Consider the following 72,089-nt stretch of genomic DNA (forward strand, 5'->3'; position numbering starts at 1 on the left):
TTAATAAATTGAGAGAGATGAGAGAATTCTGCCCAACAGCAAGGTTGGGTCATTTGCAGAGTACTACTATAATGATGTAACTACTTGTCACCAGACTTAAATTTACACCTAGGAGGAAAGCCTGGTCTGTGTTCCAAAATAGCTGTGATCTGGTCTAGGCGTGGTCTAGACCGGATGATAAAAACAAACAAAAAAAATATCTTATTCCGGTAAGGTGGTTCTGCGTCGCTTTGATTTGGTCCCCCCCTGTTTGTTTTGAGTCTTGCCAGTTATTGGGTAGGGTTAGGGTAGGCCCTAAAATGATGATGATGCCCTTGATCACAGGGAATTATTTGGGGTAATTCTGATACCAGTTTGGTGGTTCCGGCCTGAATACTACAATATAAACTAGTGATATTACTAGTTGTCAAAACCTGAAACGGTATGCATCCCAGGCTAATAATGATGTATAGCTAATTATTATGTAAACAATAGAGATAACCTCAATGTACAGTAACAGTCCTCTGATGCTTAAGATCTCGCCTGTTGACTCCTCACACCACCTATCTCTCGTCTTAGTCCTGCTGGTACGTGTTTACACTATAGTTGCCCCTTTATTTAAAAAATAAATTATGATGTTTTACTGACATAGTGGCCACATGTGACTTGATCAATTCACTCAATTATTTGATTCTTCATGTTCCAAAAATACTAATTGGGCCTGGAATATGCCTAATGGACCATTTTGCACAAGAAGCCATTTAGATTTGTAAACAAAGCTGAAGGTAATGGTGACAGTCATTAATCGTGGACCCGTGTTTCATGTCGGCGTTTGTAGACCTGTGTGTCACCCACGCGGCAGAATGCCGCTGGGGCAAGCATTTCCGGGAATCTGGCCATCGCGGCATTCAGCCGAGTGGGTGGAGCTTCTTTTCCATCCACTAGCTGTCTAAAAACCCGGAAAAGACGCCGGAAAAGACGCCGGCAGACAGCGGAAAACGGCCGCGCCTGTCTGCCCAGGTCTGGAAACACTGAATGGGTGTAAGCAGAACTTGGATTCCATGCGCGGACAAAAGAAGCTGTCTGCAAGTGTCTCTTCCGGGTTTTTAGACAGCTGGTGGATGGAAATGAAGCTCCACTCACGAGGCAGATTGCGGGCCAGATTCCCGGAAAAGCTTGCCCCAGCGGCATTCTGCCGCGTGGATGGAGCTTCATTTCCATCCACCAGCTGTCTAAAAACCCGGAAGAGATCCCGGCAGACAGCTTATTTTGGCCGCGCATGGAAGTTCAGGTGTGCCAGGCTGATACACACCCCAAATGAAATACAACCATCATGTTACCAATTTAATTTACCACACCTTCAGCTACCTTTATCTGTGTCAAATGGCTGCTGTGTGAAAATGTTATAGTTTATATTAGGCTATAGCCCCTCTCGGAACCCTGTAAAGCTTTTCTGAAATTTGGATGTCACTTTACGTAGGGTCCCTGTGCGTATCTGTGTTTTCGTATTGAAATGATAGAATGCGGACATAAATATCGTCTGCGTCGTTTGACGGCTTCTTTTCGTGTTATTCTGAATGTGTCAACTATAAGTACCTATACATACCGCTGCAAATTATCCTGTGCCGCGGAAGCCGTTAAGTATTTTTAATCTTTGTTTGACCGATTTGGTCGCTTTGATTCTTCTTGTTTATTTACCGTTTATTGTACCGCCTCCCGATGTGCGGTTGGCTTGTGCATGGCTACGTTCCTGCCTCTGATCTGCTCTGTCATAGCTATAGCCACTAGCTAGCCAGATAGGCGGTACAATGAGGTGTCAATAAATAAGGAAGGAAGAGAAGAATCAAAGCGACCAAATCGGTCAAACAAAGATTAAAAATACTTAACGGCTTCCGCGCCACAGGAGATATTCGCAGCGGTATTTATAGGTACTTATAGTTCACACATTCAGAAGCCCTCAAACGAACAAAAGCCCTCAAAGAGCGCGGAAGGACGTATCCGAAGGTATTTATGTTTATTTATGTGTGCGTACTGCGTACCCGGTGGCAGGGTGGAGGTGGAATAGGACCCCATGCTATCTGGGTCTCAAAAATGTCAGAAACTTCAGTAGCATTGGGTTCTGACTTGTAGGGCTAATTAGGCTATTGAAATGCATGTAATAAAGCTAGGCCTTATGAGCTTTGACAATAAATGTATTAAAAAGAGGGGAAAAAAACATATTAGGCCTATGTCTTGTCAAGCCATTTTGCATGAGTCAGTTAAAATGAAGCGAAAGACATTTAGTGTGTACTTTAGTAGCTACATGGACAAACTAGAAACTACATCAGGCTCCTGAAAGGTTGGCTATGGCTAGCTAGCCTTTTTGTTTGTTTTCGTTTTTACAAAAGCTATACAAATATTGCAAAATATCAGGACAAACTGCGCTGCTTGACGTAAGTATCGTTTTGGCATGTTTCCGATAGCTTGTGCTTGTGATTCGTGAAATAAATACATGGTCAAACTGCTTTGAAACACTGTCCGTCATAAACTTGCATTTTCTAGAAAACAAAACAACAAATCTTACTTGCTGCTGCCGCCACTCAACTGTTGTTGAAGCAGTTTGCTTGCTTGGCAATGGTAAAAACCTGGCACAGCCAGCCTGCAGACAGTACACACACACACACACACACACACACACACACACACACACACACATACACAGTCACACACCCCTTTCGACAGCTTTCTCCCGCACCATGTTTGCTGTAAGCAATCAGAGAGCGCCAGATCTGATTGGCTGATTACAGTAAATCCTTGAGAAGTGCACTACATCTAGTAACCTGTGAGACTGCATGGGGAAAACTCCTACTCCTGTATAAAAGTTATTATACCACTTTGAATTTCCTTTACTATAGACTAGTTGTGGGTGAAGGACAATGTGACAGCTTGCTACTAAGTCACTATATGCCATTGCCTATACTGTGAGAGAGTGCTTTAATTGTTATTTCGAATATGGTTGAGAATAGGATTCATAGAGACTTTCAAAAGTTTGTGCAAGTGTTTGTGCAGTGTTGTGCAAATGTGCATGCATGGCCTTGTGAAACAATATTCCTAATTCCTATGCACGTTATATGTTCTTTAGTGTCTTAGTTTTGGATGGTAAAGTCTAGTGTTAAAAAGCTATTTTAGCCTTTACATTAATTTATTCACTGATGCAATTATAGTAATTAAACATTGCATGTTTATCTTCCAGTGTGTGTGTGTGTGTGTGTGTGTGTGTGTGTGTGTGTGTGTGTGTGTGTGTGTGTGTGTGTGTGTGTGTGTGTGTGTTTCTCAAATGGGAGACCCCCCGGTTTGAATCGTGGGTGCTACATTGGTGCCATGACCCGGATTGGGTTTTCTGGTGGTGGGGGGGGGGGGGGGGGGGGGGGATTCAGCCTAAAGCCTAATCCCTGGCCCAAGGGGGGATTCCCTCTTGCCCTAGTGTAGATGTTTGGTTTCCCACGCCAGAGACATGGGGTCGAAATGTGGGTGTTACATGATGTGCATTAATGGGCATGTGCATTTGTGCCCTTTATTACTTTGGTAATTTTCTTTATTTACAGAAACAACATTAAGAGATTGTGAGTTGATGATGGTGAAAATAAAAATCTCAAGAGAGATGGCCGTCGGTCGTCGTCATGACTCAGCTTCCCAGGGCCATGGGGTGTGTACACGCAATGTGTTCGCAGTAGGACCTCCAGGACATTGTGTTAGTTGCATGGATCTCTGAGACCAGGTAGACCCCTCTGATCATAGACATAGAAAGATAGACGCCTCTTCCGGCTCTGGGGTGATTGCTCTCAAGTGAGGGCAAGCTTCCTTGGTTGGTGCTTCACTAGTCTCGCATAGCCAGACAACTATAAGAGGAAACAGTCTGGCCAAGCGAGACTAGTGCTTCACAGAAGCTTCCGTGTGTGTTACAGAGCGGACATTCGGTCTGATAATTATGTTTGTGGCCAGTGCGTCCACCAGCCAGCTGGGTGGGCAGAAGTCCTTTACACAAAACTGTTTGTGCCGAAAATTTGTACTTGAAGCTGGGCTGAATGAATGAGGAAACACAGCTGGAATGCTGAAATTAGTTCAGGATGTCAGACTCACAACATTTTGGCAAGACAGACGCACCGAATTTAGGACGGTACCCGAACCTCTGAATGAAGTCACTTTGTTGTTTGGACAGAGTACGAACCGACTTAAATTCGGCTTGTATGAATCAACCCTAAGGCGCGATTCATACTCCTATTTTAGAGCCGAATAAAAGTCGGTTCGGTTCTGTAGACGTCATTTAAGGTTCGGGGGGGGGGGGGGCGGGTACCATCCTAAAGTCGGCTCTTCGGTGATACTGGAAATTTCTGACGAGCCGAAATCATTGCGGCACTGCAGTGGTAAAATAGGAGTATGAATCAGCCCTAAGGGCCGCAACTCAAATCTCAAGTCTGAGCTTTAAATAAATCCATACCGGAGCAGGGATTTGACGGAGTACATGAAGGCCGTGGCCTCTTAGTTTGCCTTCTGGCCCTCAAAAAATGATATGCTTGCCCCTGAGGCCATAGTGGCCTTGATGCCCCACACCTCCACCCCCACTGCCCCAACTGATTTCACCTTCATATCAATATGCTTTTTAGACACCAGTGTCTATTTGAGATTCTGAATTCTTAAAGGACAAGTTCATAATACCTTCAGATGTTTTGATATACTTTAGTAAACTATCAAAGTACCATGTTTTGTTTTCCTATAAACTGTATTTTTTGCCTACTATTAAAGATATTTTTGGGGGCTTTATATGCCTTTATTGATATGTCTAGACAGTAGTGTGACATGAAATGGGGAGAGAGGTGGGAGGGTGACACGCAGCAAAGGTCGTCGGGATCGGGACTTGATTACCAGCATAGGTGCCCGAACCGCTAGGCCGCCCGGGCCCTTATTTGGTATATAACTACACTATAATACCATCTAGTTTCCTAGTAGGTTTCCATGTACTATGTACTATGTAGGGAATTATGTAGTACAGTTTCATGGGGATCATCCTAATGACTGTAAATTTGTTTCTATATGTTTTGCAATGTATAATGTGATATTTCTTAGTAACAATTAATATTCAACTGGGTAATTGCGAGTAGAAGTATTGTATCAAATTATTTCGATAATTTATAACTTCCTTATAATGCCGTATTTATAACAATTTGTTATGGGTACTTTACTTTACTTACTAGGAAATATGTAGTACAGTTTTTTGGGCACTGTCCTAAAGGACCAATAATTTGTTTCCACCAACTGATTTATTGCTATCATAGTACCCTAATTCGTATTAATTGCTTTTGAATATGTTCCTAATAAGTACCTGTATTTTATAATCATCATTCTAGTGTACTAGTAAATAACTGGAAATTAAGGGACTACCAAATAAATCTACCAGTTACGGCTGGTGTTTCCATGTGTATCAGAGGAGGCATATGGTTGTCTTAACCCTTCCCAGACCAACAGTGCATGGTGGTTGCCAATGACAGGGATCACTGGATCACTGGGGGGAATTGACAATGACAAAATGAAGGGGGAAATAAATAAATAATATAAATAATTGAAAGATCAGTGGTTCCTCAAATCTCAAGAGAACTACATTTCTGTAATAGTATACCCTATTATGTCACTGTATAGTCTAATTACACTCAGCGGTCAATCATTTCAACAATGGCTTGCGCTACAGTATATGCTCATTACACGCTTTTCAAAGTATTCCTTCCTATTAGCACCATTTAACAAACACAGTCCTCTCCTACTTAGCTGGACCACATCTGTTCATGCTACTATCTCCCCTCTGGTGAAAGGTGGTGAGCGAGACAAGGAGGGGGCCAGGCAGCCTTCGCCGGGGCATTTGGATGGGGGGAAGGGCACGCTTGCTGGCAACAAGGGTGAGTAGATCAGCGCAGCTCAGTGTCTGCGAGGCGGTGATAAGATTCCAGGATTTTCCCAGTGTGACAGGCCTGCTCACCCACCCCTAACACCCACCTCCGCATAGAGATACCAGCAACCTGACCATCACATCCCGTGCTCGGCTACTGGCCTCTGCTACACCTCACTGCTCATGGGCCGACCACAGTCACCTGCAGTCGCAACCAAATCCTCTCCACACCAGTCCTCTCCTCTCACATTGACTTCTTAACATGCTATGCAACAGACTGAAATACTTAATTTGACACACTTTCCAGCCGTCTTCTTTGTCTCCGCTCCTCAGCCATGAGCGTATGATTCGAATGCAGTCATGAAATACGAAGTCCACTCTCCACAACGACATTGTCCTACTATGTTCCTTGTTCCTGCTGCCTTGCGTTGGCAGGACTCTTTCTCTCTGTCTCGCTCTCTGGCTCACTTCTCTTTCTTTATCTCTACACCCCCCCCCCACCTCCCATCCACCTCCATCCCCACTCCCCCCTCCCACCTCTCCCTCTCCCTTGGATGGCAGGTCGGGCAGTGAGCTGTGCGGGGCTCAGAGGAGGTAAGGACGCCGCGGTGCACATTAATAATGAAAGGGTGTGTGTGTGTGTGTGTGTGTGTGTGTGTGTGTGTGTGTGTGTGTGTGTGTGTGTGTGTGTGCGTGCACGCAAGCACGCACGCACATATACACACACACACACACAAACACACACACACTCCCCCCATTGCCATGGCGATGGCACTAGCCCAACACTGTCACCAGGGGGGAGAGCTGGGAATATAGCTGCACTCTCCAACCTCTCGGCTCGCCAAGCTGATCACGAGCTTGCTCGCTCGCTCTCTCAGCTCACACACGAGCCCAACCACCACACTCTGGGCCTCCCTTCTCTGCCTTCTGTTGAGATTCGCTAATTAAAAACGCTCTCCCCGCCACGGCTTCTGCAGAAAGACCCACTGCATCTATCTGTGCTGCACTTTCTCACCTGGATGTGGCACAACGGCCGTGCAACAGAGATAAAAATATCTGAGGTGAAATTTCAGACCAAAAAAATGTAATGGGTGAAAGTCTTTGTGTGAAATATATTTGTCGTCGTTGAGTGGGTGTGATCATTGCATGGTCCAAGCGCAGTGGCCTACCTGCAAATACTTCAGGATCATCACTTAGCAGGAATTAAAAATTCCCTCTAATGCATTGCAGACGTGCAGCAACAGAGCCAGCATCAGTAATGACACTAAACCCCCATGAGGTGGACCATCAGCACCATTTCCCACTGACGTATCCATGTGTTTATCACTACAGCTTGCTGTCACTTCTATTCTATTCATAGGGGCAAACATACTGGGGAGCAACTATAAATTCAGTACTTTGTTTGCCCTCTATGTCAAGATAGTAGGCCCCAATTGACACTGGGGGAAACATATGGGTTAAAAAAATGGTGGTATAAAAATGTATGACAAAAAAAAGATAGTAGGCCCGTCAGCCCTGGGAATTTTCATTGTATTAATCTGTGTATTTTATGTATCAAAGCTTGCGTCCATCTTGTTTATATAATTATAACATGACATTTGTGTGCTTCTTCACAGCAGTTTGTAGTGTAATGGCTCTGAAGCCAAGCTATGCATCAGTAATCCATGATTATGAATTAATTGTTATTTTCTTTGCACTTATCTTAAACCTACCAGAGAGTAAATGTCACAAAGATGGAGGAAACAATGACATTTGGGAAGATTTTCCAACTGGTGATGGTGCTCAAAATATTTTCCGAATCCAAAGTGTTTTAGGTTTATACAACTGAGCAGACATCTTTCACCAGAGTTAGATATTACATGTCTTACTACTGTGAGATAAGCATCCAATAAAACCAAGGACTCATGACCATACATATCACTGCCTGATTGACTTTTAATGAGATCTGCTCACCCCAGAATTTCTTTTATATATTACCCAATTAAATGAAAATGGAACATTTTTTTTAAGTATCTCAAACATGTTCATACTCATGTTTTTCTGTCAAACCAGATGTTTTAAAAAGAAAACATGCAAATAGACAAGTAGACAAACATCGGAATTGTAAATTTTGACACGAATACATGCATTCCTTTTTTATTCACAAAACCAGTCCAAATTTTCTAAATGAATACAAAGATTGGTTATTTTTAAAAGCTGTAGCTATCCAGCAACATAACATAACGTAAAAAAAAAGAAATCTTGTCTCAGTGCGTTCAGTAGGGTACTCAGAGCAAGTGCTGTCTCTTTAGTGCCATTTGCCCTGAGCAGTATTTGCACATGCTCAGTAGGGCTACACAGTAACATAAGGCTGCCAGTTTCACTAAAGGAGAAATTTGCAGACAGAGAGTAGGGAAATGAGGGATGATTAGGCGATAGGCATCTTCATCCCAGCCAAGAGTCTCTGGGATTATGCCTAACATCACGGTTTATTTTACACTGTGCACCGAAATGTACAGTTTGTTGTGACAGTTTGAAACTATTTTCTTTGTTTATCCCACCCACCATTGTTGATCTGTTCTCAAACCCACGAAAATCTACATTTTGAAACAATTTACCCCCCCCCCACCCCCAAACACAACCGTTGCTGATCTGTCCCCGAGCTACTGTATTGTATATTCCCAAAACCCAATGATTTACAAAATAGACAAGGGTTTTTATAGTAACAATGGAAAGAAATTGTGAAGAATTACAATAGTGTTTGCCATTAGCCACTAGTTTTAAAATATAGCTGTAAATTTACATTCTCTACACAAGTACTGTATCTTTCCACACGTGAACAACATTAACACCAAACACAGAAATTAGTTGATTGTCCACACTCAGTCCATTCTGTTTCTGTTTGGCAATGAACAGTTCCATGTAAGCAACAGAGAAAAAAACCTGCTGGAAAAATGACAAAAAGGTACCAAAATGGAAACATATAAAAGGGAATGAATGTTGCCATAGATGCTTTTTCATTACGCTTCATTTTTGGTTCAAGGAGTAAAGTAGGTGCGTCCATCATTACCCAGCTGACTATTTTAGAATTTCTGCTTCGTTTGCTTCTTTGTTTTTTTGTTTGATTTGTTTTTGTTTAGGTATTTTTTTTTGTACATATATATTTTTTAAATTTGTTGCGTGTTTGTTTTTAATAGCCAGTGTCTGTTCCGAGAGTTGGCATTGCACTTGATGGCAGAGCTTTGGGTAGGGAGTCATGGAGAAGGGTGGGGGGGGGGGCAATCATTCCTCACTGGAACCACCGGAACGTTCCTCACTGGAACCACCGGAACGCTGCTCCTGTAGGAAGCATCACCTTATTGGAGAAACAGAAGATAGGGAGGGGGAAGGGAGGGGGGGGGGGGGTGTTGAGAGAGAGAGAGAGAGAGAGGTGAGTATAGTAATGACATTAAAGGCATTTAAAAAGCAAAACATTATGCTTATTGTAAATCCTCAGTGGTTCTAAAACATATTCATATCAAGAACCACTAAAGTAATTTGTCCCCCGATAGGGACACCCTTCAGAGTTCACGTTTCCAATAGAATTTCATAACGATGAGCTCGTAGATTGGCTTACATTTCATCTTTTGATTTCATTTTAATTACTGTGCACACTGCTGTTGAGGAAGCTGAGGAAGTAAAATCATCTCTGGATTCTTATACTGTAGCGTACAGTATACAGTGTGTGACAATACACACCCTTGAACCTTGATGGACACTGGACATCACGCGCGATTGCATACACACACACACACACACACACACACACACACACACACACACACACACACACACACACACACACAGCTCTCTCTCTCGTGATGAATCACACCGAGTGAAATCTGTGCATCCTACACTGTCTGGCCCCTCACCCCTGCTCCCTCCCACCACAGTAATGGGCTACGGCCCTGGCTCCACATGAGAACCTGATACGGCACATTTATTATTTAGTCGCCACACACGCACTGCTCTCCCACCACGCCGCCGTCCTTAGTGGCGACACTGACCCCCCCCCCCCCCCCCCCCCCCCTTCTCACTCTGTGTGACGTCTTCCAAACACTATCAGAACCATCATGTTATTGGAGCCGTACAGCGTGGTACACAGATCTGTCTCGGCACATATCAGCAAAAGACCCTTAAGTCTGATTTACAGTACACTGACTGTGATGTATGTTGGATGTGGTGCCGAAAACAGCTGATCTACAAGCTTACAACGTGTCACACGCTCTGTGACCATGCAAATCGATATTTGCTTGTAGTTCGGTATTTTTGACAATGTCATAGATGATATTCTAGATTTTGATGTGGGACACGATTGATATTTGCTTGTAGATCGACATTTTAATGCTATATTGGTCGCAACAAAGTATAAATCAGGATTTACATTGTGTACAATCCCGTGTTTTTGATACAGGAAATACACCGACGTGAGAGTGAGTATCGTATACATATATCCCTCTCAGGCAGAGGCCCGCTTTGTACACGAGAGCAACGGAGCGTGATACTCTAGTTGTACTGAGAGGAACGCGCAACTGCATGAAATATACTGTGAGCCCCTCCATGTCTAATTGTGCTAGGCAGGAGTGGCTCGCATGCATGTGCGGCTGCAGGGGCTGCGGTAGTGGGCCTGCCAGTGTGGAGATAGAGCACCGCTGAGGGATGGCTGGGGGTCCCTAGAGCTGTATAGCCACGGCTGGCGTCCTGAAAAGTACGACCTGACTGCGGCAGAGAATCTTGCGTCGCAGCCAGCTCTGCCTGGAGCAAGGCATGAGCAGCTCGGCAAACACTAACGGCAACCCACACAAAGCACACACACACACACACACACAAACACGCGTACGCACGCACGCACACACACACACACACACACACACACACACTCGCACTCAACCATGGGTATTCACACACAGTCGCACACCTCCACACACACTGACACGTTAGCTAACGCTTTCAGTACACCCCCAAAGTCGCACCAAACATTGAGAATGTTAAGCTGAAATTCTCATACAACTTCGATTCAGACACACTCTGAGAGCAGAAAGCTATGTTAAAGGATGAAATGTATGAAACACACACATACAGTTCACAAAATTACACAACATGCTCACAAACATCATGATCACACACACACACACACAATGACACCCATGAAATGAAATGGAAAAGGACGATTTATGTCATGCTGCATTCAAATTCACACATAAGCCAATTAACAGTTAAAATTCATTACAATAAGTTACAATACTTATGTGGCGCAAGGTTCAGAATCTGCACATCTTTGGGGTAAGATATAAGCCAAACAAGTTGCTTTGGCTGGCATCTGTTTCTTAAAATCTGTCTCCAATAGGGTACGTCAACCGTATCCTATACAAAGCCACAATTGAACTGCAGACTACTCAATCTTTCCTATTTTTATTTTTTGCCTAGATGATTGAACATTTTCCCAAATTTCCCCCAAAGGAAATTATTATTATATATATTTTTCCTTTCATTGAGATGAGAAAATAGTCAAGCTGACAGAGAGACAGATTAGGGGGATTTGGGGTATACTGTATGTACACAGTATATGGTTCTAGCAGGCAACAAAATCCAATCAAAGAACATCAACATTAACTACTCTGTATACATGTGCCTGAGACTGACCCACAATGTCAGCTGTCTGTCAGTAGCAAAACAACAAAGCTCACTCTGTTAAAATATGATTTATATTTATATATAGATTTTTGAGCGGTGCAGCCGCTCCAATGCACAGCTTTGTGTGCATGTCTGTCTGTCTGTTTGAGCACTGAATCGTCCGCTGTGATTGGCTGAAAGGACGTACATCATACATCATCATCATGTTGTAATGATGATGATGCACCATTCACTTTACAAAAAATGTGATTTGTGTTGGATGAGTTTTCAAGTAGCATTCATTGTACAATCCCCTTTGATCCGTTGTAGAAAAAGCAACCAAATGGACCTGTAAGATACAATTTTACGATACGAAATTAACACTGGGATTTTACTGTGTACAAAATGTGTAAATGCGGATATGAGACATTTATAGTCACTGGAAGAATGTGCATAGTTGAGAAAGAGTAATTTTTCCTTCACAACCCATGAATGGACCGGCTCAAGTAGATGTAAATTATGGGTGTGAAGTGGCTAAGTGCCCAAAGCAAAGTGCTGGTGATGATTTTTTGGAAGAAGGCGAACAACTTGGCACACAGTACTCCACGAACAATTTCACATGCAGCACACCGCAACATTTACATTTAAATTTAAGGCATCTAGAAATGATGATAGCTTACAATGAGTGTGCAACTGCAAACAGGGGTCTTACTTTAGTGGAACTCTTGCCTACAGTCTGCAGTGGGGCTCAAAACCATGACCTTTATTTTGCTCTAACCACTACGCCAGTACGTCTCACAGAAAATGGCCCAAATAGGATAGAGTTGTATTGTCTTATTCTTCATACTAACAACTTATTTAAGGAGTTAAAGCCAGTATTACTCGTACTGGCCTTTCAGTGACCATAGTGAGTGCAGGTTGGGTTAGGCATTACTGATGTAAATACGTGTAAGCTACTTTCTAGGTCAAGGACGTTAATTACATTTTTTGTGTGTGCCACAGTGTGCTCCGACTTTTGTTTCTGGTTCTATCTTGAGCAGCTGTGTGGACAACCTGGTCGAGAGTCACAACAAAAAACAAACAAACTAAATTAACCATCTCCACACGTGTGGGATACAACGGTGTGACCTTTTTTACAAGGAGAAGACAAGAAAACTCTTCAAACAGCTGAGACACAGAGGAACTCCACAAACGCAGACTGAGGTTGTTTGGCAAAAAAGATGGAGGCTCACAGAATCATATCCATCATTAGCCTCACCTGTGGTATTGCATGTTTAGCTCTTTGAATATGAGTCATGGGTATATTTGACATTACTGCTGACTATTTTCCAAAGCATAACAATTTAGCTAAGTTTTGGGGTAATTAACACACCAGCTTCTGATGTTTCTATCGCTTTCAAGTGAGACTGTGGACATTTGAATAGCATTTAGAAAAGCATGAGACCAATAGCAGACAAGTGCTGTGCGGTAAAGTTGAAAATAACTTTGAAGTGAGTTCAACTACCCCCCCTCCCTCTCTCACACACACACACACACACACACACACACACACACACACACACACACACACACACACACACACACACACACACACACACACACACACACACACACACACACACACACACACACACACTTGCTATACCTCCGTCCAATCTAACTTGGTTTCACTGTCTGTCTGCTTGGCTATTTGCCCAAAGGTCCATGTGTCTCAATGTCAGTCTGCGTGCCTGTCAGTTTGCGTGAGGCTCTGCTGTCCCGACTGTCTGGTGTTTGGTGTCTGGGTGCAGGGGTGTGTGTGTGTGTGTGTGTGTGTGTGTGTGTGTGTGTGTGTGGGGGGGGGGGGGGGGGGGGGGGTTGCTCGTGAGGGAATACTCTACTCTCGTGTCCAAACGTCTGATATCAGCAATGTGGCCCCAGCAGACTGAGTGTCAAAGACTCGCGTGTGCAGATGTTGACTGAGTCTGAATATAAATAAGTGAATGCACTGACAAAGGGAGAGAAGATACTCACTGCATTTCATAATTAAATGTCTTATATTACGTGTATTGTACCGTAAATGCGCATTAGAGTGGACACAGGCACAAACATGTCATTCTCAAACCTAATGAAATAAGAGTAAGACACATGTCGAAAACATAGTTAGATCAGAACCCCATTCTCTCGCTGTTTAAATGTCTCTCTTTCTTCTCACTATCGCCGTCTCGTGCTATCCTTTTCCGTCACTCTGTTTCTCTTTCCCTATTCCTCCCTCTTTTTCTCTTTCACAGGTTCTCTTTGTCTGCCTTCGTCTCCTGGCCATTTCTCTCTTTTGCGTGCCTCTCTCTGCCTCGTTCTACCCAACTCTCATTTCTCTCTCCTCGAAGAAAGGAAAAAGTGAGTCTGCTTCTATACCGTATGTCTCTCTCTCCCTCCTTTCCCTCTCTCTCTCTCTCTCTCTCACTCACTCCCTCTCTCTCTCTTTCTCTCGCTCCGGCTAGCTTGAGACCACTGAAGGGTATTCGGTCATGGTGCAGAGAGGGACCGTTTCATCGAGACTCCACTTATTTCTTACAAATGTGGCGTTCCCAGAATGAAGCCAGACATCTCCAGCCAGCGAGGTGTGAGGTGACGAGGGCCCCGGCATGCTAACGCCTCCTCACTCGCCAATTTCACGTACCTCTCTGAACCGCCGTGGCTTTTCAATGGAAATATTCAATAGCCTTGGAGTGCAAAGACGCCAGACTTCACTTTTACAGTAAACTAACAAAGCATGTCTGTGTATGTATGTGTGTGTGTGTGTGTGTGTGTGTGTGTGTGTGTGTGTGTGTGTGTGTGTGTGTGTGTGTGTGTGTGTGTGTGTGTGTGTGTGTGTGTGTGCATACTGTGCAATCACATGCACAACCGCTTGTCCACACATACTATTGTATGCCTGAGCTGTAACCATAAGTAACACTCAACATATAGGCCTACTATACACCACTCATACAAACTCTAACCCTAAACCAAACCCTAATCTCAAAAAGCCCCTTGAACAACAATGACCTGCAAAATGACATTTTCCTGGTAAAACAAACACCATATGAACATGTTTGCTTGCTCAATTCCCAAACCTTTATAATTCTCACGTAAAAAATGACATTACTTTTTTACCAACCGTTACACAAAGTTGGTGTTTATCGAACGTTGCATCTTTTAAATGTGCGCCTAATCTCAGTGAGAGACTTACTTGGAGCAATATTCTGTTATGACATATTAGGGAGGAACAACAGAGACGCTGAGACGTAAACGGACGCTGCTCTCTTGCAGACATTGCTCTCTCTCTACATTTCTAAAACTGGGTTTTTGCACTGGCACACGAAATAGTTACATCACATCCTGTGTACTGACACTTGACATTAAGACGGCGAGGAGGGACACAGAGATGTGACACCCTGGGGATGTTTCATCTGAAGCTTCTTAGGCTCTAAGCACCAAGGGTCGGCTAGACATGAAATAACCTGCAGTAACCTCATCACTCACGTTTCTTTCTTTTGTTAAAGAACAAAGATGTATTTTAATTACATACTGTTACTCTAGATCAGTGTTTCCCAAGCAGTGGGTTGGGACACATTTGTGGGTCGCGGACACATTTTGTATGGGTAAAGTAACAAGTAACAAGTAACAAGCAAATGTCCCTTTACTTTTTGTTTCCCATTTTGTTTTTAATTACTATAATTTCAAAACATTACAAATTGCATTCAAATTTGTTTCATGAATTACAAACAAAACGCTATGTGGCCTGATCCACTATCATATACACAGTGTGCTATAGGGCCTGATCCACTATCATATACACAGTGTGCTATAGGGCCTGATCCACTATCATATACACAGTGTGCTATAGGGCCTGATCCACTATCATATACACAGTGTGCTATAGGGCCTGATCCACTATCATATACACAGTGTGCTATGTGGCCTGATCCACTATCATATACACAGTGTGCTATGTGGCCTGATCCACTATCATATACACAGTGTGCTATGTGGCCTGATCCACTATCATATACACAGTGTGCTATAGGGCCTGATCCACTATCATATACACAGTGTGCTATAGGGCCTGATCCACTATCATATACACAGTGTGCTATAGGGCCTGATCCACTATCATATACACAGTGTGCTATAGGGCCTGATCCACTATCATATACACAGTGTGCTACGTGGCCTGATCCACTATCATAGGCCTATACACATTGTGACCCAATTCTCATTGAGACGTCACATTTGTGAAAAAAACGTGAAAGTTTGTGACGCCCACTTTGCTATTTTAATATACTGACTGGCAGTGGTTACATGCATCAGTGTCCCTATGTGCAACAGAGGATTTGAATTAGAAGTGAATTTAATTTTACCCCCTGATTATCTCCACCAGGAGATCATGAGTTTGTGTGCGTGCGTGCAAATTACAATGCTCTTGTCCCTCTGGCCCATGGGATATACTGGAAGTTGCAGTCATACAAGTGCAGGCTAACTTTAGATTAACATCAAAACACATTTCACCAGCCCCCTCCCCTCCCCCTCAATGTCTGTGCCCATTCAACTGAGTCCAAGCTGTCTTAAATCAGTCTTTAGGCTCTTTTACAGAGTTTAGAGTGATGACAATCAGGAAAGCAGAGAGGGAGATGGAGAAAGAATATGAAGAGAGATAGTCAATGCATGTGAATGCTAGAGAGAGAGAGAGAGAGAGAGAGAGAGAGAGAGAGAGAGAGAGAGAGAGAGAATGTACAGCTGGCACTAATCCTTCATGACTCATACTTAGAGCACCTTCCAAGGTGAAGGTGTGATATCACCTGCTGTAGTGTTGGGTTGGAAGAACATCCAATGCACAAGGCACATGATTGGACATCATAGTTTAAAGTTAATCCAATTTCATGGCTGAATTTTCATAATTTTGGACATTACTGATAGTGGACATTACTGATTACAATTTTAGACAGGGCCAGACTGCGAACCGGGATGATGGTGATTAGTGATAAAACAATTTATTGGTCCATAGTAGTGCAATTTTTGTCTCCACCAGGCCGAAGGCATGTGGGGAGAGTATGTTTTGCACTCCGTCCGTCCGCGTGTCCGTCCGTGTGTCCGTGTGTCATATTTTGCACACACACTCCCTGGATGCCAACCATGAACCTCTGCCCCAAACTTTCCAGAACGGCCTGTTATAGCGCCACCAGGAGGCCGCTTTGTGCAAAACAAGTTTTTCAATGCCATATTTTGCACACACACTCCCTGGATGCCAACCATGAACCTCTGCCCCAAACTTTCCAGAACGGCCTGTTATAGCGCCACCAGGAGGCCGCTTTGTGCAAAACAAGTTTTTGCACAGTACACCTACAGATTTTGTCCAAACATCACGCAAATTGGTACACAGTCTCTCTAGAGCCATTCAACAAAACGGGTCTTTCAGATTTATCAGACTCCATCCTGATTGGTTAAGATTGGCTTCCAAAGTTCACATGAGTGCTCAGTTTCAAACAAAATGCTGCAAATCATGAACACATCGCGTGATTTCCGTGAAATTGTGCACCCACATTCCCACTAGGCCGAGGACGAAATGCCACATGAACAATTTCAACTCAGCCTCAAGGTGGCGCTATAACTGGCCGAAAAGTGTTTTTACCTCTAACTGCACGGATCTGTGGATAACCTGGTGGAGACCTGTGCCCGGAAGGGCACTTTTTCTAGTTTCATTTATTTTCATTTTATCAATTTTATTTGGTCAGTAAATTGTTACAACCCTAATGACGATAGCACTCAGACGTGGTGCAGTGGTAAAGTAGCTGCCCACCACCACACCGCGGAGGTTGTGGGTTCAAATCCACGGTGGTGCAGTGGTAAAGTAGCTGCCCACCACCACACCGCAGAGGTTGTGGGTTCAAATCCACGGTAGTGCATCCGGCTTTGTGGAGCAGGACGGCACCTGTCAGCAGGGAGGAGTAGGGGGGTCCTCACTGGCAGGTGAGTCAGTAGGATACAACAGTGCAGTGTGTGTTGTCAATTGGCATAACGACTAAATTGGGGAGTAAAAGGGGGGCAACATGCAAAGGGGTTTTTTCTTATATTATTGATATTATTCCTATTCCCTTAATAAACTATTGCACTGCATTTGAAGACAGTGTGCGGGAGTTCTTTCCTTTTTCAGGCTACGTCGGGCACTTTGCTGTCCTTCTACACACCTGTAGGTGTGCTAAAGCGTTGCTTTTATATTATTTATGAAATCGCAGTAATTTGTTAATTATTTGGGGGCCCACTTGCAATATCCTCATGGCTCACCAGTGGGCCCCAGCCCACAGGTTGGGAATCACTGGTCTACACTACAGTGATAAGCATGACATTGTTCTTCATGCATTCATCTTGACTCTGTCTTGTATTTGTACTGCATATAGAATAGAAATCTCTCCTTATGCACTTACCCTGCATCTATCTGACATCACATTAGTACAGAACATTTGCATATTGTAATACAAAATGCTAATATGTAAAGCAACTTGTTAATACAATTTGTTACAACTTCTAACAGCTGGAGAGAAAAAAGGAGTATAGAACTTGATTTTCCTCCAAACCGTTCCTCTTGGGGACAGGTGAAAAGTGCAGCGGTTGCTCAGCAGGTACAGTATGCAGTAAATAGCGAGGCTTCTATGCAGGAGTGTAACTGTAAAGGAGGGATTAGGGCTGCAACTATCGTTTATCTTCTTAGACATTATTCTAGCCATTACTTTTCCGATTAATCCTATAATCGCAAAGTGTGTTTACATACATCGCAAAAAGAATCAACATGCAATAATTATAATCGTTTTTTATAATCGACTAAATCAATTAGTCTGATTATATACTTAAGCCCTATTTTATACTTGTCTTATTACTCAGCTTGGTTGAATTCTTGATTCTGATTGGGCAATTGCTGCTTCAGCCGAAGCTGTCTAATCAAAGGCTCAGAGCACCTGCTCATATCAATTTGTGCCGTATCTAACATGACAGCCATGTAAACAAACACACCATGTCATTTACAACTAAACATTGCTCTCGAGCATGTTTTTGAAAACATTTGAAGGCAGAAATACACAATGCAATAACCGAATATTGATTCTATTTGATCAACACTTCCTTGTTTTCTGAGGCGACCGTGTCAGCCCAGCACAACACTTATGGAATACTTTCTTTACCGTAAGCAAGGAAATACTTCATTTTGTTGTTACTTTTGGGTCAATTTATGAATGTATTTAGTAAGTAGCCATGTAATAGGCAGGATAATATACGCTGTGCTGGTGGTTGTTGAGAAATAAACCCCTTGAGGATGATGAAACACCTGGGCTCACGCCTCTGTGTTTAATCATTCTGACTGGTGGGCGTTATTTCTCAACAAGTACCTGCACGGCGTTTATTATCCCTTGCTTACTTTTGGTGCAATGTGTGTGCAAAAGTTTATCACTCACTATGCGTCATGATCATGATGCGCTCTGCTATTTTCGGTATGTTTTGAATAGATTTCTTTCTTAATTGATTAAATCAATTACCGTAGTTCAATGTCCTTTTGCACCACTAGCAAGGGTGTCTCTTTAATAATGGCCCCATCTGAAGTCCGCACACAAGGCAAAATATGATTGACACTGTTATCCAAGTACTTCTATGTTAATCTACTCTGCATTGACATTTGATCGTCCCTGCTGACTCAGCATTATCACTGTCTCGCCTGTCACAGCAGAATCCTCTATGAATCTCAATATCTGATAACATTGGTGACATCAAATGCATAGATTTTGTTGCACGAACAATAACAAAACTGATCTTATAGTATATATTTTTGTATCACCTGTTGAACAGTTGACATTTTTATTTCGGATTGTGTTTTTTGTAGGGTTGTCCCGATCTGATCACATGATCGGGGCCGATCATGTCGTTTTCAAATGATTGGAATCAGATCGGGAGCCAAAAAACGTGATCGGGACAGTATCAATATTATATGATGATATTAGCCTAGATATTGTCTGTGATTTTAGATATTTATAAAAAATAAAGAATCTGAAAAATATAATGATCGGAATTGGATCGGAAGCAAAAAAACGTGATCGGGACATCCCTACTTTGAAGTGAAATGACGTGTAAGCTTGTTGGGATTCAGACAGCAATGAATTACCGTAGGCCTATTTGTATCTTTTACATCAAATCTTTTCCCTTTGTTCATAAACCAGAGTCAAATTGACAGCTGCTTGAGAGCATGTAAGGATATAAACACAGATACAACCCAACATAATGCATTGTTGTAAGACCTAGTTTTTCACAAGCTCATATTTTATAGCTCAATAAATCTGTCACTTGAGGAATAAATTGTAGAATGTAAATACAAAAACAAAAAATGACTAGACCTAAGTAAATAATCATACAAGCTATTACACACATTAGAGGAAATGGAGGTTCTGTGGTTTCACAGTACCCCAGGGTTCTGTAAATAGCATATGGCCACCATTAGCAGACAGTAAGTATTTCAGTTAAGGCAGCATGGTCTGTACTAACAGTGGAATTGAAATTTATGGAAGCATAAATAGCAAACTATATCCATGGTATCATCCAATCCCCCCCCCCCCCCCCCGCTCTGAAAAAAAGAAAGAAAAAAGAACCTTGTATCTTTGTATTTCAATGTTTATTCTTGTATTTATTCCTTGTAAATTAATGCCCTGCTTCATCAACAGTGCCATGCAAAACCAGCACAAAATATAAACGATCTACACATCTCACAACGCGTCACGATGCAATGTGTTATGAGAGTGAAGTTGAGCTGCTTTTGCAACTTTCTGAACGTGAAAGTGGTTAGGTCTGTGGGTTTTATCAATATTTAACCAATGAAAAGTATTTACAAGAGCTTGCGATTAAATAATAACTACATTGACTCCATTGGAACACAGGTTCTTTTTCCCATTTCCTTTTTCCCATTTCCTGAAAAGCATGTTTTTTTATATGCAATAAAAAAGGTTTCCACCCGACAGGGATGAAACAAATTACAAATTCTAAAAGCTGCTCTTTTACAATATCGCCACGCATTATATCAAGCACCTTTCCCTGTATTTAAGATACCCATCCACTGAGGGGAGCATGCAACATGTGAAGACCAGTGGCAGTGTGCCACTGCAACTGAGCCACATTAACATGTAATGTGGAAGGTTGAAGCATTAGAGTGCATGAGTGACCATCCTATAAAGCTAAGGCTAATTCCCTGCAAGCTTCTTTGTAAGAGCATCAACTAAATCATGTAACACTGACAGGTGAAATATTCACACCAAGGACCCGAGGCACATTAATGTCACCCTCAACGTTGAACAAGGAAGGTTTCATCTACTGGAATCATCATCCTAGCATCATGAGGCGGTTCCCTCCTTCAGCAGCATGAGACTACATGTACACGTCCGACCTCTCATGTTGGGACGATGATCCCAAGGCCACGGTGTGTGTGTGTGTGTGTGTGTGTGTGTGTGTGTGTGTGTGTGTGTGTGTGTGTGTGTGTGTGTGTGTGTGTGTGTGTGTGTGTGCGCGCGCGTGCGTGCGCGCACGCGAGAGAGAGAGAGAGAGAGAGAGAGAGAGAGAATGACATCCTCAGTTCACGGGGGTTGGACCATCAGCCTCCACTTGAGCCGTCTATCGTACAAGACAACCTGTCACCCTCAATACTCATCAAAGAGAGAGCCAAATAAATCAGTCAAATAAGAAATCCAGTACACACTACCGTCCCTTTTCACAATCTAAACCAGATCAACGGCCTTTACAACATTTCATGTGAGATATCTCATTTATATTATTATAAAGTTAATTATAACTTTTCGACTGCAACTGACATATGACTATACTGAGTACTAATTCATAGTATCCTTTCTAATGTGGTGGCATGTTTTCGAAACACATTTTGACAGCCACTGCAACAATGAATGGTGCTAGTGAGGAACAGAGCAGCCCTTGGATGAAGTTGCAAAGAGATCTGTTCAGCCAGGTGGACTTTACCATGGCAGAAAAGGACAGCGGCAGAGAGGGTGGGTGGGTAACTAACAGACACAGACAGACGGACGGACGGACAGACGACGGACGGACGGACGGACGGACAGACAGATATCCTACAAGAGAAATTCATTTTCGTGGGGGTGACAGATGACAACTCCATCACCAGATGGACTTTGTTAATGTATACTGCACACACTCACGCATGGACGCACGCGCGCACACACACACACACACACACACACACACACACACACACACACACACACACACATACACACACACACACACACACACACACACACACACACACACACACACACACACACACACACACACACACACACACACACACACACACACACACACACACACACACACACACGCGCACACACACATGCATGTAAGGGAAATAAATACACTGTGGATAGTACAACACACCCCATGAAGTCATTCAAAACTACAGCCAAAATCTTATTTTAACCCAAGCAGTGACCACCACTTCTGCATGGTTCTGAGCAGGGTGGTGCAGTGAGAGTAAGGGGGGCAGATTACAGAGGCCCCGCGGTGCATGCCCAGCACGCGTATACCCCCCAGCTCTCCTCACCACCTGTCATCTACCCGCAGTAAGCTTCCCTCTGACCAGAACGCCCCTCTGCGCCAACCCTCCTTAAAGGGGAATAATCGCTTCACTGAACGCAACTGGACGGTGGACGTTTCTGCTGCTAATAGTCATATGGTAGATCTTAGTCTGTCATCTGAATGTATTTTATACAATGTCCTGTTATACACAAAACACGCACGCACGCACGCGCACGCACGCACGCACACACACACACGCGCACACATCACACACACCAGCAAGACTCCATCTTACCTCCAGAGCAGCAGACGGCTTCTTCTTCAGCTCCTCACACTTGCGGAACTTGCAGATCTGGTGGCCCGTCTTGCGGTTCCGGCAGCTGCTGCACTGCTCGCAGTTAATCCGCCGCCGGCACGGTTGGCACATGCCGCAACGTTTTCGCTTCTTTTTACCAGAGCTAATGGCCGAGGCCAGCTCACTCTGCGCCGGGTACTCGGCCAGGCCGGCCATGTGCAGCGCGCTGTCCGCCAGGAACACACCGGCCGGCGTCATGATGAAAAGCCCCGGGTTGAAGGGGAAGCCACCCCCTACTCCATATGGGAAGTCAGCAGGGCCACCCACGGCGTCCGTGACAGACGTCGTGCCCTCCAAGTCGCTCCCCGAGCCGGCGTCTCCGCTGCCAACGCCAAGGCCCACTCCCATGCCCCCGGGCAGCAGCATGTGCTCCATACCGGCCCGCTTCAGCAGGGCCGCCGCCTGGGCAAAGTGTAGCAGGCCGTTCTGCCCCTCCAGAACCTGCTCTAGGGTCCGGTCCAGCTTGGCGGAGACAGTGGGGGGCTGGGGCTGTGGAGGCGGCGGAGCCTTGGCCGCCTGGGCCTTGGCCTCGCGGTGGTGGTGGTGGTGGTGGTGGTGGTGCGAGTGTCCATTGGTTGACGAGGCCGCCGTGTACTGCAAGAGGGTGCGAGAGTTCTTAAGGCTCTTACTGAGGGGCTCGCTGAGGATGCCACTCCGGTTCCGTCGCTCCACAATCGGAGAGTCCGGTTTGCAGTTGCTGCGCTCCAGGTCCTCTGTCCGGCTCCTCTCCGACAGTCCACTAGACATGGTCCAGAGCGGACGTGCCCGGGCTGGGGGTGAGGGTGGAAAGGGGAGGGGGGGGGGAAGGGGGGCGGGAGGAGCAAAGATGGGGAGCCAAGGCCTTTTTTTTATTTGTTAATCTCCGGTCGCTCTGCACCGCGGTGAGAGTGGCACCTCACCTCGGTGAGCCGGCCGCAGGCAGGCAGGCAGGCACCACAGCCTTCTGCCCACACTAAAGCTGAGCCCTCATCCACATTCTTCCACTGGCAACTGGGAAGCTTAATACAGGGGAATGAGAGAGACAGTGAGAGAGAGAGAGAGAGAGAGAAATATTTGTAAGTAAGACACCAAGTAGATCATGTTCTCCACAGCATCTCATAAACTCAGTAAACTTAATTCCAAGAGTGTACAACTGTTACAAATATGTGTTTACCTATACGAGTAGAAATGAGCCAGTTCAGACTTCAGAGACAAATTAGGGTTCTACTGTGGAAGCTATCTCTGTAACACAGAATGTCTTCCCCGAGGCAAGCAGGGAAACATCTGTACATCCTGAAATTTACTCCAAACACAGATCTACAGTACGCAATTACATCACTTCCACTGGTCATTATGTTAAAATAAAAAATATAATTCTACATTTGGATGTAACAGTCAGTTGTAGAATAATAATGGGAAAGCATTTGGTTATTAATATATTCATTAGTGGAATGATCTTTGGTTGAATATTTTCAATCGCATCAACTCATAGAATTACAATACACTAAGGCCAACACAAGGCACAGTAAAGCCTGAGTTATGTACTTGGTTGTGCTACAAGCTACAAGCTGGTGCGACACGTAGTGAGCTTGTAGATCAGCTTTTTTCAGTATGAGACGCAGCCTGGGGCGCAACTAATTTAAATATAAATCACAGGTAAAGGTTCTTTCAGACGGACAGCGACTGAATATTTGTCTCTGAGATGTACTGGAGTAGAGTAAATATTCCAGTAAAGTAAAATAAATACCCCAAACAATGTACATTACTTGAGTACATGTACTTAACCAGTAGGCCTACCTATCCTGTTACATGCGTACCTAGTACTACCTACTGTTAAAGCTGCTATGACACCTGCATTTCTCCAAGGGAGTCAACACAGCCACTTCTGCACGCACGCACGCACGCACGCACGCACACACGCACGCACACACACACACACACACACACACACACACACACACACACACACACACACACACACACACACACACACACACACACACACACACACACAGGCACAAGTCTGCTGGCAGCTACAGTACTAGTTACTGCAATTGGGATGTGTCCAATACATTATGGGATGACCACTGAAAAAGAATGACTTCATAGGTCATTAAGGAGAAACCTCACCTCAGATTGCTGCTCATGAAAGAGGCAGCTTCATGGATTGACAGCGTAGCCCCTTTGTCGTGTTTATAATGGGCCAGGATGCCATACCACTTTCAAAACCCTTGGCGAGAAAATGTAAGGCATCCTTGAATGACCTTTGAGAGTGCACGGTCTGTGTCAAATTGTTGTTTATGGCAATTCTTGCACTCCATTTTTCTTATTACATCAGCACTGATTTGCCATTTTATTGTTTTGCTGCTGCACAATTACCCCTAATGCTTTTGTTCACATCCATGATTAGTTTGGCTCTCTGACCAGTGACCACACAAGCAAAAATGTTTTTTGGCTTACTGTACAGTTAATTTTATGCATTTTTACTTCATTTAGAGAATTTTAGACAAACAAGGCCAGTGTAGAGAGGCGTATGGGCAGAAGAGATGGTATGCAACACAGGTCTACTGCTGGAATTGAACCAGGTTCATTGTACTAAACGGTTAGGTACTGGTGTATCCTGACAGCAAAGGTATAGTAACATTCAAATTAATTCAGAGAGGCTAACATTTTAATTAATTTAGAGAAGGCTAGCGTCTGGATCCTGTGCAAAACCAACTGAGAAGCATTACACGCACCATAGGAGGGCCCTATCCAGTTCAAAAGCTATCTGGGAACCCATCCTGTGTTTTTGCCTCATGGGGGCAACACATCCTTTTTTGTGTCGAAGCAGGAACTTGCTTCGGTTCCCCCGTTTCTTAGTTCACTTCCTCCTGGGTGCTGTGTTTATTCCTACTAACAACACTGCATGTTTAGTGCAGTGTGCAAATAGATTCTGCAAAATCTGACACTTTACAATGTCACTAGTTTAGTCCCACATCAACACTACAGTAACATTACTCTGAGTGGTTATTTATTTTTATGCATGACAGTAGTGAGTGATGTAACGTATCACTGTGTCACACATGGAGGCTGTGATCAGGTCATCATCAACAAAGGTCAGCAACTATGACCCATTATTCTTTTCGCCTCTGTCAGTCCATCTGTGCTTCTGTGTGTCTGTCCGTGCGTGCGTGCATGTGCGCGCATGTGTGTGTGTGTGTGTGTGTGTGTGACTGTGTGTGTGTGCGCCTGTGAGCAGCTAATATCCGGCACAGTTGGACCGTTCGGTGTGAAACTTTGCACACACACTCCCAGTATGGCCAAGGAAGAACCTCTGCCCCAATATTTTAAAATAGACCTAATGGCGGCGCTGTTGAGCAGTAGGTTGCACAATCACACAAATCGATACACCTCTGAAGTCAAGATATATGAGTCACATTTCTCATATACCTTTCTAATTGTCTATAACTGTCTTCCAAACTTTGTGGGCCCTGGGTATACAAGCGCTTTCTTCTTCTTTGTTCCCCCCTTACCTTAGCGTTAGGGTTCGGTTTAGGGTTGTAAGCGAGGAACAAAGATTTTATCTCCCTTGCACTCTGAACAGCATTTTGAAGCTAATCTCTGAATTTACTTTATAAATTGCTAAATTGATGTAACTTCACTACAAAACGACCTACTGCAGTTTGCCTTATTCAATGAAATGGTCATTTGATTATTATTTATTAAAAGTTACATCGTTTTGGAACACGGGAAGAGCTGCTAAAATAGCAGTTAGCCAGTTACTAATGAGGATCTAAATGAACAACAAACAATAATAGATGTAAGAGAATATGTTATGCTTTTTCATTAGGGTCACTTGGATGTTGCTAAAATAAGTAAGTATAAAGTCTCTGTTTAATTCTAGTAAGAAATCACATGAAGTTTGTTTACATCATTAATCCATTTCATTCTCTTCCATGAGCAGCCACCACAATCATTTCCAAGCAATTATTCATAACTTGTCTTACTTTGAGCATAACATAACTGGACAACAGGACAGATCACATCCACTTCTTGTTAAATGTCTCTATCAGAGGATGTGTTTACTAGGCTAGTGGAACACTGCCCATTGGGCATGGACACATGCAAACACTTTGTTTCACTAAGCACTGAGATTCCTGTGACTGGCCATCTATGAACAGACAAACTATGCTGCTATTCCCCAGACCTGTCCACGTTCACAAACAAGCATAGTGCATACCACCTCCCACAGAAAAGCTGAGGAAATGGACGGGGCCAGGCCTTATAAGGGAAACAAAGGGAAGGGGAGGGAGGGTGGCTGGTGGGATGGTGGAGGGGGGTGTCTGCAGTGTGTGGAAATTGGAAGGCCAGAATTAGTGGGAGGTAAAGCTTCAAAGGCAAGAGCACAACCCCCACATTCTCACCAGCTCAGGGGGATGTGGCGCCAGCGAACCAGAGCCAGAAGCCCCGCAGCCCCTCGGCCGCACAGTTTTAGTTTCTCCTTCTCCGACTCTCTGACCAGGGTCTGGTTTCTCAAAAGCGCCGTGCCACTGACTTCATCGTTGTCTCGTCGTGGGCAAATGTGAGACTGCGTGGCAAATCGACACTTGCAGGACATAAGAATGGCTGTGGTAGTTCTGCTATAAAAGATCAGATTCTTCCGTTCTGTGTGTTCATTACGTGTGAAGTGAACCAGTGTAAAATATTTGCGGACAGACACCACAGGTTGTTTTTTACGGTTGCTATAGCAAAACAAGTTTCTAGAAAAAAGCTCTTCAAAGACTTGAGAGAGTATCCCACCTCCTTAGTTCCATTGTAATTAAGCGAGAGAGGCACATTAAGTAGTCTTCTGATTGGTGATGAGGAAATTCAACAATACTTCCTGTTTTACCAAGACCCAGGAGAATTCTCACTTCTTAGTGGCTGAACTAACAAGCAAATTCAATCAACAAGTGTGATTTTGATCACAGATGCAAAATAATGCACAATTCCAATGTAATTCATAAACTGTCATATGATCAATGACTTGGTCATTGGTGGCATGCAAGCTAAATGTCCATGTGTGCAAAATCCACACATCAGCGGTTTTAAAGAAAAATCAGCAATGACACTGATCTGCCCCATTGCTACAACCTAACCATCCCAGTCGCCCAGGCCTACTTCAACTGATCTGCCCCATTGCTACAACCTAACCATCCCAGTCGCCCAGGCCCACTTCAACTGATCTGCCCCATTGCTACAACCTAACCATCCCAGTCGCCCAGGCCCACTTCAACTGATCTGCCCCATTGCTACAACCTAACCATCCCAGTCGCCCAGGCCCACTTCAACTGATCTGCCCCATTGCTACAACCTAACCATCCCAGTCGCCCAGGCCTACTTCAACTGATCTGCCCCATTGCTACAACCTAACCATCCCAGTCGCCCAGGCCTACTTCAACTGATCTGCCCCATTGCTACAACCTAACCATCCCAGTCGCCCAGGCCTACTTCAATTTACCACTGGCCATATTCACACAATGGCCATTTAGATCTTACTTCATAGGGAGGGGGGTGGGATTTATAATCTCCCAAGTATGACATAAGAGCAAAACAAACTTGTGAAATTATGGCCAATGGCCATATTCACAAGCAAGGAGCTCCATATTATTTTATGTACAGTAGATGCTATTTGGCACTTACAATTTACACTACATGTTACTGGCCCAACTCAACTCGACTCTACTCGCTTTTGGTACCAGACACTTTTAGTGCATTTATAGTGCATTATCCAACTAGAGCTTAAGTAACATCTTGAATGAGACGAATGAAAAGAACGATAGAGTGCCATTAGCACCACGGACAGCGACACAGTGGGCTGGGCTTAATAGGGCTCATCACTAGGTTATTAATAAATAAATGCATAGGTTGTGAAATTAGCACTTTGCTAAGTCCCCCCCCAACCCATCCTTAGCAGTGAGGAGACAGGGCAAACTCTCTCTCTCACCCATTGAGAAGATGCATGTTAAATAACGGGATTTCTCCATATAACTAAGAGATCGATTTCAGTAGCAAGGGCATCAAAATGTCTTCTAAATATAGTCTACCAGGCCTGCAGTATAGGATATGCACTGGACAAATGTGCATGACATTATTTAAATAAACTAGAAATACGAGGAAATGACAGGGGGAGAAACAGTACCCAACATCCACTTTAACAACCGCCCGTCATTAGTATTATTGCCATCACCTGGACGGGTCAGTCGTGTAACTTTCCTGATGTTAAGCTGCCTATGTGTTCAACAACACAGCAATGCAGAATAACATTGACAGCTATGAGGTGACGAAAGCTTGTTCTGCATAGCAACAGTTGCTAAACTATATGGATTGACATTGGACAATCACTTTTTGGGGTGGGGTTTAGGCGAAGGGCTAATTACGTTCTTCTCCACTTTGTTTTTGTTGTTTGCACGGCAAAACGAGCCATTTAATGTCAATGGCTATGTTCAAAGAAATTCAACAGATTTGGGAGCTTCTATGCAGTATTGGGGAGTCCGTGATGACGTAACAATGCCAGTGATGATTCTCTCTGACCAATCAGTAGTCTGGAGGGTTTTCTATGGGTCTAGGGTCTTTATACCAGATATGGGTACCTACAAGGAATTATATGTACTACTTTTGCCAAGTCAAATGAAAATCAAAAAAGGCGCTAGTGTGCGGTGGGTCCTGGTTCCTGGATCCTGGTTACTTTGCACCATATCATTTGTATTATTAGCACTCTGCTGTTGGTTGCCAAAGGTCCATGGTGCTTGTATGTCGCTCAGGATAAGTGTCTGCTAAATTGTTGTAAATCAGGTAACCTAACTCTGACATTGTTCCACTGCTATAGCTTAAACTCCATATCAAATTGTGATGGCAGGAGTTAAGAAGAAAGCATGACAGAGCTTCTCTAGAAAACACTATTTTGTAGCATTTGTTAGAGAGAAATGTAGCCAGATGAAGATGGAAGGAAGCAGCAGGTGCAGGTGCATTGTTAAGTAGGCAACCATTTGGAGAAACATACTGCTACAAAAATATTGATTCAAATAGAATAAATAACAGTTCTCTTGGAAAAAGAGAACATTGATGTCTATTCCTTCGTCAGTATCTAATCCTCTCTGCAATGATAGCCCAGTGTTCAGTAAAACAAGTGGTTGCTCTGCCATATGCTGTGGTAACCGGCCATAGCTTTCCTGTTTTCGCCTGATTTTCACAATAGGCATAATTCTATTTGAGCATGTGCCTTAATTTAATAACTAGAGTATTGAGGACTATATTTACTGGTAATAATGCATTGTACCCGGCCACTACCACCAGTGGTGGAATATGTACACAGATGTTGGACTTGTCACTTAAGTGATAGTAGCAATACCAAAAGTGTAAAAATACTATAAAATAAATGTCCTGCATTCAACATATACATATACAAAGTACAAATGTATTAGCAGCATCAAAATATACTTAAAATTGCTAAATTGCTAAGTGTACTACTTAATAATGTAATTATGCAGAATGTCCTTAAGAATAATTTACAGTACATTATCACCACTGAAGCTCTATTTTTTACTTGGGCTATTTGAAAATAGCCAATCTACAATCTCACAACACATCGCACCGTAACGCGTTGTGAGCTTGTATTAAAATAAAAATAAAAATACATTAACAAAAGAAAGAAGAAAAATCATTATTAATAACGAGTAACTAAAACTAAAACTGCCAGATAGTTGTACTGGAGTAAAAAGTACACAATTACCTCTGAGATGTAGTGGATTAGAAAGCAAAAGTACCTTGGAATTGTAATTAAGTACTTTAACTCAAGTGCTGTACTTAATTTGAGCCACTGATTGTACTTATCTACCTACCTACTGCACATCCCATTCATATCCCCATAACCATGTTATAGGAGTGCCCACTTACAGTATATAATATTGTTATTGTAAACCGCAGTTGTATCACTCAACAGAAGATCCCACACCAGGGTTACAAATCTCACCTTCTACTCTAGATAGGGCAACTTTGACGATGGAGAGACTAGATTTCCACTCTCACTCCAGAGGGCCACATTGCATATGAATGTCGTAGCAAAAATAGACGATCTACAAACTCAAAAAAGTTTTGAGCTTGTAGATCAGCTATTTTTTGCTATATTTGAATTGAAATTCTGAATTATTGTTTTGCTATTTTTCAATTGAAATCCTGAAATGTCAGTAAATTTCAAATGCCTTCAATTATAGTTAATGTTAACTTTATATACGAAATACACATACATTGGACATAAAAAAGACTAACATTTTAATAAGTAGTAATTAAAGTAATTAAAGCGGGTCATGTTTGCAAATCAATAATATATCAGTATTCTGATATTAACCTGAGGGCCACATTAAGTGAAGTTGGGGGCCGCATGTGGCCCCCGGGCCGCCAGTTGCCCATGCATGCTCTAGAGATCATCTCTTTGTGATAATCTTATCAATAATAATAATAATAATAATAAAACTTTATTTGTATAGCACCTTTCATGACATGAAATGCAGCTCAAAGTGCTTTACAGATGGAATATTAATCTCCAAAAAGAATGTCTCACTAAGTTAGACAATCGTGAATGGCCTGTACACCAGCTTTTAAAGGGATAGTTTGAAATACTTGCCATTAGTATAGTGGTAGCTTTTTAAAGGGATAGTATGAAATACTTGCCATTAATATAGTGGTTGCAACTCTATTCATTGATTGCCTGAGTCCTGTGGTGGGAGTTCTGCTCTGGTTTTGGTCAATATTAAGTAGTTCCGGTCATTTTGTGGGGGGCACTGGGGCCACGCAGTAAATGTAAATGAATTCACAAAACTAAACTGACCTATTTCTAAAATATTAGCGCAACTTTCGTTCAACTTTGACACCCCTATCACATGGAACTATTTAGTGATATGGACACAAAAAACATAGTTCTGTGTGATAGAGGGGTAAAAAACGAACGAAAGTTGCACTAATATTTTAGAAATAGGTCAACAATACAAATGACGTTAGTTTTGTGGATTAATTTTTCTTACTGTGTGGCCCCAGTGCCCTCCACAAAATGACCGGAACTACCTAATATTTCACCAAAACCAGAGCAGAACTCCCACCACGGGACTCAGGCAATCAATTAATACAGTTGCAACCACTAATGGCAAGTATTTCATACAGCTTAAGTTCAAAACAATCTGAACTATCCCTTTAAGATGCTGATTTTGCATGTTCTTCATAATGGCAGGCGGTTTAGTTGTATAGTAGGCTACATTTCAACAGCCAGACAATGTGCTGTAGGTTGTTTACCAAACAAACACTGAGGACTGGAGCAGGTAATAGTTTATTTCTTCACTATTACAGGGCCACAGCTAAAGTGTTCTAACAAACTAGTTCTCAACGTGGGGTCCGGGGATCCCAGGGCTATCGCCAGCTAAATGAGTTAAGAACCTCATTCCATTTGTACACTCTCAGAGTTAAATTAGCATTTAGAATTTGACAATGCAGTTTGGAGTCCGAGAGATAATAATCATATCAAGGCCTAATGCATATCAAACTGCATGGGGTCCTTGAAATGGAACAGGCTGGTGGAGAACCAGTGTTCTAACAAAAGCTTGGACTACACTATCACAAATAAAGGCAGTGCTATTCAAACGTGTGTTATGTCATTTACCCTCCTGAGTCCCAACCTGTCACTCATCATAAGTCTGCTTGTTTGTGCAAAACCTGTGTATGTTGTTGTCCTCTTTCTTTCCTTTCTGCCTCTTCTGCTCTCGCAGTCAACACAACTGTTCTACTCATTTGGGTCCTTCCTCCATATCTACAATTAGCTTTCCCAGTTCCCTTCATCGCATCATTCACAAAAAATAGATCAATAGTTCAATAGAATATATGTTGTGTCGCAAGATACTTTGTGGACAAAGCATAAATAAATCTATATACTTCATCACATGACATGTCTGTCAGAGGCTGAAAAGAACAGATTTTCATAATCATTCTTATATTTCCCCTGAATTTCTCAATTTCTACATGCTAGAGTGTTTATACACAATGACGTTACAGTGCTCACACGTCCAGCCCACCCTCTGTGTAATGTTGCCCCAGTTGGCTTCATGGTGGCATTCTAATTAAAGGTCAAATAGGCACAAGTCTCTGTTTTTTAGGATTCTTTTTTGGCATTTCTGCATCTTTGGCACAGGACAGTGATGAGTGACAGGAACAGCCACCAGGGCGCCTACTTATTTTCTATTTTGGAACAACCTGCACTATACACTTCTGCCATCCAACATGGCAACACTATTATCCAATCAACTTGTCAATCAAGGTTCTTTGCTATAGAGAAGCAGGAAGCATGAGGGTAGAGTAGGGAAGATGACATGCAATGCACCTCTCCAGCTGGAATCGAACCAGGGACGATGTTTTTTGTGTTCAACGCGCTATCCGGTCAGCTACCGGCACGCCACCCCCAGAAGCCGTTTTCAAATGGGTCAATAACAGGCATCATTGCTGCAGACCACAGATCATGGAGATGGCTCAGCATGAGGCTCCAGCCAAAGTAAACCGAACAAACAAGAACCCATGGTTTCTCATTTTCCTCCATTCAAAATGACACACAGATTTGTTGTTTGTGTCCATCCAATGAGGCAGCAGTCACTACCACTACTATTACAACTAATTACTTAACACCTTAAGCCCTATATTTTGCAATTGCTGCATGACAAATAGAAAGAAAATGTGTCGTGATGCGACCGCGTTGTAAAGTTGTAAAGTGAGGTCAGATTGAGGCCAGTTGCTGGCCGGCTCCATATATACAGATCTAGTATGTCAAACCATGTATGGCTATCCAGGGTGTGATGACGTGTGAGTGTCGTGATCTTCATATGGAGATCCAGGTGATGATAGTCAGCTCCACATATGGAGATCGATCTGTTGTACCAACTTGGTTCATTTGCAAGTGTGACTCGCGTCGTGGCAACCACACTGGTTATCACAAGACTGTCACGATATGGCTTCATGGGCTTGATATTGATGACATCAGGGATCTCCATATATGGGCATTTCAAGCCGATTCCGTAATACAATCCCTGTTATGCCCATATATGGATTTGTGTTATTAGGCCTACGTTTTCAGGCCTGAAACAAGAGAGCTTCTTAATACGGCACAGTTGAGAAGCACGAGTTAAACTATTCATCTGGTGTCAGTGAGGTCAGATGTAGATTCTTCTGTATGGCTATCCAGGGTTTGATGAGGTCAGTGTCGTGATCTTCATATATGGAGATCCAGGTGATGATAGTCAGCTCCACATATGGAGATCCATGCGTTGTACCAACTTGGTTCATTTCTGAGTCGTGTTACTGCAACCACAGTGGTTGGACTGACAACCATATATGGAGATATAAGGATCTCCATGATGTAACATGATGTCACGAGGCATGACCATACTGCATATGGGGGCGTGATGTCACGAGGCGTGACCATATATAGAAGCGTGATGTCATAGGTGTGACCATACATGGAGGCGTGATGTGACGAGGCGTGATGTCACAAGGCATATGATATATGGAGGCATGGGTGATGCAACAAACGAACGAACAGGAAATGCAGGTTTTCATAGTAAATGCTACCTATATGGTCGCAAAGAACACTATAAACTGTAATCTACTCTTTGCTACAACAAAGCTGAATCAGAATTATCTCTTTTTGGCTTTTGTGCCTTTATGATAGTTACAGTACAGTGAAGACGGACAGGAAGGAGGGAGAGAGAGACGGAGAGAGACATGCAGCAAAGGTCGTCATGAACGGGACTCGAACACGCAATGCGCTGTCAGGCCAGAGCCTATATGTGCCATGACCCATGAGCCTGGACCACTAGGCCAGCGGGCGCCCTCTCTTTTCTTTCTTCTATTTCCTACCCATATACAGTATGGTGCTTTGGAAGATTAACTTTTGTCAGTCCTATTGGAAATGTAATTCATGACTACTAAGCATGACGCCATAACTGACTTTTATTAAACAAATAAATGAATACGAATAGATTAGGGAACATTGTCTGGTCACAGGTGGTATAAGGTTACATTTTGAATGTTGTTGATATGCTTTCTCATGCCTGTCGATGATTTAGCGGTTAAGCTGCTCACCGCTGGAGCCACACATACTGTTGAGGGATCAAATCCCTCTTGTGCGTCATCCCACTGCGTTCCACTTGGGTTTCTTCCTGTCTATCTCCAATGTATAAAAATAAATAGAAAATAGCCACTCTGACAAACAAATATAAGTTCATCGCAAAAAAGTTGTGAAAATAGCAGATCTACAAGCTCACAACACCTCGCAATGCAAGGTGTTGTGAGCTTGTAGATCGGCTATTTTCACTATTTCAAAATGTTTTAAAAATAATAATAAAAAAGGAACGGTTTTGGTCATACAAGGTCTCTACCCGACAGCACGATATGTAGCTCATAATTCACACCATGTGCATCTCAGCCAGTGGTCATTATTCAGACCAGCTCATTCTAACAGAACGGCTCTGCACTCCGGTCAGAATGTGAATCAGATTTATTCACCGCCTGCACATAATGGGGATACATACATTTACTGGGTGGGAACATGTCGTGGTGTGCACATCTGCACATTACTATGTAAATACAAACAACATGAGTTTCAGATGAACAGTGACAAATTTATGTCAACACACATTTTACTTTTATTCTGCATGAGTAATATCTATGTCAAACAGCATACCTTCCATGCCTTAAGTTCTTCCTTGTATAACTACATATATTTATAATATAATTCCTACATATAACCTCACACAGTACAATCCAAGACTGCAGACTATAGTCATTCATTGTTCTCTTTGATATAGGATATCACAACTGTGTCATATTTAGACGTATACATGTACCGGTATTTTAATAAAACGTTATTTTTAACCAATTTGTATGATATGTTAATACTATATAGCAGTGATTTTCAACCTGTGGTCCAGGGACCACCAGTGGTCCTTGAGGAGGGCCCAGATGGTCCCCAGCTAAAGGATGGAGTTGTTAACCAAATAGATAGATCTTTAACTCTTAAATGTAAAATGAAACCAAATGTAACCTAGCTTGCAGTTCCATTTGGTTTCATTTTTACGCTCTCCAGAGTTAAATTATTGTTAAAGATCTGCATTACTTAATTTACAAGTACTGTACATATTAGAGAATGTAGAAGAATTGTACAGCATGGAATTGTGGACAAAATCTTATCCAACAATAACAAAATATTCATACATTTTGTGTCTGAGAGGATACATTTCATCAAATGGTGGTTCGTGGCTCAAATGCAGAATAAATAATGGGCCTTGAAATTAAAATGGTTGAAAACCACGGGATCCGCACGTAATTCTGACGGAGCATTAGTCTGTCATGCGTCCCGCATGTCGGACATGCGCTGCTCCCGTGCTTGCGGTTCGAGGTGGGTTGTCGTTTGTGGACCAATGACTAGTCTGAACTAAGTACTGCACCCGAAAACCACTGCCATCTCTGGTGGTTGAAGGTGGTCTCCCTACTCTTCCCCTGGTGTCAGGTAGGACACACCTACTGATTGACCAGCAGTAGCCTACTGGCATGAAGCTCATAAACACAATTACAGGGATTGCTTGAAGAAAACTGCCCAAAACAGAGTTCGATGGCGGGGTGTGATTGCGGCCCTATGCTCCATCTACGTAGGTCGTAGGAGCATAAGTCAAGTAAGTCAAGGCATTGCCTCTAGTAGAAATGTGGTCTCTCATGCGGAAATCTTAAGATTGCAGAAGATCTGTTGATGTTGTCTTTCATTAACAATGAATGTTTGAACATGCAGCTAGACATGCTAACACCATCATAAACAAGGCACCTTTGTGTATGGCACACACTAGGGATCTAATTTTCCCTTTACTTGTTGCTAAGCATATGCAGGCCTATACATCATTTCAACATATCTGTATTATTAAGATTTTGTTAAACAATCCTTTCATGTAATCGATTGAAGTGTAGGTTTAATCAAGACAATTATAAATACATCATTGTCAAATAAACATAATTATGATCTTGGCTATGCTGCTGCTGACCTAGTCTTGTTGGATATTTGTGGATGTGACTTTAAATGGGCCAGACCTAGCCTATGATGTCATAGAAAGAGACTGCCCTTTAACCTACAGCACAACAACAACAACAACAGGGTCTGGATCTGAGGTGGGTCTGAGAGTATTCTGACCATACTGGCAGGACTGATCATCACAAACATTACTTATGATTTGTCACAAAATAGCGTATTACACATTGCACTACTGTCGCTATATATAGGTTCACATTTACTGCCAAGAAGAGTTTCTGATAATTTGCTTGAATTGAATATGATAGTCCATTATGTCTTAGTTACAATAAAGATGAAATGTAATATGATCATAACTCCATGATTGTGTCTTAACACAATGACGTATAGTCAGGCCTATACACCTAAAAGATAAGTAAGTGAAATTCAAAGGCAACAAAACAAAGAATGTCTGAATTTGTTTAAAATTTGATTTAGGCTGTATACGTGCTACTTAATTCTTAAATTATATGAAACGTCACAATACGCCATTTGACAATCTGACCTTTGCAAATAAATGGTAGGCTATTTCATTTTGATTGTGTATCATATCAATGATTTGTTTGAGCAGCTGTAAATGTCCTTTGCACTCTCTAGCCTGCACTTGATAGCCTGTTTGAAAACCTGTCAGTGCAATGTGGCTGCTAACCAAAACATCACACGTTCAAGTTCACAGCACGAGCGTAAATCATGACAACACATTTTCGTCATAATTAAAGTACAAATGTGTACACAGATTGGTATTTTCATATTCAACTGATTATTGACAACCAACAGTTTATTGACTGAAAAAGTATAGCCTTCAACCACAAGATATACTGCACCTCATATATGCTAACTTCACTCATTATTAAAGCACATTTATCCATTTAGCTTGGGGCTGTCCGCGCCTGATAATCTTGAATTTACAAAATGTCCCTCATAAATAAATATAGGTTGCAGTGTTTACACAGTCAATTTAAACGTGGCCTAATTAAAACGGTATAGGAAAGAAAATCGACTATCACAAGCCTACTTCAACTAATTATAAGAAGGATTTCAGATACAGTGACGCAAACAGACTTAATCGTTAAGTAATTAGCCTACCCGCTGTTAATTCGATACATTTGTCTGATGGGCGGTTTAAACAAACTCTGGAACAAACTTTCCCGTCGCTGACATCATTTCACCCCGAATGCAGGTGCCCGCCGGGGCCATGCAGCCAAGATTCGAAATGGTGGGAGAGAGATTCTAATGCGCTCTAATTTCCGACAGGTTTGTGAGACGCCAAACCTGCGTGGTCGGCTCTCCAGAGAAAGAACACGGCCGATTTACTGTATTAGTTCCAAGTAACGCAGGATGGAAATGCAATCTTTCCCCTCCGGCCGTGTAGCCTGCGGACTCTCACTTGTCTCTGCTACATTCCCCACTCCTCCCACCTCCTATCGACTATCGCACAAACACACGCATGCACGCACGGCTCACGCACACGAACACGCACGGATACATAGATAGGCTGCTGCTGCTGCCCACACACGCACACACCATGCACGCACAGTGGAAGTTTAAAGCCTGGCGACGGTAATTAGGCTTAAGGCTTCGCTTCACCACTGCACTGTCCGCCGCCTGCTGCGCTCCTCCGTATAGCCCTAATTAGGCAAACATAAAGTTGGACGGAAAAACAATCCCGCTATGCACTCATTTGTGACTTTATACATTTTCAAACAATAGGAGACACAATAGGAGACACCGGTGGATGATTGCGAGAAGATGTGAAATCTCGGAAACCAACCTTTTTTTTTTCTTTTTTAAGGATATAACAACATCTTAGAAAACAAGCAGAAATAATTGACCTTTAACAATTAGATCTCTGGTCAGACTCTGATCGCAGCTGCTCTTGAGTATATAGCCCGTAAGCCTATACCTTCTCGATCAGCACTATGTTTTTGAGAATGAGCCAGACAGTCAGTGATTTGTTTCTTTCTAAAGGTGGTGCTTTTATCCTAGTGTGTGTGTGTGTGTGTGTGTGTGTGTGTGTGTGTGTGTGTGTGTGTGTGTGTGTGTGTGTGTGTGTGTGTGTGTGTGTGTGTGGGAGGGAGATGTTTACGGTAAAGGCGAGATATACAAATAAAAGTTTCAAATAAACAGAATAGGCAACAGAACAGCAACACCATCTGTCGTCCCGCATGCATGCAGGCATTCCAGATCGCCCATAAGCATCACCAGAAATAAATAGCCTACAAAGTGTTATTTATTGAGAGTGTCAAGTTCAGTGTACATCGCACGTCATTAACAGCTGATTCACAGATTGACACTTGGAAATGTGGAGGAGGCAAAGTGCCTCACAAAAAGCTCTGAACAAAACAATATCTATCCACACTGTCACCGAATATATATACGCTAGCAACGACTTATAAAATAATGGGAAAAATTCATTTTAGAGAAAGAATAACGGTATATTGTCCCTTTACATAATGGAGTGGTTTACATTACATGTGCCACCGCGCTTCTAACTCAAATTCAAATATTATATAGAAGTAAGTAAGTATACAAAATACCTTTTGTCTAGACTCACTGATCTAAGACCACCGTATATCTGCGGTAGCAGCGTATGATCTGCAGCCGCACATTGGAGGCTATTACAGAAGAGCCATTCTATTCCTCACTGCACACAACACAACTTGATCCTTTAAGAAGATGACATCCCAACTTTCAGCAGACTTCAACAAAGTATGATCCCCCCCTCCCCTCCCCTCCCTTCGATGTATCTGCATATTTGCAAACACGGGCCCATTTTATTCGCACCTACCACAGCATAGTATCCGAGCGGAGGGGAGGGAGGGCTCCCAGTCCAAGCGGTCCGTCTCTCTCTCTCTAGCCTGTACCGCACAGACTGGTGGTGACAACAAAAAAGCCAAGGGGGGGAAAAAAGCTTAGTCTCCGATAACTAAGCTCGCGGAAGTGCTTGTCCGTTAAGGACAAGTGGAGAAAAATCACCGTAAATTATTGAAAAAGGTACTTTCTTCAGAAGCTGAACGCGTGGGTTCCACAGCTTCTCGATCCTATAGCAATCCCACCTCTACATCCCCGCTCGCTGAGAGGAACATGCAAACACATTTCATAGATTTTTGGAGCTTCGCGGAAAAACCGAACTGGACTTTGTGCGGCGCATGATAGACGAGGGGAAATGTCACGCCGAAACGTCCCAATACAGGTGGAAATATCCTGTTCGTTGCAAATGAAGACATGGTGATTTTAGAATGTGTGTTGGTCGCCACGGGGTGTGTCAGGTTGTCTGATATTACAAGTTTTAACCAATGAAATTATGCCTGAAAGGCAGTAGCAGCAGCAGCACTGTTCCTATCAATAGGCTACAGGCTGCACGAGCAGCAGCACAGTAGCCCCCTCTCTCTCTCTCTCTCTCTCTCTCTCACACACACACACACACACGCACACACACGCACGCACACACACACACACACACACACACACACTATCTCTCTCTAAGTCTCTCTTATGTGTATAAGTTGACATGTTGTCATACCCCTTTAAGCTTAAACTTTTTTTATTAACATAATCATTTAGGAAGAATTGGCTTACATATAGATATACCACAGAACTTAAGCATTAATGGTGACATGTCTCAGAGATTAGAGCAACAAAAAAGACTGGAGACTATAGGAGAACAATGATCTCATCTGAGTATAAAGTAATATGGTTATTATTATTTATAAGCGAACTGCTATCAACGTGACGTTAGGCTGTTAAACATGTCCCTGCTTCATTGTCCTGGGTCGACTGGACTGTAAATTAAATCCACTATACTATAGCCTACTATATTAGGTTAATGTGTAAAATGTGCTGTTTTTGTATACATAATAATACAGTTGATAAGCTTGCATTGCTTCTGAGCGCGCAGGAGTGCTGGTCAATCTATGATGGTCGCGCGCTCCTCCTCTCACGCAGCCCCAGAGTCCACTCCACCTCTTTCGAATGTCCTGTCTGCTGGCAGGCGGCCAACCGAAGTGTGTGGAAATGACACCGCCAGGGCGGCAGAGATTTTCCTTCATTTCTCTCCTTCCCGATCGCAGACTGGCTGACATTGGCTAGAAAGTGGAGCAGCTCGTCAGGGACAATCAATGCGAATCGATCGAGCCGTGCGGTTGAGGCTCCGAGCTGGAAAACATCGCGGCAGCTCGACAGAGAGAGAGAGGGGGAGAGGGGAGGGGATGTTGTTCAACCAACAGTGCCAGTAGCCAGCAGACCTCCCTGCACACACAAATACTGAACTCATACAGGCACAGCGCAATTACGCAGGGATTTTGTTTGCCAAACGCCTATCAAACGGAACCCAATCAAAAACAAAAACCTGGCAACTAGTTGCATGTGTCAAAAAACTACTATGCGATACTGGCTGAAAAAGGATACTAAATTAAAAGACAACAACACAATTTAATCACAAACCAACAGAAGTATTGTTTTTGATCAGTGTGGATGCATGCGTATTGCATGTTTTTTTCTGCAACACAACTGAATGCGTGGCCACTGACACCTGCGGGAATAAGAAATATCAATTCAAAACATAAAAATAAAATAAAAACAAATAAAACGTTAATGAGCATTTCAATATTGATCTTTCAACTTCAATTTGCTGTTGTTTTATTGTTTTTTTGGGGTTTTTCTTTACATATTTTACAGATATTTTTGTATTAATCTCCAATTTAATTAAAAAAAATGGTGTTAGCATGGCTGTGATTTGTTAAGACAAAAGTTGACTAGTTGAACTAGTCTAGTTCAATTTATCCAATATTTTTAGGCTGAAAGCATGGGAGAGGTCAGATGTGTCATGTGTGTTAAATTTGACAGTGCAAATGAGATTGAATTAAATAAACACAATTACACACGCGCACAGACAGGACTGATTCCTGGGACGTTTTCCCATTACTGGCCATTAATACAAGCCATGCACTTTGATGTCAACTCATTCCAGAATTTAAATATCCCTCATTTGAAGTTGGACCAATTTCAAGATGAGATGTTATGGGGCATAATTAGCTTGTGTGGTCACATCTCACATGCATGGTGTGTTGGTGAATAGAGGGGTTGCAGTTTCAGCCAGGGCGAGGTGAAAGAGAATGCCGTGCTGCTGACTGGCCATCTGTAAAGTCCAGCATGTGGATGGATACCGGGTAATGGGTATATGGGCATGGGGGCAGAAACTGCAGCTATTGTCCTGAAACATTCTGAAACATGCTATTACTTTGTTACACAGAATCCTGAGTGGTAATTTAACGCTGAGTGCACAAATGGTTCGATTGGTACAGTTAAATTACCACTTGAAATATTACTGTATAAGTTATTGTTTTGAGAATTAAGTGTCAGTGGTAGGCATTGCAGATACATCAGTAATTCAGTATAGGTTTTAAAATACCTTCTCATTCTTATACTTAATGTTAATTCTTAACACTTGCAGTAAGACAAAACTAAAATGACTCCAATGCACTCGATCTAAAGCTCAACATCAAAGCTTTATGTGTGTTTATTAAGTCTGGAGGTTTTTCCCCTTTTTGAGCCAAAGCAGTCAAAGTGCACCTTCCAATAATTAACAAGCCTTGAACACGTACCGTCCCATTCACTATTCTAACTTATAGTATAAGACACTTGACATTTGAAATGTCAACTCACTGCATTGCACTACTACATTCATTCTTTACACCTTTGATGCTTTTACATCGTCTTTATTCTAATTCAGACATGCACAGAAAAAGCATACCAGTGGTTCTCAAAGATAACATTTTCAAAGGACCCCCATATTGATATATATGGCCAGCATTTGATTTTTTTTTTCTTTCTTTGCCAGGGACCCCCATAAGTGAAGATGTTTAAAAAATAGCAGATCTAAGCTTATAAAGTGTTACGGCGTGTTTGTGTGTGTGTGTGTGTGTGTGTGTGTGTGTGTGTGTGTGTGTGTGTGTGTGTGTGTGTGTGTGTGTGTGTGTGTGTGTGTGTGAACTTGTAGATTGGCTTTTCGAATAGCTGAAAAGTAAAACAAGGCTTAAAACGGTTCCTCATTTTTCTAGGGACACCCTTGGAACTCCCTCAAGGACCCAGCTGGGGGTCCCCGAACCCCACTTTGAGAACCACTGACTTATACCATATGTAGGACACTCTTTGGTTTATGATACAATCTAGTGGGGAGGTGACCTCAGAAAGTCTCACAGGACTCACAAGGCAACCACTGTTTGTGTGTGTGTGTGTGTGTGTGTGTGTGTGTGTGTGTGTGTGTGTGTGTGTGTGTGTGTGTGTGTGTGTGTGTGTGTGTGTGTGTGTGTGTGTGTGTGTGTGTGTGTGGTTATGTGTGTGTGGGAGGAGGCAATTATCTTCTTTCCCTTTTCTCACAATTTAGTCATTTAGTCATTGTTAGTTTCTTGTTACTGCAGACTCCCATACAGCTAGTCCTATAGGGACGTGTCTCCTCCAATATGCGTAGCATCAAGGCTGCTTCTATTCACCAGACAGTGACCATCAGGTACATGCTATTCAGCCTATCGTTCCCCACTGAACAGAGTCGCTGTATAGGAGTCGCTAGGGCAGCAACCGAGATCACCCTCCCAGCCTTCCTACCCATGAAAAAAATAATAATACATACAAATTGTATAGTCGTATAGATGCTCGTCCAAGCCAGATGCACCACGGAGGATTTGAACCCCCTGCAACCAAGGGGTTTTCTAAAGAGGTTTATTATATTTCCATGTTTCATAAATGGTGAAGTGCAATATGAAAATATGTTATCACAATCCTAAGTGGTTCCCTTGCCTTACATTGTAAGTTTAGTCAACACAGGTACCTATTTAACTGGATGCAAACAGAGGTAAAATAACAATAATAATCACTTCTTCTGTCTCTGTTTGTCTTTGAACCCATGCTGCAGTTTTATCCTGGTGTGTATAGAAACCAGCCAAAGCTGTCAGTCGATCTGTCACGCCACCATATATGGACATCAGCCCGTCACGCCTTGTGACACATCACGCCACCATATATGGCCATCAGTCCGTCACACCTCGTGACACGCTGCATATATGGCCGTCTCCATATGAAGATCATGACACTGACCTCATCAAATCAATTCCCTGGAGGGTTCCAGGGAATACATGGAGAAGACTGGATCTGGAGCCGGCCAGAAACTCTCCATCTGACCTCAAACCTCCATCCCTTAGATCTCCATATATGGTGCTGACCTGTTCGGACATTCCATATGTTGATGCTTCCCCACCTGTCCTTCCTCTTCGATGTCTCCTCTTTGACTGATACCTGTCCATTCAAATTTTAGATGGGCCCCAGGCCTGCCCCAAAGTTATTAGTGTAGCCGCGCCCGGCAGCTGGCGAAAACTAAAGTTCTCAACAGGCCCAGAAATTAAGGCCCGGCCCTACCTGGGCCCTCATCAAACCCTGTACACTCAAGACACTGCCCCCGCTGCCACCCTTAGATCTCCATATATGGAGCTGACCTGTTCTGACATTCCATATGTTGATCTGACCCCATCAAACCCTAGTACACTCAAGACACACTCCATATATGGCCAGTACAGAATTCATTCAATATATTGATCTGACCCCCCATGCCAAAAGCGCCAGCGCTCGCCCAGCAGTCTGCCGTCACCCAGGCGGATGCGTGCACAATGTAGATGCTCATTTTATATAAAGGCCACATATGAACATGCAGAAAGCAATTCCATAATCAATAATTACTTGTAGAAGTATATTTCAACTGTGTTATACGGTATAATGATTTGACGTGGTAATTAATCATTTATAACCAAATTCCTCCTAATTTGGTCATTGATAATAAAACTGGTCTGAATAATGTAACAATTTCATGGTTTTAAAGGCAGATTTAGATGTGCGTCTGCTGTTGTTGTTTTTACATAATTCAGATTAGTTTTTAGTTTTCAGATTTCTAGCCCTACAATTCCCACACCAACCACATTATTTCTCCCTGCTCTGAGGACATGTAAACATTCCTCATCTTTGACCTTCTTAATATAAGTCCCCGAAGGTCTGAAGCATAGAGGTCTGACTCTGAGGACCCCATCGGTCTCCTAAGCCACAACCACTAGGGGGTGACAGATAACATCATAATCTCCATCTGGACAGTCTCTCTGAAGGTTGAGGAAGAAATTAGGGTCAGATATTCACAAAGCAAGGAAAGTGAGTTAAGCAAAAGTGAAAGACAGCATGAGGAATTAAAAGAACAAGTGTGCGTAAAATACAGACATGCATGGGAACATAGGCAGGGAGGGGAACAGCTATAACGCTATGACTCAGGACATGTTGAGATGGGCGTTCTGAAACCTGGGACTGCAGGCTGCAGCCACACTCAGCTCTTTGTTATTCTCTCTCACTAAGCGAGGGCGAGTACTTTTCCCGAGCCGGGCAGCAGGATTAGTGTTACATGACCTTCGTCTCTCCAGCTGCACACATGTCCAGCAGTATTGGGGAGCCCCGGCCGAAAGACAGCCCAGAAGTGGTGTTAGTGGGATGAGAGTACTGTATAAGTGAGGGGAGAGATGTGTCCTGTTTCCCTCACAGACTGAGGAATGTTGCAAGTATGCCTGTAAATCTCCCAAAGTAACACCACAGGTCTTTTTTTGCCAATATCTCCGTTATCCTAACCCTTAAGTAGAAAATGGAGACAGTGTAGCTTTTGGGCCAGCGGAAGTATATTGACTTACTGTATATCTGGAGATAAAAGTGTCTCGACTACTACTAACCTCTGTCACTGTCACTAACCCTATGATCAACAGCCCTGATTCCAACCTTAACCATAACAAGAATTAGAGGCATTATTGCATTGTTTTACATCCTACCTCAACAATGTAGTTTTGCTTAGTGCCTTTCTTTCTTTAATGAAAAGAATGAGGTATAATAGTGGCACCATAGTGCTAGAATTGGGAGGGGAGAAAATGGAAACATTTAATTGAAAAGTAAGTAACATTTGACAAAAGGGTGGCACTTCATACAATGACATGACTACATTTGTATGGTTCATCCATGTGATTAGCGTAAATGCAATTAGATAAACATCAAGTGATATTAAAGGAAAAGGAAATTGCCGATTCTTCAGAGTCAACCATCGCAAAGCTCCTAGAGGCCAGATGGGCTCAAGGGAAGGGTCTTGAAAGAAGTGCCACCCAACTGGGACCCATCTTTACCCAATTATTCCAGATGCTCCATAACATCAGTTCTGTCCTCCAGGCCTGGAAAATGGCAATGGCAGTGCTTAAAACAGCACACACAAAATCACTTAATGAATTTACACCCATCGCCCTCACACCTCCATTAAGCAAATGCATGGAGCATTTAATGAGCAAGGAACTCGCATCGCAAACAGCTAAGCTCATGGATCCCAAGCAGTTTGCCTACAGAGACAACCGAGGTGTGACACCACTCCCACTCTGGGTAAAGTGCAGTAGCCTATATAGTCATCTAGTAGACAAGCCCGACACATATGTGTGTGTACCTTTTGATTTATGGAGCAGGTGGCATAGCCTGCAATCATACATATAGCAGGTCATTCAGTTAAACATTTGGGAACAGCCATCGACAGTTAACTCAACATTCGGACCAATGCAGACTACATTCATAAAAAGGCAGCAGCTATCTTCTCAGGAAACTAAGGAGATTTAAGGCCAGTGAACACTCTCCTGGTATGGGAACGTCTCAGTTATAGAACAGTCCAAGCTGAGCCAAGTCAACCAGGCCAGTGATATTACTGTAGACAAACCTATACAACAGGTCCATCACCAAAAAGGCAACCCAGGTCTTAGATGACCCCGCCCACTCCCTTCATTCATAATAGAGAGTATGCGTGTGACATCATCATCAAACCCGGAAGTTATGCAGGAATGCCTACTGAGTGTCAAAAAACTACTTTCTGGCCTTGGCAGCCCATACATTCAAACAGAAAAGTCCTAACTAATTGTGTTAAATGAAGTTAAACAATGTTAAACTCACTTTGCCTGTCGCTTTGCCAGTCGATTTGCCATTCACTTTATGCATGCGCATACACTCTATAATGGATTTTATTAATAATGCACTGCCAAGCAGAAGGCCCAGTCGCCCATGGTATGTTGGTCTTCGGGGGTTTTAAGGAGGTTATAGTGTTTGAAGAGCGGAGGTTGTGAATTGAGGGTTGTGGGGAGACTAATTTCTCGAGGAAGGAAGGAGCGTTGTCGTGAATGCACTTGTATTCGGTCCGGAAAGAGATGTGGGTAGTGATGTGTTCGTGTTTGCACACTCTCCTCAGGATCCTAGCAGCGCTGTTCTGGATATATTGGACCCTAGAGTTTTGAAATGTTTCTGAGGACCTTTTGCACAGGTGTCTAATGTGGGTCTCAGAGTTCAAGGGAGGGTCCATTTTTACTCCCAGGTTAGTGACAACCAGTGAGACCAGCTGTTGTTTGTCAACATCTCACTATTAACTAACCAGGAAAATGGGATCATAAAACATCCCTCAAGCTGCTGTTGAACATTTATTTTATGTATCAAGGCATGTATTTAATCCACTTGAGCTGTCATGTCTGAAGTGGAGTTGAAGGCAAAGTCCTAAAAATACAATATAGCCATGTATTTTTATATGTTGTTAATTGCAATAGGCTACCTTAATTTTCTAATGTGGTGGGTGTGGAAATTTGACAATATGACAAATCATGCTATGAAACATTGTGTTGTGTAAACTAGTCTCATCAACATTGTTACTTACTATTACTATATTGTATTTGGGGAACCAAATCAATTGTAGATTCATTCTAAATATGACAACTGGATTAACTGGAGGAGCACCAAGGGTAAAAGTAGCATACAGTTCGTTTTAAAAGCCTTTTCAATGTTTTGGCGTTATCCTTCCACTCAACATTATTAAACCTTCTGTTACTGCTTCCTGCCTCATTTGTGTGATTAGAGCGCCACTTGCTGGTATTACTGTGAACCTTCCCCATGTTATAGTTTGATGATGCATTTTGATGTAAGGAGAATAACAATTTGATTCAAAACCCCCTACACAATTAATGCTAAGATGAATTACTTAAGGTCAATGTATAGTGAGGTCATGGAATAAACTTCACCTACAGTAGGCAAGGCTAGTTTATTTGTAAAGCTAATTTCATACACAAATGCACTTGAAATAAATATCCACGTTTAGAAATAAAGTATAGGCTATGGAATATAGGAAATAGGTATAGAATATAATAGCAAAATTAAAAAACGGTTTAATTTCCAATAATGACCACCTCACTATGCATATGCTACATCTTATTACATTTCTTGCAAGCTTAAATCCCAAATCACACCTTGGAAAGCATGAGTGACTATTTCAAACAAAGTGTTTTGACTGGGGGGGTCATATTTTGACAGCAGGAATTGCCTGTCATAATTTGACCCCCCAGTATTAGGATGTATTAAGATGTTGATATTCATTCATCAGCCAACACTCCCCACTGACAGGTATTACGCCACACCACGAGAGGACGTATAGGGCCTTAGTCCTACTCATACTCATATAGCCCTCATTTTCAATGTAGCCGAGGTTACAATACACAATACAAAGGAACTTTATACAGAACAACCATCAGAAAAATAGATCAATTGAAGCAGGTGCAATCACGGTGAAAAATGTTCTGGAGCATTCCTTTGAACTGACCGAAGGATGGCAGGGAGCTCAGTTTGAAAGAGTTTTGGAGTTCATTCCACAAAGTTGGGCCATTGACAGAAAAAGCTGTCTTGCCCAACTCCGTCTGGGCCTGAGGAAACTTGAGCCTTAAGAAATCACTAGGGTAAAATGGTAAATGGTGCATTTATATAGCGCCTTTATCCAAGGCGCTTTACAGAGATTGTGCATTACATTCACCCATTCACACACACATTCATACACCGATGGCAGCGGAAACCATGCAAGGCACCAACTAGCACATCGGGAGCAATTAGGGGTTCAGTGTCTTGCTCAAGGACACTTCGACAGTAACTCTGGGGGAGCCCTGGTTCGAACTGGCAACCTTACGGTTACCATCCAGGCACTCTACCCCTGAGCCACCGCCGCCCCAGGGTCTGATAGGTTCCATCATGGAACAAATATAATCAGGGAGCATCCCAGCAATGGCTTTATATAAAATAGGTGCTAATGCTTATATAGGGGCCACTTGTTCAACATGGACCTATAAGCAATGACAACCAAAGTTCAGTACATGCACAGAGCACATCAGCATGGACCCTATATGCAATGGCAAAACATTTCAACACTAGTTCACAACATAATTTAAGCCCAATATACACACACACACAATGTAATGCGCAAATATAGCATGTAATGTCTATAAACCAAATATAATCTACAAACTGTCAATATGCAAATCAATACCTTACCAAATATAGCTTAGCTCTCAAGATAAACACATGAACCCTCTCTGGTGTCACACAGAAAGACAACCAGGCCCCTGTCTCCACCTGTAGCTGTTAAGCAATCACATAATCCATGCAAGTTAGACCCAAAAGTTACACAGAATCACATACAATACCGGAAATATATTAACTCATCTTTGTTCAGCTGTGCACAAACAATAATATAGTACTCACACTTCTCCAGTTTCAATGGCTACACGTTTGGGGAGGCCACGTCCCAAACAATTCTCACAGGAAAACATCCGCTATTACAGCAACAATTTTGATTGAAACCTTTATTTCAGGGGAATCCAATTGAGACCAGGGTCTCTTTTTCAATGGCGCCCTGTATACAAACAAGAACATTTACAGCAACGATTTAGATTTTACATATACACGACATGGACACACAGTACAACAAATATAATACACAGGCACATACACACAGAAACAAAGCCTTATAACCAAATATTACAAAAAGAAGTTGCATATGCCTTCCTCTAGTGTGATGTCAGTTAAGAGTCTTTTAAAAGTAGTAAATGAAACAAGGACATTCAACTTAAATTTGTTTTGACAATTATTCCAAAAATGGAGCATACACCCTGAAGGCAGTATCTCCCAATTTAGTATAGTTTTTGGTACCTTCAACAAAAGCTTATCTTATGATCTGGTACCATAAACTTAAAACTGATCTATTGAGATCTAGCAGTTTTGTTAAATACAGAGGTAGTTTACCAATTAGTGCTTTATACGTGAACAGGGTAGCATGTTGTTTCCTTCTAAGAGCCAGAGAAGACCATTCTACTGATGTATATAGTGCACAGTGATGTGTTCTGAAACCTGCTCCTGTAATAGCCCTCCAAGCAGAACCCAAATGCTACTGAAGTTTCTGACATTTGTTCGACCCAGTGCATTGGGTCCTGTTCCTCGTCGTCCATGCCACCTGATTAAAACATTTACTGGCTCATGTTTACATGTTAAAACGCCTCCCCGCGGTCTTTGACGATATTCTTCAGTATGAGGCTTTCTGAATATGTAAAGTATAAGTACACATACATACCTTTGCGAATATCTCCTGTGGCGCGGAAGCCGTTAAGTATTTTTAATATATGTTTGCCCGATTTGGAAGCTTGGATTCTTCTTGTTTATTGACACCTCATTGTACCGCCTATCTGGCTAGCTAGTGGCGCTATAGCTATGACACAGCAGATCAGAGGCAGGGACGTAGCCTCACAAGCCAACCGCACACCGGGAGGCGGTACAATAAACGGTAAACAAACAAGAAGAAATAAAGCGACCAAATCGGTCAAACAAGGATTAAAAATACTTAACGGCTTCCGCGCCACAGGAGATATTCGCACCGGGATGTATAGCTACTTAAAGTTACCGAATTCAGAATAACTCAAGGAAAATAATGGCGTCACATGCCGCGGGGCCTATTTTAGAGAGAATCTCCACATCCGCATTTAGGAATTTCCATACGAAAATACAGTAGCGAGCAGGGACCCAACGTAAAACTCAACAAAATATCAAAAAAGTTTTACGTAGGGTCCCGAAAGGGGCTACTCCTGTAATAAAGTGGAGTGCACTGTGATAGATTGAGGTATATAGTGCACAGTGATGTGCTCTGAAACCTGCTCCTGTAATAAAGTGGAGTGCACTGTGATAGATTGAGGTATATAGTGCACAGTGATGTGTTCTGAAACCTGCTCCTGTAATAAAGTGGAGTGCACTGTGATAGATTGAGGTATATAGTGCACAGTGATGTGTTCTGAAACCTGCTCCTGTAATAAAGTGGAGTGCACTGTGATAGATTGAGGTATATAGTGCACAGTGATGTGCTCTGAAACCTGCTCCTGTAATAAAGCAGAGTGCACTGTGATAGATTGAGGTATATAGTGCACAGTGATGTGTTCTGAAACCTGCTCCTGTAATAAAGCGGAGTGCACTGTGATAGATTGAGGTATATAGTGCACAGTGATGTGTTCTGAAACCTGCTCCTGTAATAAAGCGGAGTGCACTGTGATAGATTGCGTCCAAGGGTTTTAGAATGCCGTCAGTGGCATGCATATACAGGATATCTCCATAATCAAAAATTGGCATGACTGTAGCTTGGATTATCCTCTTTCTATTCTCTTTAGAGAAGCATAATCTATTAAAATCGGTTTACGTTGTATCCTATAGCTCTTATATGCTTCGTTTGAAACGTGATCACAATCACTCAAACACTGCATTGACGACGTTTCCGACGGTATTTATGTCTGCGTTCCATCATTTGCATAAGGAAACAAACTTCTGAACAGGGACCCCATGGGTCCACGAAAGAATGAGCTGACCCAGGGGGTCCCGAGAGGGGCTAATATTCCAGGTGCATTTGTCTTAGAAAAAACAGATGATCGTTTGTGGTAATTAACAATTAACAATAGTACAGACCTGGCAATATAAAACATTCCTATTTTAGAACATACAAAAATATAATAAAAGTGCATATACAAAATACAAGAAAACAGGCGTACCCCTTGAAAGATGGGCTCCCCCCCTCCCCCCCCCCTCAACAAAGAGCTCTCAACAACACTAATAGCAGTGTTGTGAGGTCCCATACATGGATTTCAGACCTGCTACCTGCCTGTTCAGAATGGCTTTAAATACACCTGTCACTTATGACGTCACTTATTTCCCTCTGCCTCCCTCTAGGGGCTACACACAGAATGTCTAGCTTTACCAATCACAACCAAGACACTAATCAAATCCATCATAATATTATATATAATACTAGAAAAAGTGCCCTTCTGGGCACAGGTCTCCACCAGGATTTCTTCCTCAGCCTAGTGGGAATATGCGTGCACAGTTTCATCGCAATTGGACGCTGCGTTGAGGAGTTGTGGCGATTTGTACAAAGCGGGCTACTCCTGAAAACTGTAGCAGCCAATCGTGGCCAATCAGGATGGAATATGAGAAATCAGAAAAACCTGTCTTGATCACATGACTATGGAGATCATGTGTACCGATTTGCGTGAAATTTGGATAAAATCTGAAGGAGTAATAATAGAAAATGTGTTTTACATATGTCGGCCTCCTGGTGGCGCTATAAAGAGCAGATGTGAAAAATTCCAGACAAAGGTTTTTCCTTGGCCTCTAGGGAGTTGGCATACAAAGTTATCCACAGATCCGTGCAGTTAGAGGTAAAAACACTTTTCGGCCAGTTATAGCGCCACCTTGAGGCTGAGTTGTAATTGTTCATGTGGCATTTCGTCCTCGGCCTAGTGGGAATGTGGGTGCACAATTTCACGGAAATCACGCGATGTGTTCATGATTTGCAGCATTTTGTTTGAAACTGAGCACTCCTGTGAACTTTGGAAGCCAATCTTAACCAATCAGGATGGAGTCTGAGAAATCTGAAAGACCCGTTTCGTTGAATGGCTCTAGAGAGACTGTGTACCAATTTGCGTGATGTTTGGACAAAATCTGTAGGTGTACTGTGCAAAAACTTGTTTTGCACAAAGCGGCCTCCTGGTGGCGCTATAACAGGCCGTTCTGGAAAGTTTGGGGCAGAGGTTCATCGTTGGCATCCAGGGAGTGTGTGTGCAAAATATGGCATCGACCGGGTTAACGGTGGCCGAGATTAGCTGTTCACGGACGGACGGACGGACACACACACACACACACGGACGGACGGACACACGGACGGACGGAGTGCAAAACATACTCTCCCCACATGCCTTCGGCCTGGTGGAGACAATAATGTCAGGAATTTTTAAAGGCCAAACGATTCAACACAACATTTCCAAATATTTTGAATCAAATGATTTACTAAATTCATAAAAAGCTCCGCTGGCGAACTAATGTCCCTTAAGTAGCGAGTAGCCTACACTATGGTGGCACTTTAGCAGTACTAATTGGTCAGCTGCTGTATGCTCCATAGGGAAGGTACAGTTTTAGCTTGTACTGATCGGTCACATCACATGCTATATAACCCGTAGGGAAAATACAGCAGCTGACCAATCAATCGCAACATACAGTATAAATCTATATCACTATTAGCTCTGGTCCATAACCTACTGCTTCTGATTCTGCCCTGCAGTAAGGCTCTGCTACTTTCGCTTTTAAATCTCACATGGAACTCAGACCAGCCTCTCCTCTTTAGCGTAAATAAAAATAAAGTTTATGCTACTCACCAAAACAAAGACGGGTTGTGTCATTAGAAAGCCTACTTTCCTTATAGTGGACGCACTCTGAGCCCCCCACTAAACGGTACTTTTTGGCCAAACTACAAATATACACTTCTATTGGATGGTACTCTTATTGGGGATTTCAACCTATATGCAGCCAAACTTTTCAAATTTCCATCATGCTTGAAGTAGCCTGAGCTAAGTGTTAGGTTTCTGGTCTAGAGGGGCGGGTGGCGGCTCAGATTTGCGCACGCCCTGATTGGATCTCATCGATCTGTCCGTCACCCCCGGTCCCTCCTCTCCCCCCTAGTGTAGCGCTACGTCACATCATTTGGAGCGACGCCCACCCGGAAGGGTTGACTCCCACTTTTAGACCAGAGCGGCCAATGCGTTCCTCCAGGCTTTCAATTTTTGCACCAACAAAAATGAAAGCCTGGTACCGAGGCTATGCTTGAAGTAGCATGTGATTGATCAAACTAGGGGTTTTTCATGATTCTGAATCCATTGCAAGCATTTGTTTTGCATAGTCACTTTACCAATTTTGATGAACTCACATTTGTTATGACGGCTAGCCCAAGGAGTGTATTTCATGCAAAACGAATGCTTGCAATGGATTCAGAATCATGAAAAACCCCTAGTTTTGGCTCCATATAGGTTGTTAATGGTACCCCAAGACACCTTTATAAACACATGTGTGAAGAAAGCTATAGTGGTAAGCATTTATTTTTGCAGATTTGCCACAAATTTTGTTAACTTTCCTTAACTATAATATTCAGAGAGAGAGTCAGGCCTTTGTAGGGTACACTACCACCAGTATTTCATTTCCACATTTGGCTCCATCGATGTAATGCATCACTGTCAAAATGTGGACACATAAAATCAAAAGCTAAATACTAATCATACATTTTGAAATTTTATAACTGGTACGCTATGGGTTTGAGGCAACTCCAGCCGCCAAGACCACCAGGAAATACAATGAAACAATGGTGCAATGGCTGAGAGTATCATCAGGGACAGCCGACAGACATCATCCCAGTCATAGCCTGTTCACGCCACTGCTGCACAATCGACCTGGCAAGCGATACCAGAGTAACAATCTAGCAACTGTCAGGCTGTTGAACAAAGCCAAAGCCTATCCACCTGTGCTTAATCCAATTGGTCAAGATCAAGGTAAACTTTATTGTCCACACACAAAACATTAATAACAAACAAAATACATAACAGAGGGAGACACAACATTACACAAGTGCGCACATAGTGTGAATGATCTAAACCAGGGGTGGGCAACTGGCGGCCCAGGGCCCAGGTGCCACATGCATGCATGTTAATATCAGAATACTGATATAGTGATTTCAGCTGTTACAATTCCAAATCCGCTTTAATTACTTCATGACTAGTACTTAATGTCTAGTATTAAAATGTTATTGTCTTTTTGTGTCCAATGTAGTTATGTTAGCAGTTCATAAAGTTAACATAACTATAACTAAATGCATTTGAAATTCAATAAAAAGGTTACTTTTCAGGATTCCAATAAAAAAATAGCAAAAGATTATTCAGGTTTTCAATTCAAATATAGCAAAAATAGCTACAAAATCTACAAGCCAAAAATGCGTCGCATTGCGACGCGTTTTGAGCTTGTAGATCTGCTATTTTTGCTACGACAGTAATATGCACTGTGGCCCTCTGGAGTGACTGTGGAAATATATTGGCCCTCTCCATCGTCAAAGTTGTCCACCCCTGATCTAAACTCTTACAGTCACTGCTGTTTCAGAGCCTCGTAAAACATTTTAGTTGACGCTGGTACAAATGATTTTTTAAACCTGATGTACTTCGGTTCTTTGTACCCTCTTCTCCCAGAGGGCAGAATTACAAACTCTCCACTTAAAACATGGGTAACATAACTTCACTGACAATCTTTAGAGCCTGTTTTAATGTAGCCTGCTCATAAATAGACTGGAGAGAGGGGAGTTGTCTTACCCCTATATGATCTCCCAAGCAGTTTGCACCAATCTGAACAATTTGGACCTCAGTTGCACTGAGAGATTACCGAACCAAACTGTGATACCAAATCTGACCAGGCTTTCCAAGACTGCTCGATAGAACACTAACATACATTTTTGGTCAACACCATGAAACCTGAGACGTCGGAGGAAGTGCAGTCTTTGCTGTAGTTTACTACAGAGACTGTGTGTTGTGTGAATGTGTGTTCCAAGTTAATGAGAATCCAGATGCCCAAGTATTTGTATGAGGAGACGGTCAGGGGATCGACAGGAGGATTTTACTTTAAAGAAACACGTATTTTTTAGTTTGTTTCTGAACAAATATCAAATATTGGTTCATTTTTCTAATATTCTAGCCCACAAAAGAAATCAGGACAATGATTACATTTTCGGACTGCATCCTTGGTATTTTGGCATAACCTGATCAACGGACAGGCAGGCAGGCAGGTGCTTATAAGACGCTTATAACATGCAGTTTTATACTGCATGTTTGTGTGTGTGTGTGTGTGTGTGTACGGTTGTAATGCACGTAACTCGAGAACTGTTTGCCCCACCGACTTCACATTCGACACACCCCTGCAGTGTGCACTGCCCGTTATCGAGTCGGTCGGACCCACGGTTCTCCAGAACCACCACAAAAGGCTCTGGTCAGGCTCTGCCAGTGAGCCTAAATCCCCTCACCTGTGCAATTTCCAGCCTCTGCCTCAACCAATTGATTGCCATGGCAATCCCACACCTGCCAATTGACTACTTAAAGGACCTGTCCTATAACATAAAATTCAACTTTTTGAATTTCTTTTGTGTTTTTGGGGCTCCCATATGTGTTTTCTATCCCTACAAATAACCAATTTTGAACAATCAGGCTTTCATCATATAGGCGCTTTAATGGAAATTGCTCTCAGGAACAGCTCAACTGATTTTGTCCTCATCGTAATCAATGTCTTCAGTCTTCAGTTCCAAATTTGTATTTCCACTTTGTTTACAATGTCCACTATTGTTGATTTTCCAAGCTGGCATGGAATGGAAACAAGCCTGGTTTTATCTAGCATCAGTATTATAATGACTCAAATATTAAATAATTTGCATATCAGCACCTCAGGACATTGTGGTACTGCAGCTAAAACTGCTTTCAAAGTCCAGAAAGAAATGACAAGGACTTGTTGTATCTGAGTGGTGATTGAGGCTCAAACCATTAGAAATAACTTTGAGGGACATAGACAATATGATATTAAATATTAAAAGCAGTTTTAAAATGCATGTTATTTGCACTTTAACCATTCCCTCCAAGAAGAGGACAGGTTTAGGGCCCGGCCAATCAGAAGAGGGCAGGTTTTTGGGCCCAGCCAATCAGCAGAAGGCAGGTTTTTGGGCCCGGCTAAAGAGGGCAGGTTTTTGGGCCTGACCAATCAGAAGAGGGCAGTTTTTGGGCCCGGCCAATCAGAAGAGGGCAGGTTTTTGGTTCTGGCCAATCAGAAGACAGCAGGTTTAGGGCCCGGCCAATCAGAACAGGGCAGGTTTAGGGCCCAGCCAATCAGAAGAGGGCAGGTTTTTGGGCCTGCCCAATCAGAAGAGGGCAGCTTCAGGGCCCGAATACGGCAGGTTTTTGGGCCCGGCCAATAAGCAGAGGGCAGGTGTTTGGGCCTGGCCAATCAGAAGAGGGCAGGTTTTTTGTTTTTGGGCCTGGCCAATCAGAAGTGGGCAGGTATTTCCAACTGACTTCAGTTCACTCGACATGCACACGCACGACATCCTTGATAAACATGGAAGCGGCTGACTAAACAACCGATTTAAATGCTCGTTTAAACCGTTTAAACTTGGATTATCTTGGCCGTTACTAAATTTTAATTAGTTTAGCACGCTAGTAGCAACTTCACTTTTTGGATTGATTGTGCAGAAAAGGTTAAGAAGCGTTCCTTTTGGAAATCATGCGCCGTTTCTGAACCGTGGTGGGAGCTGCCGTGGGTGTGACCTCATCTCGGAGCTACAGCGTAGGGACTGAGGGAACGTATTGGGGCTAGGTAGCCCTGGAGTGAAGTGTTTTACGCACATTCTCCATTTACAGTCCTTACGGTTTACGCCTACACAAATGTTCAGATTACAAATATGCTCACCCCTGGGCCATGGATGTTACAATTCTGCTAGGGCGGGTATAAGTACCGGTATCTTCCGTATTGTTCAATAAAAAGCAAAGTTTAATCAGTTTTTGGCCATGCGCTTTCAACTATGGGCCCCTATCGGTTGGAGCTTGCGGATATATTAAAACTCTGAAAAAAGGCCACCGATCGGATTAAAATGCTTTTTATTGAACAATGCGGAAGATACGGGTACTTCTACCCACCCGAGGAGAATTGTAACATCCGTGTTTGTGGGCGTTCCTGTCTACCTTTGTGTCAGTCTTTCGTGTCAGACATCGACCTTAGCTGCTGGCCAGAAAATGCCAGCACTCTAGGGAATTGGAAAGAATGGCATGTGATTTTGGGGCATAAATAATACTGTATATTGGACGCTTTAAATCCAGAATTGGTTGATGTCACCATGGGCCACATACTGTAGACTGCAGGCGCGTTAGGTTCTTATAACGTCAGTGGGTGCGCCTCAGTGCATTCCAGCTCCTTAAGAACAGGTGCTTCCCGGGTGCTGACGAGAACTTGCCCAGTTGACATTGTGCAAGGTTTCTTCCCTCTCAGGGTGGCCATGGAAGCTAATATATCAGGATACATGCGGCCATCAGCAAACTCAAGCAATGTCACCAGACCATGATAACATCGGAATGGAATGGAATGGAAAATACTTTATTAATCCCCGAGGGGAAATTGATTTGTTACAGCAGTAACAGGCAGCCAGCGTTACGCAGCGCCAATCCATCCATCCTGAGTTTGTGATCCACCAGTGTACAGAAACACCTGCTTGACACTTTCTACCCGCAATGCTTCCAGAGGTCAAACCTCCCGAAGAACTGGCATTGTATACCGTTGTCGAAACTTGTTATTATAGCCCTGCCTAAAACCCCAAAACCTGTAGAAGACCCTATAAATCCATCTCTCTGATACGTGTCCCTTCAAGATACTGTAGACTCAGAGCGTACATGGGCAACCGCAGGTTAATATCGGAATATTACTGATATTAAAATATCATATCTACAAGCTCAAAACGCGTCACATACCTCAACCTCATGGTCTCAACCAGGACATGGGCATCTGGACAGCCTATACTTTGCAGGTAGCGCTTGCGGCACAGCATTGGTAACTGGACGACGTTTGTCAACAAGTGCCTGGAGTTCCAGCAACATATATATCTTAGTGTACACCTGGATAGGACACTGTCCTTCAAACAACACCTAGAAGAAGTGAAGGTCAAAGTGTCATCAAGGGTCTCTGATATCTTGCAGTGGGCAGGTGGTTAGCTCTGTTTGTTTCCACCACATTTTGTGTGCAGTGGGTGCAAAGTCTGTCCATATGAAGACCACCATCGGAGGCCATCCCCTTTGATCTGGGACCTGAAACGAGGGAGTGGCTGCACAACACTAAGCTGGACAGTGGACATCTGATCCAAAAAAGATAGGCGTGTATATGTATAATGTAGCCTACAGCACTGCTGGATCGATAAAGCTGTCTGTCTGTACTCTACCTCATCACCACCAAGTGAAACTTTACAGTTAAGTGGCACTGGTAGGCTGCCATCGTGTGTGTGTGTGTGTGTGTGTGTGTTAAGGCTGTACCCTAGTCCTTATTTTAGGACTCGAACTTCGGCAGGAATGTTCGAGTGAACATTCGGACCAATCATGACAAACACAATTTTTCGGGCCAAAGAATTAGAAAGTAGAAAAAACGGCAGGTTACAACACGCTTTGTTCTTCTTTGTAATTATTTGGTCCAAAATATTGTGTGTGTAGTCATGATGTGTCACGACAAGAGTTGGCTTCGTACGACGCTTAAAGGTCTTTAAATAAATAAGTTTTGAAACGCCTATGGAGAAAATGAAATGGAGAATAATTTAATTTCCTGGGCCACTCGTCGTTCTGAAAGGGGGAGGGACTGAGACGCTCTATTGTGCAAAAGGATGCCCGTTTAACAGATTAAATGTAATCAGCAGGGCGCAGCAGGGAATCGAACCCCATCCCAGTAAACCAGGAGCTCCATGCCTGTGCCAAAGTGCTTAGTTTGCGATGCAACGCATAAACCTACCCTAGTAGGAACCCTACCCTACCAGCCCTACCCTACCAGCAGCAAAGAATAAAAAAAAAAGGATACTTACCGTGAACCATCACGTTCTTCTGCAGATGACAGGCAGTGTCCACAAATTAGGTGAAATGAGGGAACCGGACGAAATTGTGGCAGTCGACGCAAAAGACGCAACGCAAACGACGATGTGATGCAACCGCAGGAAGCCGGAACGCAAACGCAAACGAGAGCAACACCATCAGTACCCTGCTTAAACACACCAGCGACAGCAAAGGACAATAAACAAGATTTGTACTCACTGTGCAGCAAGCAGCTCTTCCCAGCAGCAGCTATAGTGTACAGTTCCTACCTCAATGTCTTGTGCAGGTACCACTGGTGCAGTGACTCTTCATATTCTGGAATTACATGAAGAGAAAAGATAAGTGGCATTAGTGTTATGTAGGCCTACATCACATTAGAAACACATGTGGCTGTATAGCCTTGTCATCCCCCACAACCCATATTTTACAACTTAACATCCCTCTCCCAAGCTTACTCTCCCAAGCTTACATTTTTAATTTATACATTTTCCCCCCAACTTTTGAAATATGTTTTCCCTTCAGCTTTGAATGAAGTTTAAGCCCAACATTGTATTGTGCGTTTGTGACAATACCAATTTTATATTGAAGATGAAGTGTTAGCATGTTTAACCAAATGGACCCTTACAACTCTGTGTACAAATGGAACCAAATGGACCCTTACAGCTCTCAGTGTACAAATGGAACCAAATGGACCCTTACAGCTCTCGTGTACAAATGGAACCAAATGGACCCTTACAGCTCTCGGTGTACAAATGGAACCAAATGGACCCTTACAGCTCTCGGTGTACAAATGGAACCAAATGGACCCTTACAGCTCTCAGTGTACAAATTGAACCAATTGGACCCTTACAGCTCTCGGTGTACAAATGGAACCAAATGGACCCTGTCCACTGTCTGAAGAGTTTGAATGCCAGTCAAAAAGACACTATGAGCCATATTGGAACAGTTACCTTAACTCTTGTTATAAAACTCCACATCTCAGTGGCATTCATTCACAGATCAAGTTACCCAAACTGAATCATTTAAAACAAAGCTAAAGGTTTAAGTTTAACATGTAGTTACCTTCTTGCTACAGCCAGACGGTGTGTAACTTCTTGCTACAGACAGACAGACGGTGCGTATAACTTCTTAATACAGACAGACAGACGGTGTGTAACTTCTTGCTACAGACAGACCAAACACACACCAGGAAGAATACATCAGAATGCTGCTTCCACACACAGCTTTATATAGTTGAGGCCATCAGAGGAGCCAATCAGCATGCAGCCTGGCTCCTCCTAAACAATCACACGCAGTCACCGCACTTTTTTTCAATTCAAAGGAGCTTTGTTGGCATTGAGAGCAAGGCAAAAAGCACAATACAACAAATTAACAATACAATCAAAACTAAATGTATGTACATTTGAATTGAAAGTCAGAATATTCAATAAATCAGTGTCACACACACACACACACACACGCACATGTGCGTGCACACACACACACACACACACACACACACACACACACACACACACACACACACACACACACACACACACACACACACACACACACACACACACACACACACACATACACACAGACAGACAGACAGACAGACAGACAGACAGACAGACAGACAGACAGACAGACAGACAGACAGACAGACAGACGCAACAGCGCAGCGAGAGAGAGAGAACTAACCCTTTTCTCAAATTGTGACGTGCTGGTGTGTGTGTGTGTGTGTGTGTGTGTGTGTGTGTGTGTGTGTGGGTGTGTGGGTGTGTGTTTGTTGCTGATTGGCTGATTGGCTGCAGGCCCATCACCAAATTAATGTGCACAGGGGATTTTGGAGAGGGACAGCACAAGGAGATAGACATAACTTCTGACAGGAATGCACGAGAAACTTACTTTTTAACATATATCACATTCTCGCCGAGATATATTTTCGAGTTAATAAAAAAGGGAAAAAATATATTTTTTTATTTTTATAAAAAAAAAAACTGAATGGTTCAAACCCATTAATTAAGATTCGAGTGCCAACCCTAACGAGCGAACATTCGAACCTTGAATGTTTGGGGACAGCCTTAGTGTGTGTGTGTGTGTGTGTGTGTGTGTGTGTGTGTGTGTGTGTGTGTGTGTGTGTGTGTGTGAGTGTGTGTGTGTGTGTGTGTGTGTGTGTGTGTGTGTGTGTGTGTGTGTGTGTGTGTGTGTGTGTGTGTGTGTGTGTAGGCTACTGTGTGTGTGTGTGTGTGTGTGTGTGTGTGTGTGTGTGTGTGTGTGTGTGTGTGTGTGTGTGTGTGTGTGTGTGTGTGTCCGCGCGGCCTCGAGCACACCTTGATGATCATGCAAGTATATAGGCTATGTCTCTCTCCCTTTCTCTCTCTCCTCACTGCACTCACTCGCACGCACACGTGCAGCGATATGCATTGTGCACTGTGCACGTGCGTGTGTCGGATGATGAAAATGAAATGGATGAAATCACATTTGCATGATGCGTGAGCAGCACAAAGCTATGCTGCATAATTCATGATTCGTCAGAATAGGTCGTCGAGGCCTATAGGACGTGTTAAACGATGTAGCCTATCCTACATTAATCACTGCTGTGCTGGCTGCTGGCATAGCAAAATATACCAAAACATGGCGTTATGTGCGTGCGTGCGTGCGTGGGGCAACCCCGTCTCAGCCTCCATCTGATGGTGGTGGCATCAGGCAGTCCCGTACGTGGAACATTTGCGTGGGAGTTCCCCTCATCGCCATGTCGGAATGGTACGCCCCCCCCCCCCTCGCCCCATCACACCTCTCTCTCTCTCTCTCTCTCTCTCTCTCTCTCTCTCTCTCCCTCTCTCTCTCTCTATCTCTCTCTCTCTCTCTCCTCCCCCTCTATCTCGCCCTCCCTGTTCGTGCACATCCTCCCCCACATAGCGGTTCAGAGCATCATCAGGGTAGCAGCAGCAGCATCCACTCTGATGACCGTGGGTAGCAGCGCCACAAATCATCCTCAGCAGCAGCAGCACAGCTAGGCAGCGAGACACTTAAGGACGCATCATCCAAGTGATGCCACATCACCCACCTCGTCCTCTCGTAACCGCGAAGAAGACTCATCGACGATAAACAGCGTTTCTACAGAAAGAAACGCGTTTTCTTCGACGCGGCAACAGCCCATGAAGATGTCTAACGCTGACATCGATTTAAACGCCACCGATCGGGTGGTGAAATGTAAGTTAACGTTTTCAGCTTCGTAATGTGTTTTTTGGGGGGTGCGTATAACATCGGCATTAGCTGTGTGTCAGCTTTGTTGTTTTGCTTTTAATCTGGCCTTTATTTGCACACCGCGGATTAATATGTGGGCCATCATCAAGTTGTGGACATCTTTTCTGTTACTGGGCTACTGGTGCTTTGATGTTGACAAACAGTGAAGGCAGTGTTTTCCTCTGCTGCGCAGTCTGCGTGGACGATAGAGATCATTATGTTCCGCATTTCGAGATATAAGACTTTTCCTTAGCATTTGCCATCGCGATTTTGTGTCAGGCGGAGGTTATAACGGCATATAGGCTATACTGACGTTGAGGCAGTGATGCAGCAGGATTTCACAGGCTTTGACAGGGCCAGTGGGGAGAGGAAGGGGGCATGAAATTGACATTTGATTAGGTGCATTTTAGTAGTCCACTGGTTTTGAGTGAGCCATCCTTTGAGTTATAATGGGCCCACACCATTTTTAAAGCTGCATCATTGAAAAGTAGAGCAGTTCATGCTGTCACAGTGTCACATGGGGATAAGATCATGGTAACTTGTATTGCATCAATGCATGCAGGAGGATGTTGAATTTCTCCACAATCATGCCTAACCTGGCCTAGGCTATACTACAGTAGCCCTGCTGAGTTTTCCCATGCACTATAGGCTCGGCCTACATACACCATTCTCTTAGTTGTGCGATCAAGGACAGTTCAACAGAATATAACATGAACAATGTGGTCTTTAAGCCATGCAGGACACGATGCCAACAGAGTAATCTCCTCCTGGGCACCCTGACAACATCACAGTGGAACCCCGATATTCATTAAACTATACAATCTGTCATCATCGGGCCCCTGTCAGCCAAGGGCCCTTGGAATTTCCCAGCTTTTCGTTCCCATTTGGCACCCCTGCTTACTGATATAGACTTATAGGGTGATGATTTTAGCTTACATTTTTAGAAAATCCATACCATACTAGCCTACAGGTATATAGCCTGACGCAGACATTTCTTCACAACAACAACAACTACTACTACTACTAATAATAATAATATTAAAATAGTGAAGTAGTCATTGATGCTGATCAGTGATCACTGCAAGGACCTATAATAGACTCAGGAGTTCTGTGGGAGTCGCCCATTTACCAACTCGCCCCGGGCGTACAGCCGGAGGAACTGCTCAGCCTGGTATTCCTAAAGTAACCCCAGTAAAACTATGCCTAAACATAAACATATTCCTAAACTTAACCCCAGTAAAACTATGCCTAAACATAAACATATTCCTAAACTTAACCCCAGTAAAACTATGCCTAAACCTAACCCTATTCCTAAACTTAACCCCAGTAAAACTATGCCTAAACCTAACCCTATTCCTAAACTTAACCCCAGTAAAACTATATACCTAACCCCAAACTTATTTCTAACCTTATTATCAGTAAAACAAAATAAAGAATACAAGAACCGCTGCACCGAGCAGTTGGCGTGAGGTCGGCGGAAAAAAGCGAGGGCGAGATGGATTATGGATGACGGTACCTGATACCTTTGGGATACTGTAGTTGTATGTACAACTATTGATTTTGTATTTTATTCTAGTCTACTTTTAGATAAATCATTTTTTTAGGAAAGCCACATTTTCCCGATCTGCTTTGGGAACAATTCATATGTCGATATTTATATTGAATTCACAAGCGACATTAAGTATCATAATAACTTTTTAATGTTTTTTTGTATTTAATATATGGTAAACTGCTTCCTTTAGTGCCACTGATTGTGGTGTAGTGTAACTGTCAGCATGTCAACCTCACATGCAGGGTTGGGGGCTTTAAGCTAATTAATACTTTGTCACGTGGCACTCGAGGAAAATAACTTTCCAACTGTAAAGCGTGTCACCATGAGACCCATCATGAGATATTTTTATTGAGTGGCTTGATTGTGTGAGTATAGTCTCCCATATCTTCTGTTGACCTGTTGTTGGACAAGTGTGCAAGAGGCAAGGGCCTAATTTTCATTTCATTGGCCAAGTTTTTCTTTTTTTTCCGAGATATCTTTTTGGCGTTTTTGCCTTTATTGATAGGGTACAGTAATTAGACAGGAAAGGGAGAGAGAGATGGGGGAAGACATGCGGCAAGGGCCGACGGGCTCGGGACTCGAACCCGCAACACGCCGTCAGGCTGGATAACCGGCCTAGGTGCCTGGACCAGTGGACCAGTGGACCAGTGGACCAGTGGACCACTCAGCCGCGGCCCATGCAGTCATTGGCCAAGTCTTTACTTAATTTTTTATCAGTTCACATTCTCACTCTTTTCCCCTTGAATTACCATACACTTCCTCACCTGTTAGTGTACAGTTATTCCACCGTGCACTTAGAATATTTTGCTGATGCTGTCTTTCCAGGGTGAGCAGGTTCTTCTTGCTCAAGGGCACTAAAACACGATTGGCTGTTGCCTGTACAAAGACTGAAACTCATCTCTGATCTCTTGGTCACAAGACATTTCTCTAATCTCTAGTAGTTCATGCCACCCACCCTCAGTTCCTTATCAGAATTATTACATTAACATGTACTGCAGTATGCTTACATGTTGTGGGAGCTGTGATGCTTGTATGTTGCTGACTGTCATTTTTCTAGAAATCCTGCTTCAAAAAAAGAGTGAAACTGTAAGAAACTGGCATTGTTTTTGAGGGACGCTAGCCCCTCCTATATTCAGCTTTTAGTGAATATGAAACTTTGTCCTACACAAACATTAAATTCCCATTGACAATGAATGGAGAATTTTACGTCATAGTGTCTGATCAAATAGGCAAAGTGTCTATTTTACGTCATGATGATGTACGATGATAAGAGCGCCCCTCACTTCACACAGGTGTGATTTTTTTATTATTAGCAAAAGAGATGACTAAATGTCTGCATGTGTCATTACAAAGGAAGATGTTTCCTACAGTTGCATTTGGGAGATGGGTGTGATCAGGATTTTATTAACTAGTTATACTGTAGGTGCAACTATAACTATAACATTGAAATCACAACAACATTATGGCAAGAGTCCAAAAACGTATTACCTTTGGTGGGTAGAGTGAAACCCCCTGCCTCAAAGTAACTCTGAACATGTACAAATGAAAAATCTAAGGTGCTTTCCTGGTTGCCCCACCTGTCCGATTATTCTCCGGGAAGGTTCAGAAACCCGGAGGTCCGTAGTTTTCAATAAAAAAAGGTGTTTTAATCCACTCTGTCTTGGAATCTGTCATCCATCTTGGACAGATTTCTTGTAATTCTTCTTTAATTCATAATTCAGTTTAGTTTTGCAGAATGGGTTTGCTCATTACTTGCGCAAGCAGAGCGCGCATGTAATAGTTTCCGTCCAGTTATGTCACTGTTTGATGTGTATGCGCCGTGCCAGCGTATGACGTAATGACTACTTGTGCTTGATATGGCAGCGGTGTCAGATTACATACATGTATACATAGGGGCATTACCTTTAATCCTCCCGACACTAAAACATATCGTCATTACGTCACCATCGAAAACCAATTACACCCTGGCCCTGGCCACATCTTTATTCATTGAGAGCTAGTTGCACCAGTTATACCCTGACATCATATGCTGCGATACATACGCATCAAACGGGGCATACGCAAAGTAACCATGCACATGTATACCGCTAATCAACTTACAAATTACATATACATATACATAGAGGCATTTCCTTTAATCCACCCGACACTGTACTTGCGCGCTCTGCTTGCGCACTAGTAGGCCATTTATGGCCTACTTGTGTGCAACAAGCAAGTAGGCACTCGACAGTTTAGTTTTCAATTTAGTTTTTATTGCTTACAAAAGTTTACTTTTAGTTTAGTTTGTATTCGTTTTGAGTAGGCTATTAGTTGATGTTTTTAATATAATACATGATGTATATATATATATATACGTATGTGTGTATATATATATACATGATAATACATGTTTGTCAGGGTCAGAATAGTTATTACAATACAAACACTCAATAATATTATATTATGTCACGATTCTCAAGATGTATCAAAATCAAATCGAAATTGACGTTCGATACAGTCCAACGAGCCGGCTTCATTGCATGAGCACGTCCGTCCGTTTTCTCACCCCAGAACGTTTCTCACAGGACGAGTTTCAGCCAGTCAGACTGGATATTACCAGTGCACCAACCAGCCTGTAGCTCATTGCGTACCGTCAGCAGACAACAACAAACCCAAATTCACCCAAAGGAATCATTCACTGAAGAAGCCGTTTATATCGTTTTGTCCCGTGGATGGGACATTTAGATTTATCGGATTGGATGGAAGCCTTGCACGCTATAGCTGTTTCAACATGTCTCGCATCAAGACAAGGACACCGGAGGCTTGTCGCGCTGCGGTGATTTAGCATAATATCGCCACAGCACGAAGCTGTGTTCAATGCGAAACATATACTGAAGCAGCCAGCATGGAAGCTAATGCCAGTCCAGCACCATGGAACCCCTCCCTGAGGCTGCTACATTACAGCAGAGTGAGCTCCTTCATAACTCTATGGGAGTGAGAGGTTCCATGTGGGGCTAATGTTACCGGTATTCCCGAGTCCCGACTCCAAGTAGGAGTTACCAGCTAGCGCCCCTCAGCTAGAAGGTCCTGGGTTCGATTCCCGCTGGGGACGCTGTGGGCGCTGGGGGCGTGTTCTCTCCTCCGCGTCATCAATGCCCATACCCGAGGCGGGGTTGGCGAAAGGGCCTTTCTGTGTGGAATTTGCATGTTCTCCCCGTGTCCCCTATAGGGTCACAAAAAACATGCAGTAATCCTGGTAACTACTCTAAACTACTTCCCCCTGGCCAGCCGGGGCGCCTGATGGAGGGGAAAGGAATTGGTCGGAATAACGCGTTCCTTCCACGCACTACGTCCGGCTGGGGAAACTCCCACCCTGTCAGGTGAAAAGAAGCAGCTTGGACTCCTCATGCATAGAAGGAAGCATGAGGTCAGTCCGCTGCCCCTCCAGGTTGGCAGAGGAAATGCAGTGCCCAGGATTACATTAGATAATTGACACTGGGTGGAAAAAATGGGTTGCAAAATTGTGGGATAAAAAAGAAATAAAAAAATTGATTAATTGAGATTAATTAATTATAAGGCCTCTAATTAATTAGATAAAAAATTGTATCGAGTCCCAGGCCTATTATTAACTTACTTTTATTTCATTTAGTTATTTAGAGTAGAGCTTAACAATAATGTTGTCATCTCATCATCTTAAAGAAACATCTCAAAATGACGTTAGGGTACCCAAACTTTATATTGTTGATGCTATTCTCATTCTCATTTGTTATTCGTCAAATACAAATGACGTATTGCAGGGAAACAGGTGTTTTTCTTTACAAATCAAAACATTAGCCTAAATTAATAATCATATAGTGCTCTGTGCTGAACATAGGTTTAAAATATATATTGATTGAATCGTATCGAATATCGTATCATATTGAATCGTGACCTTAAAATCAAAAGTTGAATTGAATCGTGGATTAGGCGAATCGTGACAGCCCACCAATGTTTCCTCCTAAGTTCTTCTAATGTCTAGTTTTGTTTTAGTTTTTCAGCAACATTTTAAAGGGAATGGGCCCTAGTATAGACTCCTTGGGGACTCGTATACAAGGTATGAGGAATAGACATAAAAGAAACAGGCCTATTACAGTTCTGTTAAAGCTATAATGCTGCAGCAACTTCCTCTATTTTCTGCTGATTGCTTTGTGTTTGGACATAGCTATGCAGCATGTTGTTAGTAACACATTAATAAACCTTTACTTGTCGAGACATTCATTAAGATTGAGTGGCGCAACCCGATTTAGTAAATCTTTAGTATGAAATTTACTATTAATAGCTACTAAGATCTTAGTATGGCCTTCACACACAGACATAGTCATTTATATTAAATGTATTCATGAATAGCTGGTACAACCCCTGATAAAAACAATTAACTACTACTTCTACAATCTACTACTAGGTGAATGCAATTAACTGCTATTATTCTGGGTCCTCTATTATGTGCTGAGAACAAAGGTGCTAAGACATAATGTTATAACAACATCACTATGAAATATGACTTAAGTCACATCTAATTGTAATTTAAGTTCAGGAATCGCTCAGGAATTGGCGTTGATCCGTCCTGCGCCCGGTACGAACCAATCAGCGGCAGCTACGGGCTGGATCTTGCGAAACCGGGTATGACGCCATCGAGAAGCGCCTGTTGCAAATGTATTTCCTATCGCCTTAAAATTGAAAAATCGTCTTTGATTCTTGAAAGCAAGTGAAGACATGACCTACACATCCGACACGATAGTGAGGGGTTTCTAAAAAGTGTTGAACCTAATCAGGCCTTAGTTTTTTGCTTTTTGTCTCACCATCCACTGACTACATGAACTCAAACCCAGGCCTCTGACTATTGGCCCATACCATCTGTCTAGAGACAGGTTTCCCCAAAGCAGTCACTTATAAATCTAGTGAACATGCAACACAGAAAACATTTCCCAACAATTACAGTATATTCGTCGATATCAAAGTAATCAACAAACCAGGTCTTAAACAACCCGTCTCGTTGTAATCATACTAAATAGTATGTATTACCAGACCCCTGCACCCCTGCAACATGGTGCAACCCAATTGAATCCTCCACCTATAAAAGGAGCAGTGGATTCAGTAGTGACTCTTTTGTGAAACTTTGACCAGGAAATGAGGACGGTGTGAGTAGTGGGGTTTGAGTTATCATTACTATGTTGTCAAACTGTTGGACTTTGAAAGGAATAAAAGTATGTTTGACCAACCCATTGTCTCTGTCCCAATTATGAAATGAAATGAATGGATATATGCAGATAAAACGGTAGAAGTCATGATCAACTGATTGCTAGCCCCTCTCGGAACCCTCCATAAAGCTTTTCTGAAATTTGGATGAGTTTTATGTAGGGTCCCTGTTCATAACTATATTTTTGTATGGGAATTTTGGAATGCGGACATAAATATGCTCCGTAACATTGTATCTGTGGCGTTTGACGGCCTGTTTTCCTTTGAGGGCTTCTGAATTCGTGAACTATAAGTACCTATACATTCCGCTGCGAATATCTCCTGTGGCGCGGAAGCCGTTAAGTATTTTTAATCTTTGTTTGACCGATTTGGTCGCTTTATTTCTTCTTGTTTGTTTACCGTTTATTGTACCGCCTCCCGGTGTGCGGTTGGCTTGTGCCGGCTACGTCCCTGCCTCTGATCTGCTCTGTACAATGAGGTGTCAATAAACAAGGAAGGAAGAGAAGAATCAAAGCGACCAAATCGGTCAAACAAAAAATACTTAACGGCTTCACACATTCAGAAGCCCTCACACGAAAAAAAGTCCTGAAAGAGCGCAGAAGGACTTATCCGAAGTTGTTTACGTTTATATATGTGTGCGTACCAGGTGGCAGGGTGGAGGTGGAATAGGACCCAATGCTCTGGGTCTAAAAAATGTCAGAAACTTCAGTAGCATTGGGTTCTGCTTGTAGGGCTAACTGATTGCTAACTTAGCCGGCATAGTTAAACAGCAAACTGTTGGATAATGACTAAATACGGAGGGCATGTTGAGTATGAAATGAGGTCATGATAAACAGAAAATGAAAAACAATTAAACATGTGTGGCTCAAGAGGGAAAGTGAGAAAGCAGTCTGTCTTTATCACAGTCCCATCCAATCACCTGCCAAGTAGCTTGAACAATGGGACTTCAGCGATTGGGCTACAGAGATCCCAGATGGAAGTATGTCGTGAAACAAATGTGGAAAGATCTGGTCCCTCCTGCAAATGTGATTGTGAAGCAAGCTTCTCTTCCATCTGGCAGAGTCAGGTTAATATGTTTGTGCCACCATAGATAAATCATGACATAAACCCAATATATTTTATTTGTTTCTAAGGACCTTTTATGTACGACATTGTCTCTCACTGCCAGCATGCCTAACTGATGAATGTGAGAATACCACAATCCATCGCAAAAATACAATATCATTTTGATATAAACTGGCTAAAAAAAGTCCTTGATAGCGCACACTACTTTCGCAGTAGGAGCCTTTGGGATGCTTCATTCAGTCAATGACTAACAGGGGGTAGAATTGATTACACCCCATCGGAGTGGTCATGGGGTTTCCCACCCCTGAGTATGATGTAAGAACAAAATGTCTGCCACGTAAATATTATTATGTGTGACTGTATGCACCATTAATGCTAATGAATTGGAATGATGTACAGTATAAGTGCATGGTAGATAATATGTGGCACCATCTGCACCTGCACCTAGATCTAGATCTGCACATGCATCTACACCTGGATCTGCATCTGCACATGCATCTGCACCTGGATCTGCATCTGCACATGCATCTGCACCTGGATCTGCGTCTGCACATGCATCTGCACCTGGATCTGCATCTGCACATGCATCTGCACCTGGATCTGCATCTGCACATGCATCTGCATATGCTGCACTTACACTCGCATTTGCATCCATCTATTCTGCATCTGCGTGCAGAGCCTTCCATGTAAATTACAGCATTCCATACAGGCTACACTACAGTATTCAGCTGCCACTGCTGTTGCCCAGCAACATACAGCATACAGTAGTTCCACTTTGCTTGGGTGCCCAGTAGAAGTGAGCTGTCAATTTGTACTACTCTCTCTCTCTTTCTCTCTCACGTGTGTGTGTGTCTCTGTGTGTGTGTGTGTGTGTGTGTGTGTGTGTGTGTGTGTGTGTGTGTGTGTGTGTGTGTGTGTGTGTGTGTGTGTGTGTGTGTGTGTGTGTGCGTGTGTGCATGCGTGCGTGCAAAACTAAATGCGTAAGAATGTAAGTCTTTGCACGGCAAAGTCAAGCAGAGATTTAAAGTATTTGTACAATATTATACCATTTGTAATTGTAGGTATTCTATTGTAAAAGCTCTGCCCTAATGAAAGTCTTTATGTAGGCTCCCACTGTGTAGCTAGGAGGATATATATCTATACAGCAGCAAGCGTGCTACATCCATTTTACCATGCAATGATCACAGAATGATACATGTATAATACACATATAATACACGCATGCATGCAAGCACGCACGCACGCATGCACACAAGCACACACGCACACACACACACATTTTGTCAAGTTTTTTTTTCTTTTTCCTCATGGCTGGCTGCATGCTTACAGTACAGTCTGAAAATTAAATGTGATCTCGTTGTACGCGTCAATGAGCAATGGACTTCCCAGCTGAAGTTCCCAGCTGGCACACTCAAATGTGAACAAAGTGTGAGCCATGGCATGTATGTAGCTTGCATGATTATGGTTTTGAATAAAGACTGCAGTATTTGCTACACACCAATAAACAGAGTAGGCATATCATGGGGGGAAAAGAGGCACATTGAGCAGGGGCAAGTTCAGATAAACACATTTATAATTCAGGTTAATAAATAATATAACCACATATGGAAGTGGTATGTATAGCC

General features: G+C 42.9%; 2 protein-coding genes across 5 annotated transcripts in view; one reads left to right on the top strand and one right to left on the bottom strand.

The window, feature by feature from the left end:
• Nucleotides 1–9,034: 9,034 nt before the first annotated feature.
• On the bottom strand, nt 9,035–39,912 carry cxxc5a (CXXC finger protein 5a). Of its 2 annotated transcripts, none has more exons than XM_083784040.1 (3): nt 39,347–39,912; nt 22,413–23,470; nt 9,035–9,230 (listed from the first exon to the last, which is right to left on the bottom strand). In XM_083784040.1, exons 2-3 carry the CDS (start codon nt 23,217–23,219, stop codon nt 9,189–9,191), a joined length of 849 nt encoding a protein of 282 aa, XP_083640166.1. In that variant the 5' UTR covers nt 23,220–23,470; nt 39,347–39,912; the 3' UTR covers nt 9,035–9,188. The 2 variants fall into 2 exon arrangements, with proteins under 2 accessions (XP_083640166.1, XP_083640167.1); XM_083784041.1 differs by lacking the exon at nt 39,347–39,912 and adding an exon at nt 39,096–39,242.
• Nucleotides 39,913–62,523: 22,611 nt separating this feature from the next.
• ppp3ca (protein phosphatase 3, catalytic subunit, alpha isozyme) overlaps nt 62,524–72,089 on the top strand; it is a 37,448-nt gene continuing 27,882 nt past the window's right edge. For all 3 annotated transcript variants that reach the window (XM_083768454.1, XM_083768455.1, XM_083768456.1), the window contains exon 1: nt 62,524–62,600. In XM_083768454.1, the coding sequence (XP_083624580.1) occupies nt 62,546–62,600 (55 nt within the window). In that variant the 5' untranslated portion in view covers nt 62,524–62,545. The remainder of the gene's footprint in view (nt 62,601–72,089) is intronic.

The sequence above is a fragment of the Protomyctophum parallelum genome (genome assembly GCF_964188405.1).
Source record: "Protomyctophum parallelum genome assembly, chromosome: 1".
In the NCBI taxonomy this organism is placed as follows: Eukaryota; Metazoa; Chordata; class Actinopteri; order Myctophiformes; family Myctophidae; genus Protomyctophum; species Protomyctophum parallelum.

Excerpts from the sequence above, each read along its gene's own strand:
- cxxc5a (XM_083784040.1), bottom strand. The coding sequence starts at position 23,219 with ATGTCTAGTGGACTGTCGGAGAGGAGCCGGACAGAGGACCTGGAGCGC. Across the intron at positions 9,231-22,412 it reads AGCCGTCTGCTGCTCTGGAG|GTGATGCTTCCTACAGGAGC; the intron begins GTAAGATGGAGT and ends TTCTCCAATAAG.